Here is a 65,432-nt window from a genome sequence, read left to right on the forward strand (position 1 = left end):
GCTGTATTGGCCATTCTCAAAGAGAATGTTACACCCCTGCACCACGGTGAGGTTACAGCACGCGCTGGGGTCCTAGAAACAAAGTCGACAAAGATATTACACCCTGCTCTAAAACAAACAAAATAACAAAACAAACAAAAACTATTAACCTGTAATCCTGATGTACAAGGGCTGATCCAAGGGAGGGGACAAGGGGAATCCGTCCCCCATTAAATCATTAAAGTGTCCCTTTTTGAACAATTTGTTTACTATTAGTACTATTTTTAAGGAGTTGGGCCATGTGCCCTTTTTGCCCTTGGTCCCCTCGCTTGATGTGCGGTTGGTCTAGGATCGATCCTCGTCGTTGGGTCCACTAGGCTATTTCTCATTATAGCCAGTGCACAACGACTGGTATTATCAAAAGCCGTGGTATGTGCTATCCTGTCTGTGGAATGGTCCATATAAATGATCCCGTGTTATTAATGGAAAAATGTAGCGAGTTTCCTCGTTAAGACTATGTCAGATTTACCAAATGGTTGACATCCAGTAGCCTATGATTAATAAATCAATGTGCTCAAGAGGTGTCGTTAAACAAAACAAACTTTTAACCTGCATGGACCTGTGTCTGCTCTTAAGGTTCAAACACGCTGTATTTTCGTGCTTATTTCCAATTAGGATTCAAGCACGCTGTCCTGAGCACACATCTCAACTATCTGGGATGTTTGTCCAGGATATTAGGTTAGTGACAGAAATCGGTGTAGTGGTCTTATACTTACCCACTAAGTCGTTAAGCTCACTGGTATCGGGATGCGAACCCACTACCTACCAGTCTTAAGTCCGATGGCTTAACCACTACATTACCGAGGCCAGTCGCGTTTGTTGACAGACTCTCCAGGAGCTCTATGAGCTGGCTGTCCAGGACAGATTGGTTTGTTTTACACCTCTCTTACACACCGTACACCTCGTACATCTCTCCACTCGCCGTTAAAGGGCGGGACGTAGCTCAGGGGTACAGCGCTCGCCTAGTGCGCGATCAATCTAGGATCGATTCCCGTCGGTGGGCCCATTGGGCTATTTCTCGTTCCTGCCAGTGCTCCACAACTGGTGTAACAAAGGCCGTGGTATACATGTACTATCCTGTCTGTGGGATGGTGCATATAAAAGATCCATTGCTGCTAATCGAAAAGAGTAGCTCAATAAATGGCGACATCGGGTTTCCTCTCTCAATATCTGCGTGGTCCTTAACCATATGTCGGACGCCATATACCCGTAAATAAAATGTGTTGAGTGCGTCGTTAAATAAAACATTTCCTTCCTTCACTCGCCGTTAAATCCTCTATTTTAACTTGAATTGGTATCAATGTACCAGCTACTAAAAATAGGAACTAGGAGGCGGGATTTAGCTCAGTCAGTTCAGCGCTTGCCTGAGGTGCTTGCGTCGCAGGATCTAATCATCTCAGTGGATCCGTTCAACTGATTGGGGGTTTTCTCGTTCCAACCAGTGCACAACAACTAGTCAAAGGCCGTGGTATGTGCTTTCCTGTCTGTGGGAAAGTGCATATAAAAGAGCCCTTGCTGCATTAGAAAAAATATAGCGGGTTTCCTCTGTTGACAATGAGTCAGAATTCCAATAGCCGATGATTAATTAATCAATGTGCTTTAGTGGTGTCGTTAAATAAAACAAACTTTAAACTGAAACTAACCATTTTTATACGTTGATTGAAACGTTGCATGAGCAGCTTTAACAACACATTGTTACAAGAATTGATTTGGTCGTATACACGCTAAAACTCGCTGAACTGATGTTGTTATTGGGATTCGAACCCATCATCTACTAGTCTTACTTTCGATATTTTAACCATGTGCAGAAATATAGTCTGTTAAAGAAATTAGAATATTGAACATAGTGTCACAATCTATGTCAAGTGTTTTGCATTTAGCGTTGTCTGACACTATAAATGTTAGGTGGACTAAACCTCGTACTGCATACCCCAAGTCTGCGAATAAATTCTTTACAGAGGAATATTGCAAATGGAAGACTAGTATCAGGGCCGTATTTAACATAACATAAGTGGGTTGGCAGTACAAAACAGAATCAGACCACTGCGATAGAGGTTTTCTCAGGTGCACAAAAAGGGTCCTTTAAGCTAAAAACGTCACTGTTTCGTATATTTCTGGGAGTAGAACTGCCCTCCCTGCTCCCACGCTACGTTCGGCCCTGAATATGGTATGACACAATATAATGTAATGGGGGTATTACTAGACTATTTTTTTAACGGTTGAATATTGTTAGAATAAAACATATAATGATGTTAGGGCCAAGTAAACACGATTTTCATAGGAACTTGTGATTTGCAGGTGCCATTTTGGGGTCTAGCTGGATAATGTTTCAGTTAACTATTATCCTCTTTTTTTTCTTCTTTTTTTCGGCAAGCATATGTCAGGTTATTTAGAAGCAAGTAACGAACTTCTTTATGTTGTGCAACGGATAACGGAGTAAAATTGCGTTCCAAAAAATTTCGTTCCAATGTCAACAAATTCAAGTCCTTCAAATGCCGCTTTGGTTTAACAAATGCACTTCTTGCATTACCCTGTTTGCTGTGATAATACACTGTTGAAATCGTCTGAAAGAAACTTTCCTACTTGACCCATATGTTTCTGAATGAATCACTTGTCGCAGTAGTCGTGTTCAGATTCCACTAACATCAGGGTTGATAATATCATAGCAGCGTGTCAAGATTGATGCGCCCTGGGCCACGATTGATGCACTGAGCACACTGCTTACACGGCTATAGTATTAAACACACTGTTTACACGGCTATAGTACTAAACACACTGTTTACACGGCTATAGTACTAAACACACTGTTTACACAGCTATAGTATTAAACACACTGTTTACACGGCTATAGTACTAAACACACTGTTTACATGGCTATAGTACTAAACACACTGTTTACACGGCTATAGTATTAAACACACTGTTTACACGGCTATAGTACTAAACACACGGCTATAGTACTAAACACACACATACTGAATGCTTTTACCGACGTGAATGGTTAGATGCACATTGCGTTTACCAGCCGTCCCAACCAGTGTCCCAGTGGTATGTACTGTCCTGTCCAAGAAATTCTGTTCATTGGGGTAGGTAAATGTCTTCCTTTTGAAAATCTGCCGCATGGACCACGGTCATTATTGAGGGTTTTCAGAAATTCAAGATGGCTTCTAAGGTGGCCGTCATCCCATAAAGCAATAGTTATAATGACAAGAATGTCCATTAAGTATTAAACCTGGCATGATAATTCTGATGGTCAAAATGACACCACGGAGTCTGCCTAAACAAATGAATGGGGAAAAACATCCAGGTTTAGTCTAATTTAGCTGCCAAACTCTTGCAGTTGTATTTGTGCATTTAATAAAAGATTATGTAGGATGGGAAGGCAGAGTTCACACTGGAACAATATTTGGTTTAGCCAATTTTAAGATATGTAGAGTATGTGGTTATTTTAAGGAATAAGACTAAAAACTAATTTTTGTAGCCACTTTGTATATATGAGAAAAAAAAAGCAATTGGCTAATTTGGCCCTAGAAGGTGAATTTGTAACTTTATCTAAAATGTTATTTATTTTTATTTTTTTTATTACAGACGGAGCGTGTGAACAGGTGAAATGTCCCAAATTCAAAGTGTGTATGGAGAACATTCAGGGCCTTCCGCTCTGCACGTGCCCTAGTCCGTACATTTGCCGGAAGCGGAACAAGCGCGAGGTTTGTGGGAACGATGGGAACACCTACTCGTCGCGATGCACCATGCGAATCGCTGCATGCAACACAGGTAGACGCATCAAACTGAAGCACAAGGGGCAGTGCGGGGGTCGATCCCTGGCCAACGAGGTGAACACGAAGTGGAAGAGAAAGAAAAAACACAAAAAAGGAGTTAAGAACAAACTGAAACCGAAAGTAAAACACAAGGAGAAAGTAAAGAAAAGGTGGAAACGACGACACCGAAGACGTTTACAGAAAAACAAAAAACTTAGTCGAAAGAAGAGAAGGTATAAGAACGGAAGTCTGCGGTTCTCAAAGGTGTTCGGACATTACAAATGGAAGAAGGAGCCGTAGGATACACGAAGGGGGGAAAAAAGAGAGGCAACGCCTTGAAAACATTTCTGTGAATGGTAATACTCTGCATTTGAATCCACACAAAAAAGGTTATTTTGAGTCAAAGTGTACTTTTAATTATGTTTTTAACTTGGCGCCTATTTTTTTTGGCAGCCAGTTCAAGATACTAGAAATCATAATTTGTATACCATGAAGGGTTGTATCGGTTATCTGCCCATGTACCAAAAAAATGACTCTCCAAGCCTAGTGTGAAGCATGGGTTACATTATTATGCCTCTAGAACGGAAGCAGTTATGTTGTTGTTGTTTTTTAATGGTGTCATTTGCGTAGTAGATGACTAGACTTGTGTTTTAAGACGGAGGGTAAAATTACTCGTGACATTGACCATGCAGACTTCAAAACATTTACTTGAGAAATACTTTTGTTGTTTTTCTAATATATGTTTAACGTTAATGTCTGTACATATATTTATAGGTGAGGCCGGTGGGATATTTAGTGAAACGGTGAATAAACATTTTAGCATTGGTTAAAACTTGAAAGAAGACATTTCTAGCCTTTTATGCAATGCGATTTCAAGCAAGATACAATGCGTTGTGGTTTTAGCAATAAAATGTCAAACTTGATATAGTGTTATTATTATTTAATTATATAGTGTAAAAGTGTGTGATTAAGTAGGGAGGAGCCGCTACCTTTAAGAATATGACAAGAGTAGAAAACTAGCATGACATACCTACTTTGTCATACCTCGTCATCTTTTTCTTATCTCATTTTTTTTCGTGTCTGGAAAAAAATGCATATAAAAGATTCTTTTCTACCAATGGAAAAATGTAGCGGAAATCCTCTGAAGACTACGTGTCAACATTTTCCAAATGTTTAACACCTACAAGTCAAGTTTTAATCAAAAACTGCATTATGTACTATCATGTCTAATAATGAAAAAGTGTATAGAAAAGATCCCTTGCTACTATTGGATAGGAGTAGCCAATATGCAATGGGTTTCTTAACAATTTAATTATTCCACTGCCCCCCTTTTTTTTTCTCTCCCCTGAATTCCATCGTATTTCGTCCTGATCTGGCAGCAATTCCTATCTTTCAACTTCTATGACTGCCCGCCTCCACATCCCAGTCCTTGTCTCTCCAACCACGACAGATGTTTTATTTCTTGTGGGTATTGTTAAGAGGCGCGTGTACTAAACCCCCCTACTACCGGCGATCATTAGTTAGTGTCGTGGGTCAGACCAACTGTATTAGCAGCAGAGGACGAGGATGCCAAGTGAGTGCAGGCGTACACAGAAACTGCACCCGCGCAGGAAGTTGATGATGGGGTGGACAGCTCGGAAGACAGAATTGAAGAAAACTAACATAACTTATTTTCTAGACCAATAACTGTTGAAATGACCATGTGTTAGACGCCAATTAGTTGTAGTTTTAAAATGTGTTAAGATGTCGTAAAACAAACATTCCTTTCTATAGTAATGAATACTGAATAATCTGTTACTCGGGTCAAGGTCAAGGTTCGCTTTGTTAAGGACATCACAAGAGCACATTTGATTTATTAATTATCAGCAATTGAATGTCAAACATTTAATCATTTTGACACGATGTCTTCAGAGGAAACCTACATTTCTGCATTAAGTACCAAGAGATCTTTTATATGGACTTTCCTATAGACAGGACAGCACATACCACAGCATTTTTATACCACTCATGGAAAAAAAAAAAACATTCAGTGGGGGTTTGATCTTACGAAGAAAGCCGAGCGCTCTACCAACTGAGCTAGTCCCCGTTCCTACAATGAAAGCAATGTTAAAAGATTTTTAAAAACCCAACATTCAATGGGGGTTTTATCTTACGAAGAAAGCCGAGCGCTCTACCAACTGAGCTAGTCCCCGTTCCTACAATGAAAGCAATGTTAAAAAACCTAAAGTTTGTTTTGTTTAACCACACCACTAGAGCACATTGATTTATTAATCATCGGCTATTGGATGTCAAACATATGGTCATTTTGACACATTCATACAGATGAAAACCGCTACATTTTTTTTATTAGTAGCAACGGATCTTTTATATGCACAATCCCACAGACAGGATATCACATACCACGGCCTTTGATATACCAGTCGTGGTGTATTGGCTAGAGCGAGAAATAGCCCAAAAGGCACACCGACGGGGATCGATCCTAGACCGACCGATCAAGTGAGCGTTTTCCCACTGGGCTACGTTCCGCCCTCGTGACGAGGATGAGTGCGAACAATGCGGAATTTACATAACATGGTCTTTGTATCAATCGTAGGGCGGGACGTAGCCCAGTGGTAAAAGCGCACGCTTGATGCGCAGTTAGTCTAGGATCTTTCTCCGTCGGTGGGCCCAATGGGCTATTTCTCGTGCACCATGACTGATATATCAAAGGCTGTAGTATGTGGTATCCTGTCGGTAAAATATCCCTTGCTAATAATTGAATATTTAGCGGGTTTCTTCTCTAAGACTATAATGTCGGTCTAGGATCGATTCCTGTCGGTGGGCCCATTGGGCTATTTCTTGTTCCGACCAGTACACCACGACTGGTTTATTAAAAGCCGTGGTATGTGCTATCATGTCTGTAGGATGGTGCATATAAAAGATCCCTTGCTACTAATGGAAAACAAATGTAGCGGGTTTTTTCTCTACGGCTATAATGTCAGAATTACCCAATGTTTGACCCCCAAAAGCCGATGATTCATATAAATAAATGTGCGCATGTAGTGTCATTAAACAAAATGAACTTTAACTTTTAACAATGCGAAATTTACATAACATGGTCTATGTATTAATCGGTGGGTACAGGTTATGATGCAGAAAACAAACTCATGTCCATCGAGGAAGTTCGATCCTACGACCCATCGCACCCTAGACAAGCACTCTACGACTTGACAACATCTTGTCTCGTCTTGCGAGTGATGCAAATGGACAATGACCCCGCGTTTTAAGATGATGTGGAGAAGGAAATGGACTATCAAGGGACGGCTACTAATCACCATTTAATGGATTTTGTCGACAGGCTCATAACGGATAACTGTCATTTGTCTGATAGAGATGGCTGCTTCACAATGGAATACGTCAATCAATATTTATCGACGTGTTATGTAATGATACATCGTTGTATTGCATGTCCATCATGGTAGTAATAGGGCGGCATAGGTGTTGGTAGAGGGGGAACATTGACCTCCCCCAACTCTGAAAACTGAGCACTGACTCCCTCAAATTGAAAGTTGAATGAAGATTCAGCATTGACTCCCTCAAATTAAAAGTTGAATGAAGCCTTGGATATACCAATTGAGAGACATTGTGTGAGGGGATGGGGCAATGAGTACGCGACGTGTATCTATCGTTGTACCCAAGCAAGTCAGGTGAGCTATATCCCGCCTGTTTACTGTTTTTGATCAACAGTATATTTGGAGAACAGTCAGGTTCAAATCATATTAGACTGTCTACTCAGTTTTAGTCATTATCAAATGTCATTTCTTATCCAGGCGTCATTTCGTCAGGTTGCTATTCTATATGCATCAAGCTGTTGGAAAATGCATGCCAGCGGTGTTTCGATCGGTCGAACAAAAGTTCACCCATGTCATCAAGAAGCGCAGTAAAGATGGATTTTGTTTTGAAAAGAAATGGGATATAGAGAATAATAAGTGGCCTTTAGATACCATTTATCTTACAACGAGTTGTTTTAAAATGTATTTAACGAGCTATATGGGATGTGTGTCCAGGACAGTGGGTTAGTTGTTAGTGGTTAGTGAGAGAAAGAAGTGGGTGTACTGGCCTTATACCTACCCACTTAGTTGTTAAAACTCGCTCTGGGTGAGAACTGGTATCGGGTTGCGAGCCCTATACCTACCAGCCTTATGTCCGATGACTTAACCACGACACCACCGAGACCGGTGTAACAGAATCACTTTATATCTAAGCTATTGATACATCCCATCAAAGCAAACATTTCTCAACAGAAGAGAAAGAAAAAGAGGTTTAATTGCCGAGCTTGCGTGGGATTTCACTTCTGGTGTACCTTTTCATCGCCGTCTGTGTTGAAGATTTTAGGAAATCTGAACAACAGCTTACAACGGCAGATTTGGCATCGCTTCAACAAACACGCAAAACTCTTCATTATTCCCACAGGTATATCGCTTCTACGCTATCAGAGCACAATATAAATATGTTGGTAAGAAAACGAGCTGCTTCGAAAATAAGTTCTCCATCATCGCCGGTAGTGGTTTGCCAACAACTGCTGTGACTGCGGCGAATGGTCCGCCATGATTGGTGATGATTTTCAGAGTCTGATAGACTCGCAGAACACACAGATTCTTATCATTAATAGGGACTGATGGTAGATTCGTTTACGAGGTGGATGCAGCTTTTTGAAAAGGGCTCCTACGTCTACAGTACGCTAAAGTATATTGTTTTATATATGAGTTACCAGTGGCGGATCCAGAAAATCCAGGGGAGGTGTTGGTGTGTGTGTGTGGGGGGGGGGGGGGGGGCAATAATATGTGGCCGAAGGAATTGTTCGGATTCTCCAAGTGAAAAAAAATAAAAATAGAACTGTGACAAAATTATGGGGGTGCTGGCCCCTGTGCCCCCCTAGTTCCGCCACTGGTTACACTGAAAACAATCATTTAATGTTGAATTATGTAAACGTTGAAAGTTAAGTTTGTTTTGTTTAATGACACCACTATAGCATAATGATTTATTAGATGTCAGACATTTGGTAATTTTGATATACAGTCTAAGAGAGGAAACCCGACACATGTTTCCATTAGTACCAAGAGATCTTTTATAGCACCATCCAATAGACAGGATAGCACATACCATGGCCTTTAATATACCAGTCGTGGGCCCACCGACGGGGATTGATCATAGACCCACCGTGTATCAAGTGAGCGCTATACCACTGGGCTACGTCTTGCCCCTTCAGACAGTCGGCCATAAATTCAAACAGATGATCAAATGCAGGGCCGAGTTCAGCCAGACCTAGCATTTGCTAAAAACATTTGCTAAACTGGTTTATACGCTTCACATTAAACCAAATAACCACACCGACCAGTCAACACCTTCGCGAACGTTAGCGTCGCTCACTGTAGATGAACACGAACTGTACTGGTTTCCACTTTATATACAGTCAAACTTTGTATTACCGATGTTAAAGGGACCGAACCAAAACGCTCGAGATATCGGTGGTTCGAGATACAAGTATTGACTGTTGTGACTTAGAGGTACGCTGGGATGATGAGATACTTGCAGTCAAGATAACGATACGATTTGATAAGAATACACATGTGTATAGCAAATATTACCCAGCTACATATAGACAACAAAAATACGAAATCTTGGTTTGAGATACAAGTAGTAGTTGTTGGTGACTTACAGGTACTCTGGGCTGATACGATAATAGATTTCTAGATAACGATACGATTTGATAAGAATATATATGGAAAATATTACCCAGACACTCCCAGAAAACTAAAATAGAAATATCACCATCCAGAAAGTAAAACACGTATTATCTTCAACAGTTAAACACCGGGGGGGTTTTTTTTGGGGGGGGGGGGGGGGGGGCAGGGCATGTAGAATTTTGGAGGAAGAGTGCGCACACCAGCATATCCCTTGGACCAATACTTAATTAAAGCATTGACCACAAACAAATCTATTTCTTATGGTTCAACAAATATCTGGTTTGAATTCACGAAAATCAAACCAAGAAAACAATAGTCTTGGCTGTTGTTAATCGATGAATTCCGGCGATAAAACGAATCACTCGAATACGTTTACGGTTATCGTGCACGCGTTTTACCTGTTTGGTTATTATTCTAAGCTTGATTTTCGTACTTAATATCCAATGTATGAATGAATTAATTAATTAATTGACGAACGAACGAACGAATGTTTAAAGAGAAAAGTACATCGGCTATTGGGTGTTAGACTTTGGTAAATGAATGAATGAATGAATGAATGAATGAATGAATGAATGAATGAATGAACGAATATATACAATGAAGTCTCAAATACGCTGCTCTGGGCACATACATATGTAAGGACGGGACGTAGCCCAGTGGTAAAGCGCTCGCTTGATGCGCGGTCGGTTTGGGATCGATCCCCATCAGTGGGCCCACTAGGCTATTTCTCACTCCAGCCAGTGCACCACGATGGTATATCAAAGGCCGTGGTATGTGCTATCCTGTCTATGTGCATATAAAAGACCCCTTGCTGCCAATCGAAAAGAGTTGCCCATGAAGTGGCGACAGCGGGTTTCTTCCCTCAATATATGTGTGGTCCTTAACCATATGTCCGACGCCATATAATCGTAAATAAAATGTGTTGAGTTCGTCGTTAAATAAACCATTTCCTTCCTTCCATACATCTGTCTGCGTTGTCTTTACAGAACAGTGAGTTCACATAACATATTAATCTGTGTTCCACCAGAGTTATATTAAAAACAATAGTTCAGTTCTGAATTCTGTGCCCCTGCGCGTGCTGTAACCTCACCGTGGTGCAGGGGTGTAACATTCTCTTTGAGAATGGCCAATACACCACAAAATTGAAATTTTGAGTAAAAGTCAGTATCTATCTGTGATATTTGTATTTTTGTACAGTTCTTTACACTGTTTTTATTTAAATCTTGAATTCTTATATTGATGTTGATCATCACTTTATTTGTTTGCATTACCATAGTTTGACACCCAATAGCCGATGTTTTTCCTTGCTGGAGTGTCGTTAAACATTCATTCATTCATTCTGAATTCTGAATTCTGTGTGATAATCGACCACAAATTCAAAACAAATTATATAATACAGATTTGCAGTTTATTTATGAAACAAATGCTATCATTCAAACATAATAATTACGTAGACGTGTAGACTGGAAATTTCTATAAACCAAAGGAGGTGTAGAAAGGTTTATATTCCTAGCAATGCGCATTTCGAGAAGGAAAGAAGGAAATGTTTTAGTTACGGTTGTATACTACCAAATCAAATCCCATAGACGACAATAGTAACATGTGTGGCTAAAACTCCTACCTGCAGCATATCAATCGACATAATCACCACGGATGTAAATACTACCACCCGCAGTGAATCAGAAAAAAATTGTGGGTGAAGCTGCTCATTTCAGAGATAACGGGTAGCGTCTATGACTACCCTAGTTCCGCACAAAATGTGAGTACCTTTTTACAGGTACCCCAAACATGTTTCAAGCACAATGCTACGTGATACAGCGGTACTAGATGAAATAAAATTGCATACATTTTTTGCCCAGATGAAGCTATTTTTTTACAACCAACACACTTATCACCAATCACAGAACGTGTGGTGTTAATTTCTCTATCAAAAGTTCGGTGCACCTCGAACTTTGACCCAGCCGGAAGTTATTTGCTTTAGTACTACCTTAACGACGCACTCAACACATTTTATTTACGGTTATATGGCGTCAGACATATGGTTAAGGACCACACAGATATTGAGAGGAAACCCGCTGTCTCTTTTCGATTAGCAGCAAGGTATCTTTTATATGCACCATCCCACAGACAGGGTAGTACATACCACGGCCTTTGATATACCAGTCGTGGGGCACTGGCTGGAGCGAGAAATAGCACAATGGGCCCACCGACGAGGATCGATCCCAGACAGACCGGGTATCGAGCGAGGCGCATTTCGAGAAGTCCGTATATTACTGTGATCTCAATTTTTCTGCACCACCAGTTATTTTAAATTAAATTAGGTACGGCCTACAATCGAAATCGTCTGTGACAAACTGAAAAACAAAAGTATATTGATGCTGTAACGAAATGTTATTATTGTCACTAGACTGTAACACCAGACAACCTTTACTTGAACAATAAGGCACTTACGAAATAAGCCATTTAATGATTAAATGTTATGTTTATACGAATTTCATGAATCAATATCCACTGGGACAAAATAATATAACATTAATTTAGCATTCCAAGACCACTGTGAAGCGAAAGGAGAATTAATTTGCTAAGTAGAAGAATATGATGAAGACAGGAAATATCGATTTTCTCTCAGTCACTCTACCCGTCATGTGAAAATTAAACTTAGAAACGAAAGGAATGTTTGTTTGTTTAAGTGCATTCTGGCATATCTTTTAATCTGGAACTATATTGGGGGTTGTCGGACATAAAATGTGACTTATCATGTCTGGTATAAAGTGTATTAAAGCTGCATACAATTCGCTTAATAAAAGGCTTTTTAAAAAATACGTGTGATTCCTGTTACCCGACTGACCCTAAATTTTGTTCACCTACTGATTTTCAAATCAGTGAGAGGACCCAGTATTTGTTTGAAATGTTACTTTATTGCTGTTTACCAAGACCAGTTTAACAGATTTTAGGAATTAAAAATATTTTAAAATAAAACGTTACTACCTACCTACCCTAATTTTGTTTCCCGTGTAACCAGAACCACACACATATATATTTATTTTTATTTGGCCTAATCGGAAGATGTGGGGCACGGAGGTCTTAGCCACTTTTGTTTGCCCATCTTTTTTCAACAGTATTGAAATGATTGAACACATTTATAAATTTAAAATAACCCAGAATGTTTTTTTAGTATTAAACTGTAAGCATAACTGAAATGTTTACAAAGGCGTCGGAAGATTGCAGCAGTTTCGGGCGGGGGGGGGGGGGGGGGGGGGGGATAACCCAAATAGGCCTACTCTGACCGTAAGAGAACAAGACGGACATTTGGACAGTCATAAACAATGAAAGTTACAAATTTGTTTTGTTTAACAACACCACTAGAGAACATTTATTTATTAATCATCGGATGTTGGATGACAAACATTTGGTAATTTTTACATATAGTCTTAGAGAGGGAACCCGCTACATTTTTCCATTAGTAGCATGTATCTTTTATATGCACCATCCCATAGACAGGATAGCACATACCATCGCCTTTGAAATATAGCTAACCGACGGGGATCGATCCCAGACCGACCGTGCATCAAGCGGACGCTTTACCACTGGGCTACGCCCCGCCCTCTGAACAGTGATAATGTTCTCTTCACGCATTATAACTGTCCAAATGTCAATCTTACTCTTTTACGGTCAGAGAACTCGGGATAGGGGTGGGTGGTGGTATATATTGATATTACTTTAACTGGCGCGAGCCAATGCATAATTTTCAGAGTTGGGGGGGGGGGGGGGGGGGGGGGGCAGTGTCCTTCTGCGCTTCCGACACCTATAGTTTATGGTCCCACCCTACCCTCGATCTAACTGTCTCCAATGATCATGCGCTCTCCAAAACTTAGAAACCATGCGCAGAACAAGAAAGTTGGAATGAGTGCAAACGGGTTCGTGAAATTTTGACGGGCAGCTTTCAAAAGCGCAAGCGTCAAGAATGTTACATACTTGTCAGAACGGTGTGTACAGATGTCTGCGGGGAGAGAATGGCGAAACGTCAACAATTCAACAAGCACTGGTTTCCAATCAACTTTTGATTGACAAACGTAAACCACTTGACCAATGTAAACAAACGCCGGTGTAAACAATTTTCTAATTCGGATTCCACAGCGGGTCGGTGTTTTTCGACACAATGGATCCCCGGCATCTCTAAACACCGACCAATTAACGTCGAGATCTTGAGTGGAGGGACTTGTCGCGTACCTATACAAACCGCAAACACACTCACCAAAGCGACTCCGGCGTGTAGCGGCACGCAAGCGTTTGGCGACTTGGTGCTAGGCGTTTTCACAGACCGTCATTGTTGATAAATATTTTGGCATTTCAGTATGATAATGGTGATCCGGCTGGTGCATAGTTCACACATTTCAGCACACAAAAATGTCGCTTATTTCTGCACAATACAATGAGGGTGTAAACCGAAACCTCATGTACGTGCAAACTGAAAATGGATAAATTTTAGATTTCTGTTTTTTGACTGCGATTAAATTAAGGAAACCATTTTGTTACACACCCGTTGTATTTTGGAGAGAACACTGTGAAATGACGTAGCACACAGACGTTGAAGTTCCGTTAAAGACATCTCAATGGCTACCCCATGGCAATGATCTAGACGCTAAAGCTAAATCATCCAATAAAATTAATATAACTGTACATGACTTCAGCTGTCTGTGTAGTACAAGTTAAAATACCGGTACTGTTAAATCTTGGTAAACTGTCAGCCTATAGGAACCTGAGGTCTTTCTTTCTTTCTTTCTTTTGTTGTTTTTTTTTTTTTTTTTTTTTTTGGGGGGGGGGGGGTGTTGTTGTTTTTTGTGTTACTCTATTTAAATAGAGATAAAAATATGACTTGTGCTCCCCCACTAGAGATTGTCCCCTCCCCCCAACCCCAGATATAAAGAAAGAAATGTTTTATTTAACGACGCACTCAGCACATTTTATTTACGGTTTATTTATGGCGTCAGACATATGGTTAAGGACCACACAGATATTGAGAGAGGAAACCCTTTGTCGCCACTTCATGGGCTACTCTTTCCAATTAGCAGCAAGGGATCCTTTATATGCACCATCCCACAGACGGGGTAGTACATACCACAGCCTTTGATATACCAGTCGTGGTGCACTGGCTGGAACGAGAAATAGCACAATGGGCCCACCGACGGGGATCGATCCCAAACCGACCGCGCATCGAGCGAACGCTGTACCACTGGGAAACATGACCCCACCCACCCCAGATATCGTTCCTACGGGTTTGATTGTTCGTGCTCCCATTTAAAATGTATTTTTATGTTACTTTAAAATTAAGTTCGTGTACAAGTGTTAACAAAATGCATTACATTAATATCAAACAGCTTACAGCCCCGTCTGTTAAAAAAATCCAATTAGATCCGCTACTATAGTACCATTCTCCATGATCCCGCCGCCCAGACGGTTCAGTTCAACGGTGAATTTAGTACGCCGTCTGAAAGATTAAAGTCCTTTGAAGTCATGTGGGGAGGAATGTAGCTCAGTTTTGGGGCACTCGTCCTTGGTGGTCGCAGGCATTGTCCCACTGCCGGTGCATCAAAGGCAGTGGTATGAACTGTCCTGGCAATGGAGTAGTGTAGATAAAAGATCCCCTGCTGGGTTTTTTTTCTGAATGAGTAGTCTGTGTAGCGGCTTGCCCAGTGGAAAAGCGCTCGATTGATGCGCGATCAGTCTAGGATCGATCTCCTCGGTGGGCCCATTGGGCAAATATTTCGTTACTGCCAGTGCACCACGATTGGCATATCAAAGGCCATGGTATGTATTATATTGCCTGTGGGATGGTGCATAAAAACAAATCCCTTACTACTAATGGAACAAAATTTACCAAATGTTTGACATCCAATAGCCGATGATTAATAAATATGTGCTCTAGTGGTTCCCCCCCCCTCTCTCTCTCTCTCTCTCTCTCTCTCTCTCTCTCTCTCTCTCTCTCTCTCCACCTCCTCTCCCCTCATCCCCTCTCTCTACCTCTGCCTCTCTGTCTTTCTTTCTCGCACTCTCTCTGCCTCTGCCTCTCACCCCCCTCATCCCCCCCCCCCCTCTCTCTCTCTCTCTCTCTCTCTCTCTCTCTCTCTCTCTCTCTCTCTCTCTCTCTCTCTCTCTCTCTCTCTCTCTCTCTACCTTAAAATGTGTTCATGTGTTTTAAAATTTAACTTTTATGTATACATGTGCGATTGACAATAGCTATCCGGGTCCACTTGTCCTACTAAACACAAATGAGCCTGTCACCCCCATTTGAAATGGTATATTCACGGAAACCGCGAATAGCATAAATCGAAGCAGACAAGACTTTTTCAAAATGTCATGTTGACCCCAGCAGTTAAATTGTAGACCCATAATGCACCGTGAGTTATGTCACAGCCTGAGGCAGCTCAATGGGGACCGCGTCGTGTCTCCGCAGCACAATGGCAAATAAGATGTCATTTATTGTCAAGTGTGGACAGCGTTTTACTGCATTAAACACAATAACTGCTATTAAACAGTGTTGGTCTCATGGCAGATAATTTAATCACCTCATCTTAATTGCAGCCACTTTCTTCTAGATGTGCGCGACGCATGTTATCAACGAGAATTTAAAGCTGCAATCTCGAAAAAAAAATTCAAAAATAAAATTGTATTTTTTTTCTTCATTAAACCGTTTAGAGTATACCATTAAATTTCTTACCGTTGCACGCCATTCTTCGATAGCGTTTGGCTAGTATCACACAAAAAGGTATCATTATCCACGTTAACACTGATATGAGGAGTGCTACATACACCACCCACTGGTTTGTGCTACAAATCATTTTAAAACCAAAACCAAAACAAAATCTCATGGCGACTGTCTTGTATGTTACATAAAAGATATTATTATTACTTATATTATTACTTTTAACGAGATCATAAAACCCGGGATTTGGTCACATTACTGTCTAAAAGGTGTTCAATTTTTGTTGTTATATATCTCAGAAAATTGTCTTCGCGATGGATACAGAACAACGATTATCTTACGGTTATCATGTTGAGATAGGGTGATGTGATAGCTAGCATGTCGCATCCATTAGGATAAAGGAAGACATGGATGAAGAACAAAGTTAGTTTTGCTTAACGATATTACTAAAGCACATTGATTTATTGGATGTCAAACATTTGTTAATTCTGACCTCAGTCGAGCACTCTGCCGACTGAACTAGATCCTGCCCTATGTATTGTGTTATAATATAAATACACGAATGTATTATGTATAATAATATTCATAACAGAAACATGCAAATTCCAGGCCTCTGTGAATTGAGAGGTTACATAAATCATGGCCTACGTTTCATGCGCGAACGAAAAACTGGTTACGCAAAACAAGACCTACGAGCAACACGCGAAGGACACGATCGTTTGTGTAATTTTCAAAGGTCAGCATTTGTATTTTACATTAGTAAATGATGTTATAATATTGTAAGACGATATTGCAGCTTTAAAAAAACCAAGAACAGATTTGGTGTTTCAGATCTTTTCTGTTCTTGTCGAGCATCAATAACAAAATGGAAATCGTTCTGCTTGGCTTGACCTTGATTACAGATGCACTTAATTCTCATTTACGTGTGACAAACGACAGAGAAAGCACTGGCGATAAATCTCTAAATCAAAGATTCGTGAACCCGAGACCGACCAATAGATGTGGTATCACCTGGGTATCAACTGCACAGAACGTGATGTGGAATATATCTTTATTTAAAGCACCCGGCTTGGGTATATCTTTATTATTTGACAATTTAGAACAGAACATTGCTAATGGGTGTAGTCTGGTTACACTCGCTATGTCTTATATCAAAAACATATTATTGAAATACCCATCTTAATACTGAGAAGCGGGGTGTTCTTCCACTGTTTTGTAGGAATATTTATTATATAACATTTAGTGAAATATCATAAAATATCAGTGAAATAAAAGTGTTATCAGTCACACAGTGACGATAACACATTTCTGAGTGAATATTTCGCTATCTCACTCTAAAATGTGTTATTTTCACTGTAAGAAAGCCGGAACTATTTTGCTGCTGGCATTTTAAAAATAATATATAAGTTATATAATAAATAGAACATTTCATGTTTCTTGTCAAATATGAATGGGGGGGGGGGATTTTGGGGGAGGGTTTGGAGGGGGAGAGTATATTTCATGTGGGGGGTTTTCAAATATGATTCATATATCATCTCGCGAAGTTTGCAATCATATCACACTCGCTGCGCGACTCGTGAGATATGATTGCATACTTCATGAGATGAGATATAAATCATATTTGAAAAAAACACATGAAATATCCTCTCCCCCTCCAAAGCCTCCCCCCAAAATTTGTTTTACCCCCCCCAAAAGAAACAACAACCCCCCACAAAACCCCCCACAAAAAACCCACATTAATAACGTAAGGACAGTTTATGTTGTATGAAGTCTGTTGATAACAATAAGACATTCTATGTATTAGTATGAATTTGAAAATTGTCCAGGCCCGTATATAAATAAAGATTAAACTATCTTTTATGGCCTCTCCCCAATAGAGGGTGCCCTCACTCCAGGCATCGTTCCTATGAGCCTTTTTCCTCTCATAACTCTATAAACAGTAGCCTGTATACATATGTTTTAACACACACACATACACACACACACACACACACACAGAGAGAGAGAGAGAGAGAGAGAGAGAGAGAGAGAGAGAGAGAGAGAGAGAGAGAGAGAGAGAGAGAGAGAGAGAGAGAGAGAGAGAGAGAGAGAGAGAGAGAGAGAGAGAGAGAGAGAGAGAGAGAGAGAGAGAGAGAGAGAGAGTGTAGATAGATAGATATATAGATAGATAGATAGATAGACAGATAGATAGATGTTTTAGAATGTTTATACTCGATGAGACTCAAATAAAATACCTGTCTGTCTGCGTTTATTAAAACTTCCGTTGTGTTTGTATTTGATTTAATAAATGTTATAACATGGCGAGGCGAGACTGAGCTTTACAACGTGGGTGTCATTTAACCACAGTATATAACGAAAAACCAGGCTTACCGTTCTGTAATTATATTAAGACCAACCGCCTCTAAAATTATGTACGTCTCTTGTCAACACCATCCCCATTCGATGTAATGTGAGCAATTTGATATGCCTTAATTACCATAATCAGCTAATCAAGTATCTGGGTATAGATTTTAGTAGTAAAAAATGTACCTAGATGTTTATAATGCATATGGAGAGTTTCTTCTCTTTTTTTTGTTTAGTATCTGTAAACGTCTGTGATGATTCCTTCCTTAGCAATCAAACGTCTCCGTGCTTGTACGTCGTGTAATCAAAGTCGCGTTCAGTATAACGCGTTAACAAATCTTAAATAAAGCCACAAAATCTGGCACGGTGATTGTTGACTGTTGCACGATTACAACTACATTATCGAGAAGTGAAATATCCTGGGAATGGCAGTCCTCCTACAGACGATGTAGGATGTATCGTCCAGAAAAGTGGTAGTCCTCCTAGAGGCGAAGTAGGATGTATCGTCTTGGTGGGTGGTAGTCTTCTTAGTGACGAAGTAGGATATATCATCCTGGGAGTGGCGGTCCTCCTATAGATGAAGTATGGTGTATTGACCAGAAAGGTGGCAGTACTCCTAGAGGCGAAGTAGGGTGTATTGTCTTGGTGGGTGATAGTCTTCCTAGTGACGAAGTCGGGTATATCATCCTGGGAGTGGCGGTCCTCATATAGATGAAGTATGGTCTATTGACCAGAAAGGTGGCAGTACTCCTAGAGGCGAAGTAGGGTGTATTGTCTTGGTGGGTGATAGTCTTCCTAGTGACGAATTAGGATATATCATCCTGGGGTGGCGGTCCTCCTATAGATGAAGTATGGTGTATTGACCAGAAAGGTGGCAGTACTCCTAGAGGCGAAGTAGGGTGTATTGTCTTGGTGGGTGATAGTCTTCCTAGTGACGAAGTCGGGTATATCATCCTGGGAGTGGCGGTCCTCATATAGATGAAGTAGGATCTATTGTCCAGAAAGTGGTAGTCCTCCTAGAAGCGAAGTAGAATGTATCGTCCTGGGGAGTGGAAATCTTTTTAGATGCGAAATTAGATATGTCATCCAGGAGTGGCAGTCCTCTCGTAGAAGAAGTAGGGTTATTGACCAGAAAATGGCAGTCCTGCTATAGGCGGAGTAGGATAGATCGTGGTGGGAGTGACAGTATCACCCTATAAACAAAGCATCTGTCAGTGATTTGTGAGAGCAGTTACAACCTTGTTGACTGTCTTTTGCTTTTGTTGTTCAGATTTGTTAGATCTGAAAATAAGTTGTGTGTTTTCGGGAATACAACCATATCTAGAAAAAAAGGTCCGACCATAATATTTTTTATGTATTATTATTTTATGTTTTCGATTTTAAAAAATCATAATATGTAGGTGAAGAGATTACAAAAATATCATTTTATCTGGACTTGTAGGTGTTAATGTAATTAAAATAATAATAATCATAATAATAATGATTATAATCAACCAATTATATATATATATATATATATATATATATATATATATATATATATATATATATATATATATATATATATATATATATATATATATATATATATATGATAAAAGAAAAACAAGTATATATTTATTTATTTTTTGCAGTCCAGCGCTAAATCCTTTTACCACTATTACGTCACAGTATAATATAATACATATATATATGATGTAGACATTTTTGGCGTGGCTAGACACTGGCACGGTAGACTGTACAAGCACACCTACAACACGAACCCCCATATTGGCGTTCTGCACATTGACTGCGGAATGTAAGGTGTGTGTTCTAGCATGTAGAACAGATCTCAAGCCAAACAAACACCCTTCCAAGACCAACACAAGCCGGTGATGCGATGTTGATGTTGTTAGGAAATACACCTTCACGGGGCCGTGGCGGGCCGACGACTGTCATAACTATTTCCATGATGTGAGAAGGGTAAATACCCTAAGTGTGCAACATGCTGTAGCTAGTGTAAAGCAAATATGAATATTAAAGATATATTATCGTAGTTGCAAATAAAGGAGAGGGCTATTTATTAGTTTAATGGCACATCAGCAGATTTTAAACTTTATATTTTGCTGTCTAACATTGGTAATTTTGACATTGAGAAAGAGAAAGACAAAAAAAAAAGACAGAGATAGACCTCGACAGACAGATATAGAGACACGGAGAGACAGAGAGTAAGAGAGAGAGAGAGAGAGAGAGAGAGAGAGAGAGAGAGAGAGAGAGGGGGGAGAGAGAGAGAGAGAGACGAGAGACAGACAGAGGAGAGGGAAGGAGAGGAGAGGAAAGGATAAGATACATAGATACATAGATATATATATAGATAGATAGATAGATAGATAGATAGATAGATAGATAGATAGATAGATAGAGGAGGAAGGGAAATGCTGAGGAGTGACAGACCTTAGTTTTTAAGCACTACAACGTATTTTTTCACTATTAGACCCTTTTTTGAAAATTGAAAAGAGTATTTCCCCGTTTCATCATCACAAACTTTTGTTTCACTCTTAAATGTGTAACAGGTTTGTAGATTAACCAAACTTACCGTTCATATTTACAGGTTGAAACTATGGTCTGTGACTTTAAATTTCCTGTTAGCTCGGTCTTGTTTTAAAAACTAGTTGTGGGAGTGGCAGTCCTCTTACTGACAAAGTAGGAAAGACGTCAATGATTCATGAGTAATTTTAAATTTCCTGTTAGCTCGGTCTTGTTTTAAAACTAGTTGTGGTAGTGGCAGTCCTCTTACTGACAAAGTAGGAAAGACGTCAATGATTCATGAGTAATTTTAAATTTCCTGTTAGCTCGGTCTTGTTTTAAAACTAGTTGTGGCAGTCCTCTTATTGACAAAGTAGGAAAGACGTCAATGATTCATGAGTAATTTTAAATTTCCTGTTAGCTCGGTCTTGTTTTAAAAACTAGTTGTGGGAGTGGCAGTCCTCTTACTGACAAAGTAGGAAAGACGTCAATGATTCATGAGTAATTTTAAATTTCCTGTTAGCTCGGTCTTGTTTTAAAACTAGTTGTGGGAGTGGCAGGCCTCTTACTGACAAAGTAGGAAAGACGTCAATGATTCATGAGTAATTTTAAATTTCCTGTTAGCTCGGTCTTGCACGTGCTGTAACCTCACCGTGGTGCAGGGGTGTAACATTCTCTTTGAGAATGGCCAATACAGCACAAATTGAAATTTTGAGTAAAATTCAGTATCTATCTGTGATATTTGCATTTTTGGACAGTTCTTTACACTGTATTTTTATTTAAATCTTTTTATATTGATGTTGATCATCATTTGTTTGCATTACCATAGTTTGACACCCAATAGCCGATGTATTTCTTCGTGCTGGGGTGTCGTTAAACATTAATTAATTCATTCATTCATTCATATTTTAAAACTAGTTGTGGGAGTGGCAGTCTTCTTACTGACAAAGTAGGAAAGACGTCAATGATTCATGAGTAATTTTAAATTTCCAGTTTTCCTGGGAGTGGCAGTCCTCCTACAGATGAAGTAAGCAAGATGACTTCGACTCATGATAGCAGACGTGATTTATATGTAAAATCATCTTTTTGACTCTGTCTTACGCTGATATACAATTTTTTTTAAATGCTAATGGTTTTTGCCGCTCATGCTGAATAAAAAGAATGGAAATACGTTAAATTGCCATCATCAGACACCCGTTGATAATAAACCTCTAATATATGTAACTGAAACCAGTAACACGTGTTGCTAATTCCCGGCGTGCTGGAAACGAACACATTAGTTTCATTGGAATAATAAACACACCAGTTCGCTTGTGACGGGTTCCAACCACGCGCAGTTTGGCGCAACTGGCTAATAAAGTATAATGTGTATACATCAAACGTGTGTTAGGCAACAAAGAATGAGAAAGTGTATTAATTTACATTGTGTATGATCGGTGGAAATTAAACCTCGCCATAGGAAAGTCACGCGTTAGTTACCGGCTTATTTCGTCTCATGGACGCATGACCTGAAAATAAAATGTCTTAATTCGTCTCAGGATATATTCAGGATCCATTTAGAGGACAGACGCGACCCCTATATCCATACAAACGTTTAATGGCGAAGGGCATCCCATTAAACAGGTCATAGGAACCGGGGAGGCGGGGATTGGGGGAGGGGCTTGTGCTCCTCACATGAGGATGAAAATGTACGTTTTTTGGTCCTACGAGAGACAGTGCCATCCTCCACTAGAGGTTGTGCCCCCGCCCCGCCCAGAAACACACCCCGTCCCACCCACCCTCCAGATTGGCCTGTTAAAGGGCCATTCCTTAATGTAGCTAACACGTTTTCGGCTATCAGCAAGTTTAATTGTTTGACTTTATTAGGCTATTTTGGCAATAGAAGAAGTTTGTTTTGTTTAACGACACTACTAGAGCTCATTGATTTATTAATCATCGGCTATTGGATGTCAAACATTTGGTAATTTTGACATATGATCTTAGAGAGGAAACCCGCTACATATTTCCATTAGTAGCAAGGGATCTTTTATATGCACCATCTCACAGACAGAACAGTATATGCCACAGTCTTACCAGTCGTAGTACACTGGCTGAAACGAGAAATAGCTCAGCGATTTTTTTTTTCTTCCACGTACACTGTACATAAATATATAAATAAAATTAAACGTATCCCCTAAATGAAAGATAATGTATGGACATTTTGTATAGCCTTTACGTACTCAGATTGCAATGCCTTGTTTTTGTTTTGGATTCTACTGCAAACTTGCTGTCTGGTTATCGAACACAGAACTTTTCTTGCTTCTTTTCTTTCTTTCTTTCCTTCCTTCTTTCTTTCTTTCGTTCTTTCTCTCTTTCAGTATTATACATTTCTGTTCATATTTTAATTGCATATATATATATATATATATATATATATATTATTGTCGTAATTATAAACAAGGCCTACTAAGTATGAAAACTTGTGAACAATCCATTTGTTTTTCAAAAGCAATATAACCTGTTTCAATCAATTATGGGCTGTCTGTTAAAGAGTTTGATGTGGCATATTTAGCTATTTTTAGCGTTTGTTTGTGATAAATAACTACAAATTAATCTATCCCACACATAATCTTTGCATAATTAACTCAAGAATGGGCGGGACGTAGCCCAGTGGTATGTAGACGCTCGCCTTATGCGCGGTCGGTAACTCTGGTCTATCTCTTCACAGAATAAATCTTTCGCTTTTTACTAAAGATTCCTGTCCTGGACGGATACCTGCGCCCATGACAGGCGTGCGCCACAACAGCTTGTTCTGAATGTGCACGTGAAACCCTATGACCTTACCTGACCTGCGCGGTCGGTCTAGGATCGATCCCCGTTGGTGGACCCAGTGGGTTATTTTGTTGTCCAGTATATTTGACAGTGTCTACAAACTGGGGATTGTCTCTTTAAACGTTACCTGTGCGGTCATACTACCCCCGGTTACGCCACGTCAGGTTAATAGTAACAATAACTGCCAGTGATAGTTTTATGAGAGTGCTGTCTAGACAACATGTGCGTGCTTTTGGTGCAGTCACCTTTTTCATCAAAGGAAGACATATAAAACACAAAGACAGGTGGAAATACCGCTAACCGAGTGAGTTACGGCGAGATGGGAACGCGGGACACGTGATACAATGTATGTCTATATGCGTATGTCTATGCACATGCGTATGTGCGTATGTGTATATGTGTATGCGTATGTTTATGTGTATGTTTATGCTTATACATGTGTGTATGTGTGTGTGTATGTATGCATATGTATCATATGTGTATACGTATGCTTATACATGTACATGTATGTATAATGTACATGTATGTGTATGCAAACGAGTGTGTATGTTTACGTGTGCGCGTGTGTATGTATGTGTATATATAATATTTTCATATACTTACCATTTGTGACACCCAATAGCCGATGTGTATTTTTGTGCTGGGATGTCGTTAAACATTCATTCATTCATTCATATATGTGTATCTGTTTGTACGTGTTTGTGTTTGTATGTGTATGTGTATGCTTATATACAAGGTTTAAGTTAATGTTCGCCAAATCGCCAAATGTAAATTAATGTTGAAATTGGCGATTATATTTCATTATTAAATCACCAAAAACCTAATCAGAAAATTAAATAACAATTTTGTTCCCCCATATTTGGTTTGGTTAAATAAAACTTGAACTTTCTGAACAAACTCGCCAAACTGCCAATAATTTTGGAGATTTAGCTTAAACCCTTAGGTCAGCAGCGGACTGTCTAAACCGGCATCTCGTAATTCCAGCATGCTCAGAGTCCCGTACAGTAACAACAGATCGGGTGAAGCCTGTCTAAACCAGCATCTCTGCTATCCGGCATGATCAGAGTTCCGTACAGTAACAACAAACTGGGTGAAGCCTGTCCAAACCGGCATCTCTGCTATCCGGCATGCTCAGAGTCCCGTACAGTAACAACAGATCGGGTGAAGCCTGTCTAAACCAGCATCGCTGCTATCCGGCATGATCAGAGTTCCGTACAGTGACAACAGACTGGGTGAAGCCTGTCCAAACCGGCATCTCTGCTATCCGGCATGATCAGAGTTCCGTACAGTGAAGCCTGTCCAAACCGGCACTCTGTGTATATAGGTACATTTCGTCATTCCCCCATGACGCTTTAGACAGTCCATTGTATACTCTTCAAAACAAGTAGGGGAACTCTAATAAGAATTTACAATTGCCAAAATTGTAAGGTATATGACCTGAACGTTCTTTACTACGATGTCTGTGGTCAAAACGTATGTTTGGTCTAATTGTTGATATTAACATTAATATGTCAGGTGCCCCTACTTTTTTGAAGAGTCTTTACAAATTAAGGCTCTTATTTAAAGAATGATATTTTACAAGTAATACTAAACCAAATAACGTCCGACTGGGTCAAAGTTTGAGGTGCACCCAACTTTTAATAGAGACGTTAACACCACAAGCCCTTTGATTGGTGATAAGTGTGTTGGTTGTAAAAAAACAAAAACTTCATCTGGGTAAAAAAAGGTATGCAATTTTATTTCATCTAGTACCACTGTGTCAAGTAGCCTTGTGCTTGAAACATGTATGGGGTACCTGTAAATACAAGTACTAAACGTTTGTGCAGAACTAGGGTAATCATAGACGCTACCCGTTATCTCTGAAATGAGCAGTTTGACCCCCAACATTTTTCTGATTCACTTTAAGGATGAGGGGTAGTAGTATTTATATCCGTGGTGTTTATTTCGGTTGATACGCTGCAGGTAGGAGTTTTAGCCACATATGTTACTGTTGTCGCTTATGGGATTTGATTTGGTAGTATACACCCTACAGGGGCGGATCCAGAAACTAACGGGAAAAGAGCACATGGACCAATTTGTAAAATGATCATCCCAATGAAAAAAAAAAGTAAAAGTAAAAAAAAAAAAAAAAAAAAAAGAAGAAAAAAAATAAAGAAAAATAAAGGCACTTGAATATATTTGTGAAGACGGGTCCCCTGCCTCTTCCCTTGGACCCACCTCTAATTTATTAGCAATTTAGTAAATTTGTTTTTAATTAGCGCGACTCTTTAACAGCAGACAAAATTATTGACAACAGCAGTCGACACAAAACAATAAATAAAAGCAAAATTATGAAATTTTAAAAATAAATAAAATCAGTCGGCACCCTAGGGTTTTGAACCCGTGATCTCCTTAATGCATTATTTCATCACCATAACAAGCTCCGTTCACTCGTAATACATTGAATAACGTCCCTACAGAAGCAAAACAAAAATCCTGATAGACTTGGTAATGGAATAATGGACAGTTTACACACACCGTCGATTTGGTATTGGATTTTCAGACCTGATTTGGCTGAAGATGAAATGTAAGACGGTCAGAGATGAGGTTTATTTGATTGCATCAAGAGGCTGTCTATCCAATTCAGTCAATTTGGTAAATTCGTTTTGGAGGTAAATTGACTTTTTGTTACGCCGAAGTGCACGTAGTAGCCCCAGGGGTTTTGCTTGATCGTCTGTGGAGTAGACAAGTCCAGAAACAGATTCAATATCATGACCGAAATGTCAGATCCGCGGAAATTGTGCAACGTGTTAGTTTAAATAATTTTCTGCAAATGAATTTTGTAAAAAGAATATCTATAGGCTACATTTTATGTATGAATTGTTGTTGTTTTTTTAAAGAGAAAAAAAAAGAGAGAGGGAAAAAGAAGTAGAAAATATTTCACATCATTTAAAGCAAAGATCACCATCACCATCATCATCTTCATTATCGTTGTCGTCGTCATCGTCGTTAAAAATAAGAAATGTTTTATGCATCAAGCAGTGTGTATAATTGTCTAAATCATAGATCCACTAATTCGCATGCGATGTAGCTCAGTGATAAATCCCGTTTCAACTAGTGCTCCACGACTGGTATGTCAAAAGTCATTATTGTCGTGTTCAAATACATGTACATATATGTTAGGACAGTGAAAGAAGTAGCCTACGTGACTGCATCGTGTCTCTTTCCTCATTGTCTAAACAAGTCAGGTCCACCAAATGATGTGGTGTGTACTGCCCTGTCTATGGAAAACTCCATGTAAAATATCTTTTGTTGCTTTTTTTTAGTAAAAGTAGCCTTTGTTGAGGCGGTCTCTCTCTCTCTCTCTCTCTCTCTCTCTCTCTCTCTCTCTCTCTCTCTCTCTCTCTCTCTAATAATAATAACCAAAACAATCAAAATTTAGACACCAATTACTCATAGCTTAAAATGTGCCGAAGTGTCATTCTTCTGAACTCTCCTTCCCTCGGTGCACAACACACATTAGGCTTACCTTTAAAATGACTTGAATTAAAGGTACTTTATCCGTTAATACTATGTAGGCTACAATATGTTATTTCTAAGATAAACAACCAAAAACAAAACCACAACTACAACAAAACCATTTAAAAGCCCTCAAAACAAACAAACAAACAAACAAAAACAAAGACTAGCTGAAGCATGGTTTAAACTACATTCTCCCATTCGTCTGCTCCTCTCATTAAACATCACTGAATATCACGTGACTTTATTTCGAACTGCGATGCTGGGAAACCTAGAGCAAAATGCTTTAAAAAAAAAAAAAAATCTCCCTTCGAACGCTTCGGAATTTATTATCCGAGTAATTACAACGACGCGTCTCTCAAGATTGCTCGTTGTTTCAATTAAAAGTGAAACACCTGTGAGAAAAAATAGATATTCTTCCTCATGGACGACATCATTAATGACGAACTTAATGATGAATATGCCGGCATGTGCTACTTGATTTGAATTTGAAACTATTCTCAGAACTTGAAGATAGCAAGGATGTGAAACGACCAGTCTGTGGTTTAAAGACACCACCTTCCTACTGTTGAATAATTTACTAATGCAAAATACAGTTTACACATTTTGCACGGGCGTTAGGGTCGTGGTTGGAGTTTCTAGGTGTTTGATTAGTACCAGTCGTTGGAACATTCATGCGCGCTACGCAATATATACTCTCTCTCTCTCTCTCTCTCTCTCTCTTCTCTCTCTCTCTCTCTCTCTCTCTCTCTCTCTCCAGACAGACAGACAGACAGACAGAGAAAGAGAGCTATGATTCTGGTACTAATCAAAAACCCAGAAACTCCAACCAGGACCCGAACGCCCGTGCAAAATGTGTGGCATAGTTAAATTTACCCTTTTTCATGTTATTAACTATGGATTAAAATGAAGGTTTAAAGATAAAACTTTACTTTTAAAATAAATTGTTGTAACATGAGAGTTAAAAAAAAGGAGAAAAATTAAATGGATAACAATGAACATTTAGTACCACTTAAACTTTAATTTTAGCATTTTGTCCATTGATAAATAAATAAATATATAAATAATAAATAAATAAATAAATAAATAAATAAATAAATATACATATTTTGACAAAATTAATATTTAAAAAAATATTAATGTGGATGGTCTATTTTACATGTAATCCGAAATTGATCGATTACGGTCAATCTTGGAATATTCTAAAATAAAATAAAATTAAATTAAAAAATAAATATTATACATTTGTGTGTATAAAAACCCACGAAATTTCAGCTTTAACTAGACATACGTGCCGACTGCCAACCATTAAACAACCCAGTCGTAAACAAGACGTTACCGCGTATTGGTGACGTCAGACGTACATTGCGCATACTTCCCCGAGTACAAACCTGGGATTATTCATTTTCCAGCAATAAAGAGGTCCTTATTTACAGCTTAGTAAACACTCACACACCCTGTAGTAATAGACAACAGATTCGTTCCACGCTTTTTTCACTTCCTAATGTTCGAGGATGAATATTAACAGTGTTTTATTCGTCTACGAACAGGAACAAAGAAATTCCTATCAACCGCCTCGTTGGTTTACGCCATCATAAAAACAAAATCTCATGGTTTAGAGGTGATCACGAAATTATCACCCAATGGTCTAGAAGTCTTTTTGTAACCAGTTTATGGATCTGTCGTCCGTTACCTGGGATCACTATATTTAGATAACAAGCAGACGGCAAAAGTTCATTTCAAGGTGCATGTAACTTGGTCCTCCTTTACAACCTTGTGTCTAAAACTTAAGCCCGCATCATACGGTGCGTATTCGCTGCGATACGACACAACACTGTAAGATACGATACGCTATCCTAAGGAATCGCACAGTGTTATATAATGCCTGCGATACGACACAACATTGTAAGATACGATACGATATCCTAAGGAATCGCACAGTGTTATATAATGCCTGCGATACGACACAACACTGTAAGATACGATACGATATCCTAAGGAATCGCAGTGTTATATAATGCCTGCGATACGACACAACACTGTAAGATACGATACGATATCCTAAGGAATCGCACAGTGTTATATAATGCCTGTGATACGACACAACACTGTAAGATACGATACGATATCCTAAGGAATCGCAGTGTTATATAATGCCTGCGATACGACACAACACTGTAAGATACGATACGGTATCCTAAGGAATCGCACAGTGTTATATAATGCCTGCGATACGACACAACACTGTAAGATACGATACGGTATCCTAAGGAATCGCACAGTGTTATATAATGCCTGCGATACGATGTTTAGTTTTGTTTAACGATACCATTAGAACACATTGACTTATTAATAATCGACTATTGAATGTCAGAGTTTTTGGTAATTTCGACATATAGCCTTATTGAGGAAGCCCGCTACATTTTTCCATTAGTAGCAAGGGATCTTTTATATGCACCATCCTAAGACAGAATAGCACATACCACGGCCTTCGATATAAAAGTCGTGGTGCACTGGTTATAACGAAGACCAGTGTAAACATGTATACAGGAACGCAAAACTCCAAAACTTTCAAATCTAATTTTAAGACATTACACATTTCAAATATTTGGTGTCTAACAAAGAGAGGTGGGGGGGGGGGGGGGGGGGGGGGGGGGGGAGAGCATACCTGTTGTCGCCACGTCAGTCCCACCAATAAGGAAGGAAAGAAGGAAAAGTTTTATTTACGCACTCAACATATTTTATTTTACGGTTATATGGCATCGGACATATATGGTTAAGGACCACACAGATATTGAGAGAGGAAACCCGCTGTCGCCACTTCATGGGCTACACTTTTCGATTAGCAGCAAGGATCTTTTATATGCACCATCCCACAGACAAAATAGTACATACCACGGCCTGTTACAACAGTCGTGGAGCACTGGCTGGAACGAGAAATAACCCAATGGGTCCACCCACGGTTTGCGCGTGTGTGTGTGTGTGACAGTGTTTTTAATAAACAACATGGGGTAGGTGGAATTGTAGTTTTTGAATGGCGAAAAAGAACCTCTAGATTAATATACAGGTATTTAAAAATCGGTAGACCCGTAATTGCAGAGCGTTCAGACTCATTTCGATAAAACGTTTCAAGATATAATAGCTTTAAACAGAATAGAATAGAAGTTTTATTTAACGACGCACTCAACACATTTTATTTACGGTTATATGGCGTCAAGCATATGGTTAAGGACCACATAGATAATGAGAGAGGAAACCCGCTGTCGCCACTTCATGGGGTATACTTTTCGATTAGCAGCAAGGGATCTTTTATATGCACCATCCCACAGACTGGGTAGTACATACCACGGCCTTTGATATACCAGTCGTGGTGCACTGGCTGGAACGAGAAATAGCCCAATAGGCCCACCGACGGGGATCGATCCCAGACTGACCGCACAGCGAGCGTGCGCTGTACCACGTCCCGCCCCAGCTTTAAATAGATGCGTGACAATGTAAAACATAATATGCGCGGACAGTCATGTGATCACACTCAAGATTGGACCACGTGACAATGTAAAACATATGCGCGGACAGTCACGTGATCACACAAGATTGGACCACGTGTCTTCTTGTCCCATCTGCCAACCAATACTGTTAAAATTATGACAATGACTCCTTGAACTACTGGCACTCTTCAGTCACACTGAGTAAATTTAATAATAAATAGTTGCATAAAACGTCCACAAATATTCAAGTAGTGTTCATTAATTATCTTTAAAATTAACTACACATTAACAAAATCATAGGTTCGTTGGAAGATGCCAGAAACGAAGGGGGTGGGTGGCAATGCCATCTTATCTTCAGTACTAGATGTTGGGTGGGGCAAATGCATTAACTTCGTTCCGACGTCCATGAAAAAAGTGAGAAAAAGCACCATCCTTTAATATTATTAATTTAAATTGTTTGCCTTTCGTGAAGATTGATGTCTAAATTCAAAACAAAAGTGCTTTTCTATTCATATTTATCTAAAGATCATTATTTGTCCATAGGGATACTTAATTCAAGAACTGAAACTTGCAGAAGCTAAGTAAGCACTGTCGTTCTTAAATGTACATTTTTGTATCACGATAACAAGACAAGTGTGAAACATTCTTACAGACTGACCTGAAAAAATATTTCTTTTCACAACAAAATTATAAATATTTTTGTATCAACCAAACATTCTGAATTATTCCAGCAGAGAGGTTTCTCAAACAACGTCATGCCAACTAGCAAAGTCATAACAAATAGCGAAAACAAATATTTATTTATTTTATTTCTTCATCACTTGTGATGAGTTGGCAAGTTTATACTCCGGTGAATCATCGTGGAGATATGCAGCAACAGGTTATACAGCAAATCAAACGTGTATTTCTTCTAGTCACATCTTTCAACACGCAGCAAACAGAACGCTAAACACACAAACACATCAGGACAAAAGAAACATTTAAGGATACTAATATTTGCCAACATAGGTGTATGGGGTTGCACTTTATTGGAGATAGAACGAAATATATACATCTTAAAATATTTAAGTAAAATTCAGTCTTTGCTATGAAAAATTAAATTAATTTTAGGCATGTTCATTAGGGCGAGCGGTTGAGGTCGTGCGGTAGACTGGGTTTTTTGTGTGTGTACCTAACGCTAAATGAATGTGATGGGATATAATACAATACCAGTAAAATAGTTCGTCAACGCTCGCCTTTCTGAATTCGTCACTGGGAAATTCAGAGCCGAATTTACGAAGTCCGTTTTTGCTACACGCAGATATTTAATTATTGTAAATGTATGCAGTTACATATGTTTAAGACTAAAATAAGCTTTATAAATTTGGCTTTCGGGCTTTGCTGTGAAAATGCCCAACTTTCTAATTGTGGTGCTGGTGGTCTCATATGTCTAAAATTACCACGAAGAAAAAGAAAAAAAAAAGATACTAAAACCAATATCCATAATAGAACCTTTTTTTTCTTTTTTTTTTCTTTTTTTTGACAGCATCTTGAAAAGTAAAAACTGTAAACCTGTGGTAAAGGTATGCACTCTGAAATAAGTCTATGTGCAAGAGAAGCTGATAGCCTCATTAGCAGACGTGATGTGCAGTCTGATGAAGAGACGGGGCGGAACCGATCGCTGGGGAACTCGTTAGCTGGTGAAGCGGGCCTGTAGATCGTCTGCCGGGTGTTCATCACCACAAACACACGTCTCTTGTCTTCAGACACCTCTTCCCCTCCCCATCCCCCCGTAGCTCTCCGCGGTTTGTAGCTTAGCCAAACACAGCTGGCTTGTTAGTGGAAGACGATCACTAATCAATGCGTCTGCGAGGCCCACTTATCAAAGTATAAAGCGACTTTCCACTCCAATAGATACTTAAAATAAACTTATTATTTCTTAATTAAATCTGCCATTCCACGTCCCCCCTTCAGGCAGGTCGAAAATCTAATTTTCTGGACCATATCTGGTGAGGGAAGCAGAGGGACAGTTGCTCCTCCTCCAGAAAAATATGGAATTTAAGTGTTCTTTTAGTCAAGACCACTTTTTGTCTAGCTGTTAAAAGACCCTGTATTACTTCATATTTTCAAATTTTTTTATTCCTTCGTGCAGGTCGAAAATTAAATTGTCCGGGCCATATCTAGCGAGGGGAGTTGGTATACAATTGATCATTAATTACAAACATGCAGAATTTTTTATTTTTTTGTCTAGATGTAACTTTTTTTTATTTCTTTTTTTTTTTGGAGTGGAGGATGAGTAAGCACAGCTCTATTATTATTAAAAAAAGATATAAATTTAACAAGATCTGCTGAACACTAATCATCACTCAATACATATCTTATATATAACTCTTAAGTGTTCAAGGTTTTAAGCAATCAGGCGATGAGTGCATGATGATCCTATATTTTGGCAAAAATTAAGCCACAATAGCATAAATTAAAAATAATCGAGAGGGGGAAGGGGTGGAGATTGTAGGTGGTGTTTTTTTGAGTTTTTTTAAAGGTTTATAGTATGTTCCAAATTAAATATGGATGGCTGCACATTGTGGACTTACCTAAGGCATCGGATACTGGTCCTGCACACAATCATATAAGTTATATTATAAAGATGAAATATATTTTTACAATTATTTTAAGATCACCAGTTGAGAACAAAGTTCTGTGAACAAAAAACGACTCAATTGGTAGGTGTAAGGCCACTACACCCTCTTCTCTCTCACTAACAACTAACCTACTGTCCTGGACAGAAAGTCCAGATAGCTGAGATGTGTGCCCAGGACAGCGTGTTTGAACTGTAATTGGATATAAGCATGAAAATAAGTGGAAATGAAATGTGAACAAAAATAAAAGAAGGGACATCTGCTGGCAACTTAAATCACAAAAAAGATGCACAATATATTTTGTAATATATGGGGAAACAAGTAGAACATTATTATTTAATCCAAAATAAATAAATTTACGAGTTATCATACATATGGCACAGCGTATCTCTCACAAATTACTATAGACAAGAAAAAAAAATTCAGTTCATAATAAAACTAATAACACTGATAAACATCGATACCCACAAAAATATTTTCATGCAAAACAAGTATACAGTAGATAAGTTTTTACATTTAACTTGACAGAGAATTTTTTTTTTCGAGTTAAATGAAAAGGTGGGATGGGTCTGTTGGCTCTTCCTGTGAACACAAAGTCTCACAGATCGCGATCTACGGAAGGGTGCAGTGAAGGAAAGCGTTGGGTTTGTCGTCGTGACAACTCCACCAGCAGTAGAGTGAGAATAGCACCAACAAGTGCAGCTGCGAATATCAGAGACTGGAACAACAGATCACCATGGCGATTCACCGGAGTCAAGGTCAGTCCAACTCCTCCGGCCGGACAGGGTGGGATAACGGGATGACGGATGTCTTATCCACATCGCGCGATAGGGCTTTCCTCATGTCTACAAACACAGAAAGAGAAAATAGTTACAAATTTATAGTATTTATTAGCAGTGTTCATTTATAGGCACCAGGCAGCCATTTTCAATGACTACTATTTTTTCAATAGCAGCATAGGATCTTTTACATGCACAAGCACATACCAGTCAAAAAGCACTGGTTAGAACAGGAAAAACTCAATCAGAGAATGCATCCACTTAGGTTAGGTATGACACAAATACCTCAGGGAAATACTCTACTGACTAAGCTAGATCATGCCCCCATCTGTTGAGGAATAAAACAATTAATATAAATTTGATAAATTCTATATAACACACTCCATTAAGAATCTATGCTTATGTTTATATAGACTTCATAACAAAGTACAGTCCCCAACGAACCCTTTGACTGGTATTTTTAAAAATGGGCTGAATATAAAAATTAATTAATTAAGTGTATATTGATCAACACTGCTAATGACGTGAAAGCTTGCTGAATGATATTATAAAGATAGGAAGGGTACCTCAGTGCTTGCAACAGATTTGTGGCATTCAGTCCGAGATGTAACAGATTACAGTGTCAGAGTATTTATTACCATACTTATTTATTACCATACTTATTCATTACCATACTTATTCATTTTGGAATTCTGATTTCTGGTTCTTATTATTAAGGGGTGGGACATAACCCAGTGGTAAAGCATTTGCTTGATGCCAGTTGGTCTAGGATCAAACTCTGTCGGTGAGCCGATTGGGCTATTTCTCGTTTCAGTCAGTGTACCATGACTGGTATATCAAAGGTCATGGTATGTGCTATCCTGTCTGTGGGATGGTGCATATAAAAGATCCCTTGCTACTAATAAAAAAATGTAGCGGGTTTCTTCTCTAAGACTATATGTCAAAATTATCAAATGTCTGACATCCACTAGCCAATGATTAATAAATCAATGTGCTCTAGTGGTGTCGTTAAACAAAACAAACTTATTATGAAATTCAGCACAAACATAAGTTCTACTATCATAATCTTAACAATGAGACCAAGATCTAACTCCTTCAGTAAAGGGGGCGGGACGTAGCCCAGTGGTAAAGCTTTTGCCTGATGCGCGGTCGGTCTAGGATCGATCCCCGTCGGTGGACCCATTGGGCTATTTCTGTTCCAGCCAGTGCTCCACAACTGGTGTAACAAAGGCTGTGGTATATATTATCCTGTCTGTGGGATGGTGCATATAAAAGATCCCTTGCTGTTGATCGAAAAGAGTAGCTCATGAAGTGAGGACAGCAGGTTTCCTCTCTCAATACCCGTGTGGTTCTTAACCATATGTCTGATGCCATATAATCATAAATAAAATGTGTTGAGTGCGTCGTTAAATAAAACATTTTCTTCCTTCCTTCCTTCAGTAAAGCACTGAGATCCTTGGATCACAGGATCAAACCTCTTCAGTGAACCCATGGTATGTGCTATCCTGTCTATGGAAAGTTCATATAAAAGATCCTTTGCTTCTAATGAAAAAATGTAACAAGTTTCCTCTGAAGACTACATGTCAGAATTACCAAATTTCTGACACTCAGCAACCCATGATTAATCAAACAAAATATAAATTTTATTTTATCATCATCAAAGCTGAAATAGCGGGAGGGGTTGGGGTGTCAAACCACTTACCAAAGGCATCTTCATCGACTTCCCCCGAGTAGTACTCAAGAACACGGCGGTACACGCTGTAGCCGAGTTTCTCATACATCGTCACGGCAACTTGGTTAGACACTCGCACGAATAAGTCCACAAAGTAACATCTCTTCCTGTCGAATCAGAGAAGTGCAACATTAGCTGTAATCATTAGTAGGTACTGATTTCCGATGACCATTTCTGCTGTCACTGCCTTCTACTTGTCATGCTTATAATTACATGTATATACCTAACTACTTTCATTAGAATACAGCCAACCACAGTTTTCTACAGCACTGAGGAGGGCCGTACTTTTTTGGAGGGGTTGCAGAGATACAGTTGCAACCCCAAATATATAAAAAAAGTACCCTTTTTTTTTTAACTCACCCTTTTTTGTCTACCTAATAAGAACCATGTTTAACTCTGGCCTGAAATCTTTTTTTTACTACCTCTTCCCTTCTTACTTTAGACCAATGCTGTTTTCCTAACTCAAACAATTCATAAAAACACTCTGATGTGCGGTCGGTCTAGGATCGATCCTTGTTGGTGGGCCCATTGAGCTATTTCTCATTCCAGCCAGTACACCATGTTTGGTATATCAAAGGCCATGGTACATGCTATCCTGTCTGTGGGATGGTGCATATAAAAGATCCCTTGCTGCTAATCAAAAAGAATAACCCATGAAGGGACAGCGGGTTTCCTCTCTTAATATCTGTGTGGTCCATAACCATATGTCCGACACCATATAACCGTAAATAAAATGTATTGAGTGCGTCATTAAATAAAACATTTCCTTCCTTCCTTTTTTTTTCGTCCTGGAGAAGATTAGCTATTACTCTGCCCCATTCGTTCTTTATTTCTGTCCCCATTCTTTCTTTATTTCGTTTTACTGTCTTCTACTTAGTTATTCTAGGTTAGGTATGCTTCAGAATTGTTCAGTCAAATAAAAAATAGGTGGACAAATACCACATTTGAAAATAATTGTAAATATTTTAATGTTAATAAAACAATCCTAAACCATTAAACACTTCAAAAGGCCACTGTAGACTCAGTCTGATGTGATTTATTTTAACACATAACCTGTCTCCTATTGTCCGAACCAAATTGTTAACAACTACGAAAAATTACTCTTACCTTTAATTGACGTTAGATTTCCTCCAAAGTTTGTCCAGACACAAATCTTGAAAAAAAACATTACAATGACACAGATTCCACATACCAGATGCTAACCATGTCATCTATATCGACTTCGCTGAGAGCGCATAGGGAAAAAAGCATGTACTTTTGTATCGGCTGCCATTTTAACTTTTTATGGAATATTCTTCAAGAGGGGTGAAAGGATAGGACTTAATCTAACAACGTTATAACATGTTATGATATAAAAGCAAACGTGATGACGTTATATTATTTATTTATTTTTTATTATTATTATTATTATTTTAATGATACCACTAGAGATCATCGATTTCATATTAATTGTGTCACATACTTTGGAGGCTTTCACCCCTCTTGAAGAGTATTCCATAAACAAGCAACATGGCAGACGGCAGAAAACTGCATGTATTTTTCCCTATGCATTCTCAGCACAGACAATATCGGCGACATCATTGCAGTCTCGAGTGTGGAATCTGTAAATTTGTAGTGAGTTTTTTGCGATTTGTGTCTGGACAAACTTTGGAGGAAATATAACAGCAATTAAAGGTAGGAGAGTAATTGTTAACAATTTGGTTCGGACAATAGACAGTCAACCCATATCGCTGAAGATTTGTGTGCTTGACATTTTAGTGTACATTAGTGTATATAAACATTGATATATAAAAAATTATAATAATAACTAACAAAACAGGATTTTAACTGAGAAGTACCGTATTCAAGAACACTGGACCTACTTTTCTGACACTTCTTCGAGGATGTTCATCAACTTGGCTGCCAGCCCGAGACGACGGTATTCCGGAGCCACCGTTAGAGCAGTCACGTGACCATGCCACACTTCACCCGACCCTTCGGACTTGCCCATGACTGAAATACAAAACAAAAGGAAAGGAATTTTGTTTAACAACACCTCAGCACAGTTTAAACAATGGCTATTTGGTGCCTAACATGTATATGGTTATTTCAATATTTGGTCGAGAAGAAAACCCCACATTGCAGCCATTTTGACTCCTCCTACCATAGCCCTGTCAGTCTAGGATCAATCCCCGTCGGTGGGCACATTGGGCCATTTCTCATTCCTGGCATTGCACCATGACTGGTATATCAAATGCTGTGGTGTGTGCTATCCTGTCTGTAAAAGATCCTTTGCTACTAATGGAAAAAGTAGCAGGTTTTCATGTATATGTCAAAATTAGCAAATGTTTGACATCCAATAGCCAATGATTAATAAATCTATGTGCTCGAGTGGTGTTGTTACAAAACAAACATGTAATTTACCAATAAACAGAACTGTACATATGATAGCCTATGATGTACGAGTTGTGGGTCACAGAGTCCACAGAGAACTGATCCTGTGACCTATCGCATCTCAAGCGCTTTTTTCCAGACAGGATATCACATACCATGGCCTTTTACATTTATAACATTCATGAAACAGTAGTTTTATACCAGTCTCAGTGATATCATGGCAGTCATCAGGTATGCCTCCCAGTACTGGCTCCTATATACGGTAAATCTTAACGACCTACAGGGAAGTGCTTTTATAGTAAATTATACAATCTTCTCAGTTCTGACGGTGATGTTATAAAAAACATATGATGTCAACCTTTGATATAATACATAAAATGGTGTCACTATTATTGTACACAATTTGTTACTGTTCTATACAGCTAAATTCCACACAAATTAGCAACAGTTCCAGGGTTCATACACCTTTTTCAAAACTAATTTCCATACTTTTTCCAAAATACATTAAACTACTTTCCAGACTTAGTAATGTACAGCAAGTGTATAAAATCGGAAACTCCCGATTAGCTTCCGAATGTTAATGATTGCTTGTAAAAGGAGATCACGATCGGGCGATGTTACACAAGTTACTGAAATTTGCTCGTTTTTCTTACTTTTTCAAAACCTTCACACAATTTTCTTTCCCATACTTTATCCCAAGACCTGGAAAAAGACAAAATATAAATTCCATACTTTTCAAGTATTTCCAGACTGAATACGAACCCTGCAGTTCTTATAAAGAAAAAATGAATTAACTTACTGTATCCCATGACTTCTCCACTTGGTGATTCGGCCACCTGGAAGTATTCCGGCCAGTGAGCCAGGTACTGCATGTAGAAAGGCAAGCCATACTGGACATTGGTCAAAGAAATATACATGTACTAGGTTTTCATAAACCTTCTGTGATGCGAAAAAAAAGTTTTGTTAATTACACCTCAGTATATTTTCAACTATAGCTATTTGGTGTCCAACATATGATTATTTTGAGACGAGAGAGAGAGAGAGAGAGAGAGAGAGAGAGAGAGAGAGAGAGAGAGAGAGAGAGAGAGAGAGAGAGAGAGAGAGAGAGAGAGATACAAGGAAAAAAGTTTGTTTGTTTTGTTTACTAGACATTTTAACAGTCACAGAGAGGAAACCCGCTACATTTTTCCATTAGTAGTTTAACCTTATATTTAAAGCAAATTTTTCATTGCAAATAGATATGAACTGTTGGTATTTCAGATAATTACTAAATTATCTCTAAGCAGATAGAAAGTATAACACACAGTATGTAATAAAGGTTTTTTTTTTAAATCCAGATCAGTTACTTAGTAAAATAACAGAGAACACAATAAGCAGAGACCTGGTAACAAATATACATGAATGTAGATTGATGTAAATTCACAATTCCTGCTATTTTCATTATAAATGTGTTCATTGATACATGCACTAATACCTTATTATTCATTCAATAATGCTGTTCTCAATGTAGGACTAGCTCTAGTACTCTTCAAATTTGTCATTTGTGAATTTTAATAACTGGGTTTCTGCAGCTTTTGAAGTTTGATAGATAATTCAATTGGTGGAATTTTCTGTGGATCCAGAGCTAGCCCTGTAATGTATTTATATGTGTATCTTGTATAAATTTGAATAAAACAATTGCATCAAGTGGATATAGTTGGGGTGTTTTATTTGTTTAAATGTGGACATGTTGTATGTGTAACCTGAATGCAATAAAAGGATACTGTTTCAGTCAGAGGATCCAAATTTCTGAAAAGATAAAAGATAATTTATTGTGTGGTAATATATTATTATAACAACATGCATTTAATCTTGAACAGATTCCAGATCCTACTATTTGTCAAAAGACTTTTGAAAGAAATGCCAAAATAAGAAGTTACACACTTGCCGGTTTTCGTCCTGTAGTGTTTATTTGTGATAAAAAAAAATTATAATTTTTTTATTATCAGCAAATTCGAAAATGATAAGATGTCAAACATAGGATTATTGTTATATTAGAGCGGGAATCTTTGACTACTTTGTGTTTAAGGCACAAATTGAACACTTTTGACAGAGTTGTTTCTGACCACGAGACAGCATTATAGCTGTCTAAATGTCCGTCTTGCTCTCTTACGGTCAGAGTACTGGGGCTACGTGGGACCACTGCCCCAACAGAGTCCTGAGGTTGTTTTTAAAAAATGGCAGCTATATTTACTGGGAGCACTGAGATGTTTAATTGTAAACTAGACGGCTGAGGTAGAAATATTAGCTACAGTGCTGTCCAGTGTATCGGCACACCTAAGCATTCAAAGACCATTTTCTATGTGAACAGTGTGAAATACTTAATAAAATGTGTCTCTTACCAATGAAGCAATGCATAATCTAATATACACTACAAATTATTGTTTTATGTCTGTAGTAAATAAAAATTTTAAATTGTGTATAAATGTAGACACCCCTTGTATCCAAAACGATTTGCATGTCCGGTGATTCGGCATAGTAGATGTGTATCGATGATCACGCTGTTTATAGACCGCCCATGACCTCACTTTGTAGCCCATAAACACTATTGTCCCAGGATTATTTTAGCACTTTTTTGTTTTGTCTTGTTAAAAATATTACTATGAAAATAAACTATCACACATGACATCTCATGATCGGTTTCCAAATCGTTTTCTTGAGTGGCACAATCTGTCATTACTGCAGATGCATGTTCATTGCCATGCATGGCTAAGATCCCTATATGGATTTTTTTCTTGGGTAGATTGTGCACACGTTGATCTTATTTCACTTTTATTTTTCGTAACAATGTGACAATAATTGTGAACTGAACTGACTGTCAAGTAAGGTGTTAAAACTTGTTTTGTTTGCATTTTTCTGTGTTAATTTTTCCTTTTCAGTTTAAATAAAAATAACTTAAAACAGAATTATATTGTTTACCGTACTATAATTTAAAAAATGTGGGAAAGGTGTTTTTTCGACTGGTTTTAACATTCATAATATCAATAAGGCTGAACTACTTTGCATTTTTATATATATTTTGTTTTGATACTTATAATAATATTTAATTGCACCCGTAACAATAAATATGTTGATACTCGATTAACGACTGAAAAAGGAACTAAGCTTTAATTCCCTAAAAACACTGGGCTAAAACGGCACCGTGCCAAAACGGCACCAGGCGAAAACGGAACCTCACATTGGCGAAAACGGCACCACACGTTGGCTAAAACGGCACCGCACGTTGGCGAAAACGGAACCTCACATTGGCTAAAACGGCACCACACGTTGGCGAAAACTGAACCTCACATTGGCTAAAACGGCACCACACGTTGGCGAAAACGGAACCGTTTTGGCTAAAACGGCACCACACGTTGACGAAAACGGAGCCTCACATTGGCTAAAACGGCACCACACGCTGGCGAAAACGGAACCGTTTTGGCTAAAACGGCACCACACGTTGGCGAAAACGGAACCTCACATTGGCTAAAACGGCACCACACGTTGGCGAAAACGGAACCGTTTTGGCTAAAACGGCACCACACGTTGACGAAAATGGAGCCTCACATTGGCTAAAACGGCACCACACATTGGCGAAAACGGAACCGTTTTGGCTAAAACGACACCACACGTTGACGAAAATGGAACCTCACATTGGCTAAAACGGCACCACACGTTGACGAAAACGGAACCTCACATTGGCTAAAACGGCACCACACGTTGGCGAAAACGGAACCTCACATTGGCTAAAACGGCACCACACGTTGACGAAAACGGAACCTCACATTGGCTAAAACGGCACCACACGTTGGCGAAAACGGAACCTCACATTGGCTAAAACGGCACCACACGTTGGCGAAAACGGAACCTCACATTGGCTAAAACGGCACCACACGTTGGCTAAAACGGCACCACACGTTGACGAAAACGGAACCTCACATTGACGAAAACGGAGCCTCACATTGGCTAAAACGGCACCACACGTTGATGAAAACGGAACCTCACATTGGCTAAAACGGCACCACACGTTGACGAAAACGGAACCTCACATTGGCTAAAACGGCACCATGAATGATTAATAAATATTAGTTTCCACGAATGGTTAATAAATATTAGTTTATAGCTTAGTTTATAGTAGTAGTAGTAGTATTGTTGTTTATATTACTGTTATTAATATTACCGTATTAATAATAAAATGTTTTAAATAATGCGTGTTCTGTTTTCACAAATATTATTATTGTTCCCTATATTTGTGGTCATTCTGCAAAGAACCATTATTATTATTATTATTACCCTATTAGTTATATTACTATCATTTACTTACTCTGTTAATTGTTACCAACACAAACAATAGGAATTTAATCTGTCTGATCTTGGCCGGCTGTATTACATCACATAAGATGCAATGCACTTTGTACGCAGGTGGCATTCTATTCAAATTCTCCACAGTACCCTAGGAAATACTCTGTTCTGTAATTAAGTAAACAATAACGGATGATGTTCACTTGTACAAAGAAATTAACTGATGTTGGCTTTCTTTTCATTCGTACTCAAGTATGAGTTGCGTTTAAATATGGTATGTCTTGTGTCAGTCAGGGCACATTCATTTCATGAAGTACGATCCAACATGCCGCATCTTTGCATTTTATGCAAAAAAAACATGTAAACCTAAACAACAATGTTTAGAATGTCCAGAATGTTGTTTATGGCAGCATTGTACATGCCAAACGAACATTACTCAAGAAGAATACAGGAAAGCTGTACGTAATGACACGGAAATCGACTGGAAGTGTACGCCATGCATGAACCGGTTAGAAAATGACGTTCTTGAAGAATTTGAGGTAAACACTTTTTTAAAATAACATTAACAGCACAATCCTGAAATATTTCTATAGCATTTTTTTATTTAATAAAATTAACTTATTTAGATTACACAGCTTAAATTACAATATCAATATTTATTTAGATTGTATTTTTGTAAGTTAGTACGGTCCTTCAACTACACAAATTTATTATCAAACAATTGCTTAATAGCAAATAATAGAGGTGTATCACGAATATAAGGCGACGAATGCAACTATATATTCATGAATACAATAATGGTTGTAGCCTACATGTTGTTTTTCTTCTTAATACCCGACAATGGCTCGGATGTGGAATTACTGTCCCAAATAAAATAGTGATATATGGATCACACGATCAATTAAGGTAACGTATTGTATGTATTTCACCACAAAATTAAAATTACATGTATACATATTCACAGATGAAATACAGGTCACGTTTTTTATGAAGTGAATGTTTTTTTTATTTGACAGGTACGTAAGAGTGCTATTAATATTGTAAAGAGTAAGAGCATGTAGATATTTTTTCATTGCTTTCAGGCCATTGTTGATAGATCTGGTGCCGAATCTTCCGATAGATGTCTATCTGATCTCATAACAGCTATGGAAACCGATGTGTTGGAAAAAGACAAGACGAGTCTTCCGAGGCTGTACAGGAACTTGAATCTATAGGTGTACACCTGACTTTTGACGTCGACCTACAGTCATCAGTAAACACAGAGTTCGACGCCGTAAACATTATTGTCCCCGACATTTCGACTATTAACGTCACATTGGCAGCCTCTGTTGCTGATCAACACAGGTATTAATTTTCTACCACATTTTGATTGCGGTGTGTTATTTCTAAATGTTCTTACTGCGAGTGGTTTTAACTTGTTATTTTAAGTTTCAATGTTTCTTGAATCTTGCACTACGACAATTCATGCAATTTTCATGAATGTTCTTTAGATCACAGTACTTACACTATAGGCCTACCACAAACATGTCCTTACTACTTTCAGATCAATTGCAGACATCGATGCCGTGAACATGACTGTCCCTGACATTTCGGCTATAAATGTATCATCAGCGTCATCTATTGATGAAAACAACGAACAAAACGAGGTTCAAGAAAGGTATAGCTATATCCACATACTAGGAAAAGTTGATAAACTTGCAAATGAGATGCTTATTATAAACGTACTAGTAAACAAATAAACAAGACTGTATAATTTTATATCGATAAAACACAAAAATTGACGGATGCATTCATGGTACCGGTATATCTTTATAGTACACAAAAAATATGTTTTAATACTTGCAGATCGATTGCAGACGGTACCCTATGTGATATTTCGGACGCAGAACCGGAAGAATACTACATAGTAGACACTGGATCACAGAAAGGAAAAAAGAAATTAATTGACCACAATGGATATAGCTTTGTCATACGTGTAAGGCAATTTGTTTCTAAATATACTGAATAACCGTGTCTTTTATGTAAATAATTATATGATTATAAACATTAGTGAAAATGTCATTAGGTTGCTTACAATTTTTTGTTGGTCGCCGTATGACTATATTATTTTTGACATTTTATTTATACGTTTTCAGAAAATTTGTGGCATAAAAATTTACTGCCATTGTAGCGTAAGAAATAAGACATCCACTTGCCCTGCATCCGTTATTCAAACAGCAGATGTTGGAGGGTTAGTATCAACATAATCATCAAGCACAGCCAGGGATTTTGACATCGGTCCGAGTGAGGGTAGAGGTAATTTTTTTCGTTGTTTCACATATAATGCTACTCATAGATTGGCACTGCTTCTCATGTGATCACTGTTCTCATGTGATCACTGTTCTCATGTGATCACTGTTCTCATGTGATCACTTTGGTTCTCATGTGATCACTTTGTTCCATAAACTATAAAACAGCATGTCACACACACACACACACTGTTAGTACTCTCTGTATAATTTCATTTCAGATTAAAGAAAAAGCAGTCGTGAATGTTTATACCTCTGGTAATAACATAGTAGAGGAAGCTCAACAACACCATATCAACCCAGAGCAACCAGGAGGAAGACAAAAGCATACAACCTTAGTACGACTGGCAAACCGCACGAGGGAGAAACTCAGACCAAAAGAACCACAAAATCTTGATTTTGAGGTATGTATTTCATTTATAAAAAGTGATCCCAAGATAATACCTTTTATTACCTTTCATCATAGCATTCTAATTTATATTTGATTGATAAATTATAATAATGGACAAATTATCATTATATGACTGATTATAGATGGAAACTTGTTTGTATTTTTAGCTGAATGAAAACTTCTTGCTGAATGAAAACTTCAGATGACTTTGTACAGGCCGACATTCGGTATAGAGACCAAAGACACCTCATTCTAGCCACTGATAGCCAACTACGACAACTGAGCCAGAGTAGACAGTGGTTCATGGATGGCACGTTCCAAATCGTCAAAGCGCCATTCTACCAACTACTGTCAATCCATGCCTTCGTACGAGCCAACCACAAAATGAAAATACTGCCGATGGTTTTTGTGTTGATGTCCCGACGGAGGACAATTGACTACGTAAAGGTGCTTCGTCAACTGCTACAACTTCTGCCGGAGGAGCCTGTCATGACATATTGTGTTATGGGCTTTGAAATGGCAACGTGGAAGGCAGTTGCCAAAGTTTTTCGCGATGTCAAGCTACGTGGTTGCCTCTTCCATCTGACGCAGGCAGTGTGAAGAAAATGCCAAGAAATAGGGTTGCAGGTTAGTATAATCCATTGTGGAAAATAACATTTGGTTGAATTTTAATGATCAATAGTCAATGTTTAAAAAGTAAAGTAAAGTTTGTTTTATTTAACATTTGTTTTGCATGTCTGTGTGTGTGTGTGTGTGTAAATGATAAAAGAAAACAAGTGTACAATATATTTAAAATCTAAATTTTTCTTTTTATTGGTATAGGTGGCGTACATGAATAATGACGCAACACGCAAGTTCATGAGAAAAATCATGGCCCTTCCCTTTTTCCCGGCAAGAGAAATCCATCTGATGTATAATAAGATTGAGCGATTGGTGCCACGAGGGGGGAAACTTGAACAACTAATTCAATATGTTGGCCGTCAGTGGATGGACCACCCCATATTTGTTCCCAGATGCTGGTCCATATTCGGTGTGACGGTCCGAACCAACAATCATGTCGAAGGTAAGTTAACATCTATAAACATTTGAAAATAATTTTACATATTTAGGAGTTCACAGACTCCCTTCATATTTCTACATTTCTGACCAGAGGACTATATCGTTTATAGTCACTGTATCGTTCATATCCATACTTTATGCATTCAAATTTATCCAATTAATACTTCAGATATCGTAGTTATTTTTTTAATATTATTATTTCAGGTTGGCATCATAGAATTAATAACAAGGTGGGAGACCAGCCACAAGGGATTTACAAATTAATCCCTGAACTGTACAAGAAGGCCCGATTGCTGCCTATCCAGACCAGGATGGTCCAGGAAGGCAACCTTCGAACGTATATATGAGAGACGGCAACCATCCGACAGGAAGACATTTTCCAAGTTTGGGGGGAATATAAGGACTTTCCCTCAGTCAGTTGCTGGGAAGGTGTGCTGCCATTCATGGGCCGGTAACAAATTGAACTCTCTGTAGAGAACAGACCGGCCTCGGTGGCGTCGTGGCAGGCCATCGGTCTACAGGCTGGTAGGTACTGGGTTCGGATCCCAGTCGAGGCATGGGATTTTTAATCGAGATACCGACTCCAAACCCTGAGTGAGTGCTCCGCAAGGCTCAATGGGTAGGTGTAAACCACTTGCACCGACCAGTGATCCATAACTGGTTCAACAAAGGCCATGGTTTGTGCTATCCTGCCTGTGGGAAGCGCAAATAAAAGACCCCTTGCTGCCTGTCGTAAAAAAGAGTAGCCTATGTGGCGACAGCGGGTTTCCTCTAAAAACAGTGTCAGAATGACCATGTGTTTGACGTCCAATAGCCGATGATAAGATAAAAAATCAATGTGCTCTAGCGGCGTCGTTAAATAAAACAAACTTTACTGTAGAGAACAGTGTTTAATCATCTAACCTCAGGGCACAATATATCATGCGAACGATCGTTTTGTTCGCATGTCGGTTATGCAAAATTTAATTCACGCAGCATACTGATAGGCACTACTCACTTGCGAGATGAGGCTGGATGCCGGCGCATTAATGGCGTTCTTATAAGAGGAATGGTGGTCTTTATTTGGCATTAGTGTATTCTTTTAATAAAATGTTTTCTTTTTTATTTTGTCCGACGTCAGTATCTAATTAAATGAAAGTTTGAGGCAACCAACTAGCAGATCAACAAATTCAGTACATGCATCTTTGTCATTATTTTTATATGATTATCAATTTTTATGTGTCTTTGTGAATCTTTATGCATCTTTGTCAATTTTTATGTTATTTTGTTCAATTTTAAATGTCTGTTAATTTGTATGTGTCTTTGTGTATCTTTGTAGTGTTTAGTATGACCATTTAATTATTATTGTCACGTGTAATGTTGTATTAAAAATGATATATACATTATATAAATGGTGTTTTGTTGCTTACTTAGAAATTGTGTTGATCGATAGAAAGTCTTTTTGTGTTCGGTCATTTGGGGACTCTGTTATACAGGTAGTTTAAAAAACCCACATTAGTTATGTATTTATTTATAAGATACACAACCCCACATGTATAAAATTAAATTAAACAACTGATATATAATCTTACAAAAACAATAATAAACAATGCCGTGCAGACAAGCAGAAGAAAAGTTACTATCAACAAAGCAGTTTAAATTATCTACAAGTAGGAGCCTATTTAATTTGTTTGGTTATTAAATTTATTTTGAGTCACTGGTCACATGTTGTTTCATCTTCTTGGTTAATTAATTTGCAACGTTTTGCTGATAATGTGACCTGGAAATCTAAACTTCATGAATACGTATCTTACTCCAATTTGGTGGTTGGTGGAGAGCTATACCTAAACATTTTGTAAGCCCCACGATAATTGATGACGTTTTATGTGTGCTGTTACGTTTACCACCACCCCCACCCCCCCATTGACATATGGCGTCTGCTTCAGTTATAATGGAACGACAATAACAAACCTGTTTGTGGAATGTAGCACGCGAAATAATGGTCCAGTCTTATTATTGTCATGATGGTTTTAACAGTTAAAATTAGTTAAAACCTATGTGTCTACGAAAAAAAAAGTTTGGTGCCGTAATGACCATCAAAAAGTGGTGTCGTTTTGGTACGGTGACGTTTTAGCCTGATACCCTTCTTAAGCTAGTTCATCAAGATTAACCTTGAACCTTGAAAGTGTGCACTTGCATTCAAGGTTAATCTTGATGAACTACTTCTTAAGCAACCTTAAGCAAAATACCAAGTGCACCGAATCAACAGACATTCTGATACATCGGACACAGCTGTACCATAAATCACAACCCACCACCCTTCCCCAGAGCTAGTTTAAGGATTCACAGGGCCTGTAGCACAAATAACAGTGGGGGCCCCCTTTCCAGCAACCACCTCGGGAGAGGGGGAAAATGACCTGTGGCGCCCATAGCACGTGCGACATGTGCTATTAGGATAAACCGGCTGAGCCCTAGCTCCCCTCCACACAATAATTAAGCACTGGTTTTTGACTGGCTCGAAAATACTCTATATATTGCATAGGCCCATACTGAAAAGATATCTGCCGGTATATTGTATTGATATAAAACGGGAGCCTAACCATATCCATCAATATTATATGTCTGAATTTGATCATGACCATGGTGATGACCTCCACAACAATTTACAACCATAATTATCATACATTATGATTATCGGTTGATACTGCTAAAACGGTTAGATAAAAACTATAAACTTACACGTTATTAAATTTAAACAAATCATCACAGGTGAATGGACGTATCGTTGTCATTTTTTTAATCTTTCCATTCTGTTAATACTACAATCTAAAGATTAAAAAAGAGCATGTTTTCCTTGGTCCTGGATCCTCCATCACTCTTTCGGTTTTCGTTTAGAAATTAGAGTGATCTCCCTCCTTTAGACAGGTCACAGTTATTTCCCTTGAGTTAGGCGAATTTTATTTTATGGAATTTGTTTTATTTTGAAGTCATTTATATTATGAAATGTTTTTTCATTGATGTCATTGAATGGTGGTCTTTAAAGTAAAACGTTGTTTTCTGGCATATATAATACAATCTATATGAGGCCTAGACATCTTTAAAAAAGTACTAACAATTAATTATTAAAGGTGCATTGCAGCATTATGATTCTCTATCTCACTCGGTCTAAAATCGACGATAGTCACTTTTCGCACCCTTTTTAAAATGCTTTAGCTTCGTACACAATAAATATAACATATCTTACCGTAATTTCACTTCAAATCCATATTTCATAAATAGTACAATTTTTTAATTGCAAGATTTTCCTCAGACACTGACTCGTGTGAGGTGCTTTAGTAGCCAAATTCTAAAACAAAAGATTATCAATAGCAATTTTGCATGAAATTTACAGCATTCTGAAGATGGAAACGTCATGTATCCAGTTTATTAGTCCACTACCAGTTCAACCAGAGGAGATTATAGGTTTTATTTTCGTCGGTCTATCTGGCAGGCGTCTGTTCAACATAGTTTTCCGGACAGGTTTTTTTCACAGTGCCTTGAGAGATCGAGCTGAAATTTTGTGTATAGCTTTATAATGTAGTGTTACAGATCAAGTTTGACTTTCATGGAGATTTAGCCATTTTTGACAGTCATGGCCCTTGAACTTCAGATATACGAAAATGTGTTTTCCCACATGTTTGTTCACAATGCCTTGAGATTATGATAATGAGATGGCATACATGTACTGTTACAGATCAGGTTTGACTTTCATGGCAATTTACCAATTTTTCACAGTTACGCCCCTTGAATGTAGGAGATACATGCAGTAGGGTACATGTTTTGCTTTAGCAGTACTCGCAGAATGCTTGTTATTGTAAAGTGATGCAAAGTGACATCACTGGAAAACTGACATCATTCAAATTCAAAATTAGTTATAGTACTACAATGCTTCACCACATGAAAATAAAACTGATCTACAAACTTTTACCTCTGTCAAAATTATTTGAAGTTGTATATATTGAGCAGACAATGTCTTTCACTAAACAAGAGTGCGAAGAGCGACTGTCATCAACCTTGGTACACTTTTATATTAAGCATTTTGAATAAATCATCAACTTTTGTCATGATTTGTTTTTCATTCGATCTTATGAATGGGCCACATCACATTTACATAGTACTTAACTTGCAAAGGTTTTTATGAGCCATTTTTAATAACTTTTTCAATGTCTTGTTGCAAATAAGTTAAACTAATGAGTGTCACCATTGCTTTTCAGTCACAAACTAATCATAAATTTCCAAAAAGACATTCAGTGAATATTATTGGCTATATTTGAAAGCCATATTCAGTACAATGTGTATTTTGTGTGTGTGTGGGGTGGGGGGTGGAGGATTTAGTTGGTATGGTGCTCTCACAAGGAGCTTGGGTTTGTAAGATCAAACTACTTTGGCAGACCAATGCCTAATTACTGGTGTATCAACGGCTGTGATATGTTTGTGAGGGGAAATACATATACTTTTGTCCTAGCAGGCATTGATCAAGAGTCGGCATTTTAGAAAAAAGTATCTGTGATACATGTACATTTATTAGGTTTAATTGTCTTAAGTTATTTTTTCAGGGGATGTGCACATGCATTGGAAACTCCTGAATGGAAGGCCTTTGGGTAGACAATGGTGGCCAATAGTGTGCTACATGATTACCTGGCTGGAGCCATCGGAGGTTAGCAATAAATATATACTGATGGACAGAAATAAAGGATCATGCAAATACTAAAAGCAAATAGTGACTGCAACCAAAACTGTTGATCCATAGCCAGGATTTCTGCCAGATAGTAAAATGGGTATGGCGCCATACCCAAAGATTTTTGTAGATTTAATTTTTTTAAGTTAACCTTTTGACATTACTGTATGATTTTCATAACCATAACTCTAAACCTAATCCATTTTGTTTTCTGGTGGAGACCCCCCTCCACCCATACCACCTGCATTCATCACACACATTGTAAATATTCAATTCCATAGTGCCATATCCAAAAATGTCTGTCTGGCAGAAACACTGATAGCACTTGTTAGAAGTTCACTGTGTTACTAGCAGTTATGAGTCAATTCAACAGTGCTGACATTCAATCCCACTTTACATAAAAATGAGACATTAATTACTATTAAAGCTAGTAGTAAATTTAAATGTGGTCTACAATTCCAGGTGTTCTCTTATTTCTTTTTATCAATATAATTATAAAGCACCTGTGTATAATTTAAATTCTTGCAGCCAACAAAACTTTTGTACACTAGTACCGGCCTCAGTGGCGGCGTAGTTAAGTCATCAGACATAAGACTGGTAGGTACAGGGTTCGCAACCCGGTACCAGCTCTCACTGCAAGTTTTAATGACTTAGTGAGTAGGTGTAAGACCACTACACCCGCTTCTCTCTCACTAACCACTAACAATAAACAACTAACCTACTATCCTGGATAGAAGCACGAAAATAACTTGAAATAAAATTAAATGTACTCTTAGTATCACAAACAACCCCAGTGCATCCTTACCTACCTGTAGTCCTACATATCATTATGTACGTGGCTGACAGGGCTCACCCTGTCCATTGCCAAATTAGCCAATTGCTAATTTTTATACAAAATGGCTACAACATTTTATCATTTGGCTAATAAAATTTTCTTTGAATAATTTGTAAGGAAATACTCTAAAAATGTGAAAATTGGCTAAAACAAAGTTATTTCCAGTATGAGCCCTGGCTGGAAACAGCTAAATTATTTACCTTTTTAAGAATATAGCCACAGTGTGTAGCCCATGACATTATATTGCAGTGATTCTGCTGTGATGCGAGACTTTAAAAGACTTTAAATGTAGTGCTGTGAATGTCTTAAATTATAGTACATAAAATGTTCATATTTAATTTTTGTTACATGCTTTGCAACATCAGGGCTCTGTACATTGTCTGTACACTGCTACAAAATTTAATCTTTGGCTAACAAAATGTTCCTTAAAATATTTTAATGATTTTCAAGTAAATATACTCTACATATCTCAAAATTGGCTAAGCCAAGTTTTGTTCCAGTGTGAGCCCTGTAGCATGTAATAGTTGTTAAGTGTTTTCTCTTCTTACTGAATGTAACAAAATGTCGTCATAAAGGTCAAAAGTTTACAGAAACTGATGGGGGGGGGGATTTGATTTTTAACTTGGGGGAAGGATGTATTATCTTCAGAGAGGTGGGTGGCAGTGCCTGATCCCTCCCTTCCACCACCATTTTGTATAATTATTTAGACATTATTATCTTTCTTTTTGAAAACAGGTTGTACAGGTATTATTGTCGGACATCCATTTGACACTGTGAAGGTGAGATTTCTTTTTTAAATAACCAGATTGAGATTTTATGTGAGATATTTTATGTTGCTGTAAACTATAGTATCAGCCACAGTAATTCCTTTCTATTGGGCTCAAACTTTAGAATTTGTTACCTATGGTGATTTTTAAAGGTTTTTGGTATAGGCAAAATGCTCACCTAAAGCAGTTTTAAGCCTGCCTACAGAAGTTTTACAGAGGTAGATCTAGAGCGGGTGGGAGGGGCCCGGGCCCCCCTAAATTTTTGCAATAGTTATAATTTTATTATATATTAATTTTAATTTTTTTACGATCCCCCTCCAAACCTCCCCCAAATTTCCCAGTGGCATTCCACCTCATGATTTTCTGGATCTGCCACTGTTTTAGACCAGTATCTTTTGCAACAAATGAAAACAAAACAAAAAACCAAAATTACAATATCTTTTTAACCACAGTAATAATTTTTATCCCGTGGCAAAACTCTGCCATTAGTAAAGCGCCTGATCTCTGGTAATTCATATATTAGCTGTGGTAATTGCTGTCAGTGCCACAGGTAAATTCGAGCCCTGTTTCTATTTAAAATACAGAAAGCGAGAATAAATATTGGCACAGTTTTACCAATACATTATGATTAATATATGATCATGCAGAATGTATATTAAATACATATAATTTATTATGATACATCCTACTTGTACCAATACATTTAATAATTTTTTATTTTATATCATTGTCAGTCCTTTAAAATCACGAGAACTGCCAGTCAGTTGCGTGGTGAACAATTACATTCTAAAATTAAAAATACAATATATCAGTAATGAAAGTGAAAATAAGTTTGTGTTTTTGAATCACCAATGTATCACAGAATCGTAGTTCAAGTGTTTTAGGATTAGGTAGGCCTAACTCATCATTTACAAGAGCTATATATTCACGTAACCAAACAATCGGTTACCTAAGTAAAACTCACGTGAACTGACTTCAGGTTACCTAAGATTTTGAAATATTGTCCCCTGCATTTAGTACTCATAATAAACACAAATACCTTTCCTTTTATTAATTTGTGTTTCTGTTTTACTATGATGTATTTCAAAGACATGTTTTCTCCCTCTCTGACAGGTCCAGCTGCAGACTCAGACTCCAGGCCACCAGTACAAGCAGCTATGGGACTGCGTTTTAAACATTCACCATCAAGGACTGGTGTGTATACTGACTGGGCTTCTTGATTATGGTAGCCCCACTCCCATGGCTAGTGATATTCAGTGTTGGGCTAGTAAATACCTACTATAACTAGCCCGAAGGCTAGTGGAAAAAACCCTTGTCAAATGCTGTAGTTACATATTTTGTAAATATGAATATCCTGCCCACTCTTTCCACCCCCAGTCTAAGGATTTTAAAGCTCTATATCTCTCTTTAGGTGACATATCTGATTATTACTATTAGTAAAATTGTATTTACTTAAAGTAAGGCTAGTGAAGTTTTAATCATGGCTAGTACATTTTTAAAATCATTGATCCCATGGTTAGTGGATTTTTATAAAATTCTAGAAGCCCTGACTGATCATCCAATTAATACCAGGTTTAGTGGGCTGTTTGTCGGAGATGCGCTGGGTTATAGGATAAATCTTCCACAGTTGAAATCATATGCATGTTTTAGATCAGCTGCCACTGAACAAAGAGTTAGCAGTCATTCAGCAGATATGAATTGCAGAGGTGTAGAAATGAAAAATATTTCACTAGCCTGCCAGGCCAGAACCATGCAACTAATATTTACTAGACCGACAGACTTTCTATTAGTCCGTCAGCCTATATAGAATACATTATTGTTTAACAATATTGTAATATACTCTGTCTTCACTTCAAATGATATATATATATGTATGTATGTATCAGCCCTTTTTTCCCGGTCTGGGACCGATATTATTTTTTATAAAACGTGTGTTTGCTGGTCTCATTTTTGTCCTTGTCAGTCCGAAGCACCTGTCTGTTTCTATTATTGGAACAAATTCCTATCCATCAACTGGACCGGCCTGCCCAGACATCAGTATCTTGTGCATAATTTAAAATAATAATAAATAAATTAAAAATTATTCAAGATAAAAATACACAAACGCTATGATGATTTTTTTAAAACACTATTTGGCAACTATCATCTTTTACTTGATGTTATAATTTTTATTCCTTTCTTTTTTTAACCCCCCCCCCCCTCCCCCAATAGTGATATGACATCACATGGGACTGATTGACAATTTTGTTTTACCCCACCCCTGGTATGCATGTATGTATGTATGTATATATTTAATGACGCTTGTTAAGTGATCAATGTCTTGTAGCAAACGAAAACAAGACCCAAACCTTGACTGACAAATCAGTAAATTTTGAAATACTCTGGTTAATACTAAGTTTTTCACATTTCTTTTATATATATATATACAAAATTCAAGTGATATCCCAGAAGTGTTTAACAGAACAATCTATCCAGAAGACATTGCGGATTCAATGCAAAAACAAAATATGTATATAACAAATTAAATTAGTCAGTCTGTCGGACTAGTAGTTGCATTTTTTAACTCGTCTGTCAGAATGTTTACTCGCATTTGGTGACCGGGCATGTACTTTCTGCAGCCCTGAATTGAAGCTACATTTCATGAATAAATTGACTCGTAGGAATCAAGATATTCCTAGTAAGTCACATTTAGTACACACAAAAAGATTTGGTGTTTAGAGGGTAGCGTTTTAGAGTTTAGATAAATTGAAACTTGACCAGTTTTGACAGGATTCTGGTGTGTTCAGGGTCCGGTCTAGACAGGTAGTTGGTTAATTTTATTTAAAGATATATTGTCAATATCAGTTTTGAATATGTAATACAATCAGGTACATAAACATTTTATTTCTTGAATTAGCTTTCTGTGAATTGAATATAAAATAATGTTCCAAGAATGTGACATGATGGTCATAGAAAACCACATACAAGGATAAATAAGGAACAAAGGTTAAGAATATCTTCATATCAAAGTACAAAAAGTTTGTTTTGTTTAATGACTCCACTAGAGCACATTGATTTATTCATCATCGGCTATTGGATGTCAAACACATGGTCATTTTGACAGTCATAGAGAGGAAACCTGCTTTTTCATTAGTACAAGGGATCTTTTATATGCACCATCCCACAGACAGGATAGCACATACCATGGCCTTTCATATACCAGTCGTGGTGCACTGGCTGGGATGAGAAATAACCTACTGGGCCCACTGACAGGGATCGATCCTAGACCAACCGCGCATCAAGCAAACGCTTTACCACTAAGCTACGTCCTGCCCCTTGAAAGTACAGGTTATAATAATCACAAACATAAAAATAAAAATTCAGCAACAAGTCAAACTTTCAACCGTATTCCTGTCTAAATAGGATCCATAATATGTCCCCCCTGCACTATCTGCCTCAAACACTGCTTAAATAAGCAATGGATTTATTTTCATTTCTCAGTCACAAGGATTTTACCGTGGACTCTCCTGGCCGCTGGTCAGCTATGGTCTAATCAGCTCTGTTTATTTTGGAGTATATGGGAACACCCTGTCTGCGATGCAGAGAGTACAAGTGGTGAAGAGTCATTCGTTCAAGTGGTACCTCCAGGTGGCTACCGCGGGGATGATGGCGGGCGTGGTTCAGGTCTTCATCGCATGTCCTGTTGAAGTTATCAAGGTTGTGCTGCAGTCTCAGATTCCACATCAGTTACCAGGTAAATGGATTTGGGAGATGCAAATCGTCTGAATTATGCTAGTATGTTTGTATTGCATGAAAACTGTTTCTCTCCTTGATTTTTTTAACAGTGTTGTTACCTGTTTTGGAAATCCAGGAAAGTATTTGAATTTCATGATGAAATTCAGGCCTGAAATGTCCTGAAAAATCTACCTTTGTGTTGTCTTTGAATAGTGCTCAAAATCCACTATCAGAAAACCCAACCTCAATGACTTTAATAGCTAGGTAAATAAATTTAGAATAGTAACACCCATGGAAATGAATTATCCCACATGAATAATAACATCTATGGAAATGAAGGAAGGAAATGTTTTATTTAATAACACACTCAAAACATTTTATTTGCGGTTATATGGTGTTGGACATGTTTAAGGACCACAGAAAACCCGCTGTCTCCACTTCATGGGCTACTCTTTTTCGATTAGCAGCAAGGGATCTTTTATATGCACCATCCCACAGACAGGATAACACATACCACAGCCTTTGATACACCAGTCGTGGTGCACTAGCTAGAGCGAGAAATAGCCCAATGGGCCCACTGACGGGGATCGATCCCAGATCGACCACGCATCAAGCAAATGCTTTACCACTGGGCTATATCCCATGGAAATGAATGATGTCATATTCATGCATGACCAGTGATGGTGACGCACATTCTGTAAATGCATTCCCTGCTTATTTTGTGTTCTGGAAAAATCCCTAAATGTTCTGGAAATATCCTAGAATTTTATGACCCTCCAAGTGAAAAAATTGTGTTTAATGAAAAGCTGACAGAAACCTGATATTTTTCAAGAATGTATATCGGGCATAGAAATGCTTTAGATTTTTTTCTTAAAATTCCAGATTTTAGAATCCGATGGATTTAGCCATAGATACATGTATTGAATTGTTTTGTAAATAATTCTATCTTTACTTCATTTTCAGGTGCAGTGTTCTCCAACTTTTATGCGACCAGGTTGGCGGACATGTGAGGCCTTGGGCCGAAGTCCACGAGGGGGGTGGGGGGGTGAGCTCATGAGGGGTTCGCCCCCTCTTGCACCGGAAAATTTTGTAAATCTTAAGTCACAAAAGGTGCTTTTTTTCTGGCATTTAATAGTTGATTTAAATAAAGTTAACCATAATCTATCTCATGATCTGCCGCACCGGCACCGGTCACGCTGAAGTAGTAGGGCCTAGATGATCATAGGCCTAAATGTGTGCGGCCAGTGGGCTAATCTCACCCGGAAAATTTTGAAAATAAAAGCTCATATAGATGCGATTTACTGGCATCTGGGGATAGTATTTTGCCGTCTTTCATTGCATAAAATATTATTTTGGATTTATGGTTTTCAACATGCCAACAGCCAGCAATAGACAATTCCCCTGTATGAAATTTGCCCGGACCCTTGTCAATTACTTGCAAGGACTAAGATTTACTAAAAATCATAATATGCAAATTGCCAATGATGAAGAGACGGGCGGCTGTCTGTCAAAAATTACCGCTTGCTGATTGGATTAGAGTAGCCAAGCTGTTGCAATCTACGTTGCACCGCTGAGATGTGCCGCTTGTATTAACGACTCCCGCTTTATTACTGCCGTTTCCTGTCATGGACGGAGGAGTCGGTCAAGGCCGGCTCATGTGCCCACGACAGGCGTGCGCTACAACAGCTTGTTCTGAATGTGCACGTAAAACCCTATGACATGACATGTCATCACTGCTGGATATTGGGGAGGCCCGGTTTTAATTTTGTTCGACACGTGGACATTTTGCGACCGGTATATCGGTGATTTTACCACCTGAAATTTTCAGCAGGGATCCAATCAGATTCGTTCTTACAAATGTGTTGAATTAGAATATTATTATTATATACTCCAAGTCTAAGTACAGGCTAAATATTGCGATAGGTGAATAGAACTGACGGAAAAAAAATTCATCATAGTGGACTGATTTTCGACTTGGCGGCATTTTTTATCAGCTTGGCGGACCCGTCTGCGAAAATCTTCAGCTTGGCGGCGCAAATTCTCAGCTTGGCGGGTGTACAAGCCGGTTACTGGGGTTGGAGAACACTGCAGGTGTACATGTGTATAATTCTATACTTCATTTTCAGGTGTACATGTGTATAATTCTATACTTCATTTTCAGGTGTACATGTGTATAATTCTATACTTCATTTTCAGCTGTACATGTGTATAATTCTATACTTCATTTTCAGGTGTATGCAGACATATTACAGAGGCCCTTTAGATTCAGAAAGAGATATTGTATTCATAATTGTTTTATAAGTAATTCTATCTTTACTTAATTTTCAGGTGAATGTCCATACAAGCAGAAATATTACAGAGGCCCTATGGAAGCAGCCATTGACATTGTTAAGTCGCGGGGTCCCCGAGGCCTCTTCAGAGGGTTTGGCACGCAGTTTTGCAGGGACATTCCAGCAAGTGCCGTCTACATGGTCACCTATGTTTTTCTCGGTTCACAAGGTGCTGGCCTGTTTCAGTCGATCCCCTCTCAGATCATCAACTTCATCGCTGGAGGTTTCGCCGGGGTTTTAAGCTGGCTCATTATCCTGCCACTAGATGTTGTGAAGAGTCGACTGCAGGGGGACAGCGAGAGAAAACTGTACAAGGGTTTCTCGGACTGTGTCATGAAAAGCTACAGAGATGGGGGCTTGAGATTGTTTTTTCGAGGGGGGCTGGTGATCAGTGTTCGCGCTTTTCCAGTGAATGCTGTCACGTTGATGGTGTACTCGGAATGCCTCACTTTGCTGAATAGATATTATGCACGTTAATGTTTATTTTTAAACTACTAGGTACTTGTATTGTGATTGTATGTTCATTTTTAAAGGGAATATCACTGCAATTTTGTACATATGGAAAAAAAAAAAATTATGATGTAAAATAAACAATGACTGTTAAGAACATTGGCATACCATCACTAACACATTGGACATAACAGACACTAGAATTCTAAACAAGAAAATGTATTTAATATGTAATTTTCATCACGAAAAAGACTGTTAATAGGAGACATCATACAATGGCTGTAAACTCTGTTAACAGGAGACATCATACAATGGCTGTAAACTCTGTCAACAGGAGACGTCATACAATGGCTGTAAACTCGGTTAACAGGAGACGTCATACAATGGCTGTAAACTCGGTTAACAGGAGACGTCATACAATGGCTGTAAACTCTGTTAACAGGAGACGTCATACAATGGCTGTAAACTCGGTTAACAGGAGGCGTCATACAATGGCTGTAAACTCGGTTAACGGGAGACGCCATACAATGGCTGTAAACTCGGTTAACAGGAGACGTCATACAATGGGTGTAAACTCGGGTAACAGGAGACATCATACAATGGCTGTAAACTCGGTTAATCGGAGATGTCATACAATGGCTGTAAATTCTGTTAACAGGAGACATCATACAATGGCTGTAAACTCTGTTAATCAGAGACATCATACAATGGGTGTAAACTCTGGTAATAGGAGACATCATACAATGGCTATAAGCTCTGTTAACAGGAGACGTCATACAATGGCTGTAAACTCTGCTAACAGGAGACATCATACCATGGCTGTAAACTCTGCTAATAGGAGATCATACAATGGCTGTAAACTGTTAATAGAAGACGTCATACAATGGCTGTAAACTTAATAGGAGATGTCATACAATGTCTATAAACTGTTAATAGGAGACGTCATACAATGGCTGTAAACTGTTAATAGGAGACGTCATACAATGGCTGTAAACTGTTAATAGGAGATGTCATATAATTGCTGTAAACTCAGGACAGTCCCTTTAAAATCATTATTTATATAGTCTGGTGTACTTCAGCTTTGTGCAATAATTTTACAGTTATCAATATTTTGTCCTCATTACAGCTATTTTTACATTCCAATATTTTCTTATTTTCATCTTTTTATAAACTTAAATACAAAATTTACTGATTTTGTTGTGTTTTGCTATGCTTTTGTTATTAATCATGATCCAGTTGACTGCATTACATTTAAATTCTACATTTGATGCTATTAATGATGAAGAAGTAAGAAGTGCTATAAAATCACTTAAAGGGACATACCCTAGTTTTTAAACACTACAGCATATTTTTCACTATTAGAGTCGTTTATAATCACTGAAATCAAACATTACTTATATTTTATTGTTTAGATTATCCATTTCCGTACAACTGAAGTGTTTCTGGTTATCCTGGTGTTTCTAATACCACAAAATGCATTTTCATATTTTTAAAAATGCACTTGCGTCTGAGAAGTAACTGTTATGGAGTAGTGTTTTAGTCTACTTTTAAGGGTATTTTACAGAATCTTGTTTCACTCTGTTGTATCCAGATTTGTTACAGGTTAGTAAATTAACCAAACTTAGTGTACATTTTTATGGGTTGTATTAGAGTCTAGGTGAAAAATATGCCTTAGTGTTTAAAAACTAGGGTCTGTCCCTTTAAATTAGGTAAAAGCCCAGGTGTGGATTTGTTTTTATATATTATTGGAAAAATATATACTTCTATTTTAGAAACTAGGATTAGGACTTGGCTTGAATTTAATAATATTATCCATGAAGCACAGGCAGGTTTCTGAAATGATTACTCCACAATAGATCATATATTTACACTTCAGGCATTGTGTCAAAAATACCTTAGAAAGCCTAGACATCGATTTTATGTTGCTTTTATTATCTTTGCAAAGCTTTTGACTTGGTAGATAGGAAAAAGTTACTGTATGTGTTGCATATGAGGTAAAATATTTAATATTTTATAAGATGTGTATGAAAAAGTAAAAGCTTTTGTTAGGAGTAAAGAATGTTAGGACATATCCCTTTACAACATCTAGTGGTGTCTGTCAAGGGTGTATGTTAAGTCCAGTTTTATTTATAATTTTTATTAATGAATTTATAAATGAGATGAATAATAGTAATCTTATAGGAATTTTTATGACTGAAAATATTAATGGTATACTAATGCTTCTCTTTGCTGATGATGGTGTACTTATTGATGATACAGTAATAGGTTTGCAAAAAAAGCTTGATGTATTATATAAGATTTGTGTAAAATGGGGATTAGAAATTAAAGTTGATAAATCTAATATAATTGTATTTAGAAATGGTGGGTACTTAAGATGTAAAGACAAGTGGTTTTATAAGGGCATTGAATTAATAACTGTCATATTATAAGTATCTTGGTATAACATTCTCTTCTTGTTTGAAATGGTCTAAGGCTTGCTAGACTTTAATCTATTCAAGCGAGAAAAGCCTTTTTTCCTATTTTTACTTTATTTAAGAGATGCCCTATAGTATTGTCCAGAATATATTTGATACTTAAAATAGCTCCTATTTTAGTAGATGGCTCTGAAATATGGGGATTTACTTATTGAGAGTCTATTGAAAAAGTACAAAGTAATATTTTTTAAAGGTTTTTAGGAGTTTCAAAGAGAGTATCATCAAATGCTGTACTTGGGGAAATAGGTAGAGACCATTTGTGTGTGAAATACTTTAGCTGTTGTATAAAATATTGGTGTAAATTGTTATATATGGATTCATCCAGATATCCCAAGGCTTGTTATATGTTGAAATGTCATGATGAAACTGGTACAATTAATTGGGTATTACATGTAAGAACGTATATATTATATTTGTCGCAATATAAGGATCTCTTGAGAATTGTTTTCTAAATTTAGGTGTTTGTCACATAAATTAAAAGTACACAAAAGCAGATATAATCCAGAAATAGAAAGAAATGAAATGATCTGTTGAAAGTGTAATCTCAATCAAGTGGAAGACGAATATCATTTTCTTTTAGTATATCCATATTTTGCTTTGAGCAGGAAATATTTCATATCAGAATACTTTACCTGGTATAGTAAATCCTTCAAGAAAAAACATTTATTTATTGATTTCTACCCAAAATATAAAGTGTATTAAAGGAATAGCCTTGTTTTTAAAAAGAAATCTGCCAGTTTAAATTAAATATACATGTATAGTACATTGTACACTCGTAGCACACGATTAATTTCTTTTAAAAGTAGTTATCTTGGTCATGTGGCCTCAATAACTGAATAAATATCTTGTCAGGTTGTCTAAAATGTTTAATCTGCTATACATTTTGTTTCCTGTTTGTTAAATATTTATAAAATTGTTTAAACTTTTATTCTACAATAGTTAGCATAATTATACCTGCAAACGTGCTTTATTTGTACACATCAGTCTGTGCTGTAAGTCAAGAATTCATTATAAACAAGTTGGTTAACTTTGGTGCCATTTCTGTTGCAGGATATACATATATGTAATTTGCCCTTTATAAACAGATTATTGTTACTCAAGATGCCCATTAAATCGATTCTATTTGCTTCATTTCAGTGACATTAGGTTTAGTCCACTCTTCTCAAGTGGTGGCCTCTTAAGAGGTCAATTTAATCTCCCAAACAACACAAGTGGTATAAACCGAGTGGTATCAAACTTGTCTTAAGTCATTTACTCTTACAAATTTCTCTCTTACTCTCTTTGTTTTACTGGTTAACACTTCTTTAAATTCATTTAAACAGTCTTTCATAGTTGTTTATCTGGTCCAAGATTTAATATCGATTTTATCTTTTTATTTTGTGGCTGGTTACTTAATAATGTGCGGGTTTGTTGAATCGTTATTACACACGTGGGTCATACTGGTTATATTTCCCTGAATATCTTGAACTATATGGATAATAAATTGCCTTAAAACCTGTATAGATTTAACTTGTGCAGTTTGATGATAATTTGTATCAAGATCTTTTTATTTACACTGAATTTGTACCTCCAAAAAGATTATTTGAAATGGTATGGGTTTAAAACTTAATAAATTAGTATGTTTTTATATGAATTTTTTCTATATTCATTATGCAGTTACATGCCAATTCATCAGTTCCCTTTTTACGTAAACGGGCAATAGCCTCCAAATGAATATTTTTTTTACGTAAACGGGCAATAGCCTCAAAATGAATATTTTCTTCCTTAGTAAAATGTAATATTGTATGTGTGTGTGTGTATGTGTGCATTTATTGTAAATGCTACAATAGTAGGATAATAATTAAATAAATATCATAATAAAAATATATACATGTATGTGAGAAAACTACAACATTTTACCAAAATATACAATGTACTTTGTTGTCATATTACAAAGCATAAAAGTGTACTTATTGTTTATTGCAGTAGTCTTGGGAAGGTTATGTTATCATGTAAGACTTGGTGTCAAGATCCGATCTGTTCTTATTTCATGCCAATCGCTCTACTTAAAATAATACCAGTGACAAACAATTAAATAACCATTGCAATCACCCTGTAGTAATAGAAAATTCCATTGTTATTTTTATGTGCTCGCATTCACTCACATTAGTTTGATTTAAAACTACAATATAGGTTTTGCTTTGTTCCAGAATAATATACGCTAACATGATAAAGCTAAACACAAAATTTAAGATCAATATTTCGAGGCATTGTGGAAAAAAAAAAGTCTGGAAAACTATTTATGGAACCAATGGACGGATGAACAGACAGGATAAATAAGAAATCCATAGTCCTCTCCAGCTGGATGGGTAGGGGACTAATAAATTTACAAACATGAAACATTTCTAACGTTCATTAGTAATTTGTTCCATAGTTAATAGAATAAATGAAGGAATTGGGGTGGGATTTAGCCGAGTTGGTCAGGTGCTTGTATTGCAGGATCGAACACCTTGGGGGATCCATTCAACTGATTGTGTGTTTTTTCTAGTTCCAACCAGTGCACCACGGCCATGAAATGTTCATTCCCATCTAGGAAAATGCACATAAAAGATCCCTTGCTGCATTAGGAAAAATGTAGCGTGTTTCCTCCAATTACGTGTCAAAATTACCAATGTTTGACATTCAATAGCTCTAGTGTACGGTAATGTTAAACAAAACAAACTTTAAATGAAGGAATTGGAAAATAATTTAGTTTTGACACGTTTATCATGTTGTAGACTATTCTTGAATAAATTAATGTTAAAAGACACCCCTAAACTGAAAAATACATTGGTTATTGAATGCTGAAGAAAGGTAAATGTGTGATAAACATTGATGATTCATGTCATGATAAAGGTATAGCAGTCAATTTAGAAGTTTGATTTGTTTAACAACACCACTAGAGCACATTGATTATTAATCATCGGCTATTGGATGTCAAACATATGGTCATTTTGACAGTCATAGAGATGAAACCCACTACATTTTTCCATAAGTAGAAAGGGATATTTTATATGCACCATCCCACAGACAGGATAGAACATACCACAGCCTTTGATATACCAGTCGTGTTGCACTGGCTGGAGCGAGAAATAGCCCAATAGGCCCACCAACGGGGATCGATCCTAGACTGACTGTGCACTGGGCTACGTTCCGCCCTACTTAATTTAGAATACAGTGTAAAGAGCTGTAAAAAAATACAAATATTACAGATTAAATAATTTAACTTTAGAATAACATCCAAAATCTACTGAAAATTTTAAAAACTATTTCTGGGTTGAATAAATTAGAATTAATAAACTACATCCCAGCATAACAAAATATAATCAATTTGGCTAGGTATTGTTAAAGTCTAGAGATAACAAAATTTTGAGTCTAGACTTTAGGAAAATCATTATGCCAATACTAAAGTTTCACTAGTTTACTGAAGCTTCATAAACAATTTGGCAAACTTTCTTTTTTCCTTTTTTTTTTTTTTTTTTTTTTTTTTTTAATCCGATTGTCCCCTTTCCTGCCTCTCCTTTGGATTTCATCTAATTTCTTCACGATCTGGCAACTCCTTTCAACTTCTTTCAGTTTCCACATCCCTGTCCTTGTCTCCCCAACTGTGACATGTTCTGGTCTCTTGTGGCTATTAGTCACACACCTGCCATATCCCTTACTTCTAGCATTGTTAAGACGCACTTGTAACCACCTACTAAACTGGGGGCGGGATGT

The 65,432-nt window shown here is 37.7% G+C and overlaps 3 protein-coding genes across 7 annotated transcripts in view; 2 read left to right on the forward strand and 1 right to left on the reverse strand.

Moving 5' to 3' along the window:
• The window catches only part of LOC121370116 (insulin-like growth factor-binding protein-like 1), a 19,310-nt gene extending 14,590 nt beyond the window's left edge, over window positions 1–4,720 (forward strand). The window contains exon 2 of the mRNA XM_041495219.1: window positions 3,628–4,720. Within this exon, the coding sequence (XP_041351153.1) occupies window positions 3,628–4,097 (470 nt within the window). The 3' untranslated portion in view covers window positions 4,098–4,720. The remainder of the gene's footprint in view (window positions 1–3,627) is intronic.
• A 26,943-nt stretch (window positions 4,721–31,663) lies between these two features.
• Window positions 31,664–49,294, reverse strand: LOC121370127 (N-alpha-acetyltransferase 20-like). Its single transcript, XM_041495231.1, has 6 exons — window positions 49,150–49,294; window positions 40,137–40,161; window positions 39,173–39,263; window positions 37,863–37,992; window positions 35,971–36,107; window positions 31,664–34,334 (listed from the first exon to the last, which is right to left on the reverse strand). The coding sequence occupies exons 1-6, from the start codon at window positions 49,200–49,202 to the stop codon at window positions 34,249–34,251; spliced, it is 522 nt and encodes a 173-aa protein (XP_041351165.1). The 5' UTR covers window positions 49,203–49,294; the 3' UTR covers window positions 31,664–34,248.
• A 50-nt stretch (window positions 49,295–49,344) lies between these two features.
• On the forward strand, window positions 49,345–59,801 carry LOC121370128 (solute carrier family 25 member 45-like). 5 transcript variants are annotated; one of them, XM_041495233.1, is made up of 6 exons: window positions 49,345–49,452; window positions 51,006–51,106; window positions 52,698–52,741; window positions 53,843–53,923; window positions 56,210–56,462; window positions 58,772–59,801. In XM_041495233.1, the coding sequence occupies exons 2-6, from the start codon at window positions 51,058–51,060 to the stop codon at window positions 59,248–59,250; spliced, it is 906 nt and encodes a 301-aa protein (XP_041351167.1). In that variant the 5' UTR covers window positions 49,345–49,452; window positions 51,006–51,057; the 3' UTR covers window positions 59,251–59,801. The 5 variants fall into 5 exon arrangements, with proteins under 5 accessions (XP_041351167.1, XP_041351166.1, XP_041351169.1 ...); XM_041495232.1 differs by having other exon boundaries at window positions 49,356–49,538; XM_041495235.1 differs by having other exon boundaries at window positions 49,356–49,515.
• The last annotated feature ends 5,631 nt before the right edge of the window (window positions 59,802–65,432 follow it).

This window comes from Gigantopelta aegis, chromosome 4, assembly GCF_016097555.1.
Source record: "Gigantopelta aegis isolate Gae_Host chromosome 4, Gae_host_genome, whole genome shotgun sequence".
Lineage (NCBI taxonomy): Eukaryota > Metazoa > Mollusca > Gastropoda > Neomphalida > Peltospiridae > Gigantopelta > Gigantopelta aegis.

Excerpts from the sequence above, each read along its gene's own strand:
- LOC121370127 (XM_041495231.1), bottom strand. The coding sequence starts at position 49,202 with ATGACAACGATACGTCCATTCACCTGTGATGATTTGTTTAAATTTAAT. Across the intron at positions 40,162-49,149 it reads TTGTTTAAATTTAATAACGT|AAATTTGGATCCTCTGACTG; the intron begins GTAAGTTTATAG and ends TTATCTTTTCAG. Across the intron at positions 39,264-40,136 it reads TGGATCCTCTGACTGAAACA|TATGGCTTGCCTTTCTACAT; the intron begins GTATCCTTTTAT and ends ACCAATGTCCAG.
- LOC121370128 (XM_041495233.1), top strand. The coding sequence starts at position 51,058 with ATGGTGGCCAATAGTGTGCTACATGATTACCTGGCTGGAGCCATCGGA. Across the intron at positions 53,924-56,209 it reads ACATTCACCATCAAGGACTG|TCACAAGGATTTTACCGTGG; the intron begins GTGTGTATACTG and ends TTCATTTCTCAG. Across the intron at positions 56,463-58,771 it reads GATTCCACATCAGTTACCAG|GTGAATGTCCATACAAGCAG; the intron begins GTAAATGGATTT and ends CTTAATTTTCAG.